The 60,948-nt window shown below is 42.9% G+C and overlaps 1 protein-coding gene and 3 long non-coding RNA genes across 4 annotated transcripts; 2 read left to right on the top strand and 2 right to left on the bottom strand.

The window, feature by feature from the left end:
* Positions 1-1,123: 1,123 nt before the first annotated feature.
* Zcchc13 (zinc finger CCHC-type containing 13) lies at positions 1,124-2,449 on the bottom strand. Its single transcript, XM_048336565.1, has one exon. The coding sequence runs from the start codon at positions 2,306-2,308 to the stop codon at positions 1,805-1,807; it is 504 nt and encodes a 167-aa protein (XP_048192522.1). The 5' UTR covers positions 2,309-2,449; the 3' UTR covers positions 1,124-1,804.
* Positions 2,450-8,922: 6,473 nt separating this feature from the next.
* Positions 8,923-20,022, top strand: LOC125343965. Its single transcript, XR_007209392.1, has 3 exons — positions 8,923-9,846; positions 18,654-18,737; positions 19,648-20,022. It is a non-coding gene; the product is annotated as an uncharacterized LOC125343965 (long non-coding RNA).
* Positions 20,023-35,946: 15,924 nt separating this feature from the next.
* On the top strand, positions 35,947-37,311 carry LOC125343968. The gene is made up of 2 exons (XR_007209395.1): positions 35,947-36,166; positions 36,416-37,311. It is a non-coding gene; the product is annotated as an uncharacterized LOC125343968 (long non-coding RNA).
* Positions 37,312-51,447: 14,136 nt separating this feature from the next.
* On the bottom strand, positions 51,448-52,406 carry LOC125343967. Its single transcript, XR_007209394.1, has 2 exons — positions 51,539-52,406; positions 51,448-51,508 (listed from the first exon to the last, which is right to left on the bottom strand). It is a non-coding gene; the product is annotated as an uncharacterized LOC125343967 (long non-coding RNA).
* Positions 52,407-60,948: the final 8,542 nt, after the last annotated feature.

A 60,948-nucleotide genomic window follows, 5' to 3' on the forward strand; every position in this document is an offset into this window, starting at 1 on the left:
GAGCCACAGCGCCGCTTCTGGCCGTTTTCTGTATATGTGGTGCTGGGGAATCGAACCTAGGGCCTCGTGTATCCGAGGCAGGCATTCTTGCCACTAGGCTATATCCCCAGCCCCTTGAGACTCTTCTTAATCTCCAATTAACCAGCAAAAAGTCAGAAGTAGGGCTAGAACATGGCTTAGTGGTAGAGTGTTTGCCTAGCATGCATGAAGCCCTGGTTCAATTCCTCAGTACCACATCCGTGGGAAAGCTGGAAGTGGTGCTGCGGCTCAAGTGGTAGAGTGCTAGCCTTGAGCAAAAAGAAGCTCAGAGACAGTGTCTAGGCCCTGAGTTCAAGTTCCAAGACTGGCAAAGAAAGAAAAAGAAAAAGAGGGGGTGTGGTGGGGGCTGGGAATGTGGCTCTGTGGTAGAGTGCCTGCCTAGTATGCATAAAGCCCATTCCTCAGCACCACATAAACAGAAAAAGGTGGAAGTGGCACTGTGGGTCAAGTGGTCAAGTGGTAAAGTGCTAGACTTGAGCAAAAAAGCCAGAGACAGTGCTCAGAGCCTGAGTTCAAGCCCCAGGACAGGCAAAGAAAGAAAAAAAGAGAGAGAGAGAGAGAGAAAGACAGAGACAGAGAGAGAGAGAGAGACAGAGAGACAGAGAAAGAGACCAAAAAAAGCCCATGAGATTTTCATCCCCAATTAACCACCAAAAACTGGAAGTGGAACTGTAGTCCAAGTGGTAGAGCATCAGCCTTCAGTTGAAAAAGTAAAAAAATACATTTCCAGGGCTGGGAATATGGCCTAGTGGTAGAATGCTTGCCTCATATACATGAAGCCCTGGGTTCGATTCCTCAGCACCACATATATAGAAAAAGCCAGAAGTGGTGCTGTGCCTCAAGTGGTAGAGTGCTAGCCTTGAGCAAAAAGACAGGGACAGTGCTCAGGCTCTGAGTTCAAGCCCCAGGACTGGGAAGAAAAAATACATTTCCTCTCTGGAAACTCCTAAATATAGAGTGAAGTGAAAAGTATTTTTAAATTATAAAAATCAACCTATACTTAATAATTATGTGTTTACTTTTATTTAAAAATGTAAATTCTATGGTTTTGTTTCTGTTGATTATTCTCTCAAAGTTACTCAAATACATTATACATCTCGTTGAACTATGTATACTATGAAGGGCCCGAGATATCTTTGAATATGATTTAAAAGCTGTAGAGGTAAAATACTTCAAAGCTATCAATCTAATAAAGTTAAGTACAATTAAGTTGGCGAAGTCATAGACATTTCCAAAATCAGCTTTATTTGTTTTGTAAGTCTCTGAGGAAAAGTTACCTCCTCAGGGTAGTCTTGTCTTGTACATCTAACATTACATTGTCTTCCCCACTCTCCAAGCTCACAGTTTTGCTTTTTGTCCTTTTAACTTGGTGTTAGTTCTCTGCATGGCAGTTGATCTTCATCTGACAGATTTTGTTTGGTAGCAGATTCAAGGGCTGTGTGGCAAATGTGTCCTGATTTGCTCAGTAGTCCCTTCTGATCCCGCATGTTAAAAGACATCGGAGGAGCTCAATAATTGCCTAGTGCCCAACTGTTCAGTTTCTGGGTGCCTTCTGGCCCAGGCATAGTATGTTAGTAATGAAATTTTTTTTTTGAGATTTTTTTTCCCCCCATCAGCCCTTTCTGAATCTTTTGACACAGTAAAGCTTGCTGTCCACAGAGAGTAGCTTACCTCCATCTAGGGATGTTTCAGTTGGTGGAAACATGGTAGAGAAACGACAACTGGGCAGTAAAGATGGGGAGGAGGGAAGGGTCGGGGAAGGGATCTAAAAAGTTGCCTTAAGGGGACATTCTCGGGCCAGATGTCCAGATGCGCCACAGCGGAAGCAGGTGACCACATTCCCTTGGCTACAATGCGCCGCCATGTGACCATTTTCACCACATCGGTAACACTTGATTTGGGTGCAGTCTTTCTGGATATGCCCCAATTCCCCACAACAGTAGCATTTCTGCTCTTCCTGATCACACTCGCGAGCTAGATGGCCCGCCTTGCCGCAGATGTAACAGTACTGTTCTCGTTTGGCCTGCATGCAGTCTTTGGAGATGTGACCTTTTCTCCCGCAGTTGTAGCATTTGTCCTGGAGAAGGTCACAGTCCTTGGCGTGATGGCCAGTTTCACCGCAGCGGTAACAGATGTCAAACTGGGAGGTGGAGCTACACTCAGGCTCTTGGCTTTGGCTTTTTTGTCCTCGCATTCGATTTCCAGCTTTAGGGCAGTCCCGGGCCCAGTGGCCTGAGCGTCCACAGATGTAGCATTCGCTCCCGTTCATGGCTGCTGCGGGGAGATGTTACGTGTGAGCAAGCCCACCCACCGCCGCCACGGAGCCCCAGAGGCAACTACCCTTACAATGGCTGAGATGGAAATATCTATTTCACGCCTGAGAGGGGGGCCCTCTATGAGGTCACTTGGAATTGGCCCACGCCCTGAGGTTGGCGCATGCTTGCGCAGCCTCACCACTGGCATCACTGTGATGCTTTTGCTTGGGTAGTTTTTTTTTTTTTTTTTCCTGTTTTTGTCGCGGTGGGGCTCCACGAACTCAGGGCTGAGTGCGGTCCCTGAGATCTTTCACTCAAGGCTACTGCTCTAGCATTTTGAGCCACAGCGCCACTTCCGGTTTTCGGGTGGTTAACTGGAGATAAAGAATCTCCCAGACTGTCCAGCCTGGACTGGATTTGAACTGCTAATCCGCAGATCTCAGCTTCCTGAGTAGCTAGGATTAGGAGGCTGAGATCTAAGGATCGCGGTTCAAAGCCAGCCCGGACAGGAAAGTCTGTGAGACTCTTATGTTCAATTAACCACTCGAAAACCGGAAGTGGCGCTGTGGCTCTAGTGGTAGAGCACTAGCCTTGAGCTGAAGAGCTTAGGGCCAGACCCGGAGTTCCACCTCCATGACCAACAAAAAAGAAAAAAGGAAGGAAGGAATAAAAGAGAAAGTATATACTTTCCTGCCCTGTCTGACTTCAAACACAATACTCAGATCTCAGCCTTCTGAGTTGCTAGTACCCTGTTTACCTAGGTTTTGATCCTAAACCCCCCCCCAGATTAAAAAAAAATATTTAAATATAGAAAAATTTCCTCTTGAATGGAGTTCAAGCCTCAGAACTGCAAAAAAAAAAAAAAAAAAAAAAAGTCTCACAACTTTACTGCCTAGGCTGGCTTTGAGCCACAATCCTCTGATCTCAGCTAGGATTACAGGCGTGAGACACTGGTGCTTTTGCTTTCTCTACTTAAACGGTAATCTAGGGTACCTCTGACAGAACTAAATCTTATTTTACAAACAAATTGGCTTTAATTTTGTAAGTATAGCCTGTCAAAACTCTACATGTGGGGGGGGGCATTATGGAGGAGGAAAAGTGGGAGAAAAATGAGGGAGGAGGTAACAAGTTTGACAAGAAATGTACTCACTGTCTTACATATGAAACTGTAACCTCTCTGTACATCACCTTGACAATATATATATTGCCAGTCCTGGGGCTTGAACTCAGGGCCTGAGCACTGTCCCTGGCTTCTTTTTGCTCAAGGCTAGCACTCTACCACTAGGCCATTGTACCACTTTTGGCTTTTTCTATAATGTGGTGCTGAGGAATCGAACCCAGGGCTTCATGTATGCTAGGCAAGCACTCTACCACTAGGCCATATTCCCAACCATAAAAATAAAAAAAAATATTTTTAAATAGAAAAAAATTCTATACAACTCTGTATATACTATGTTGGAAAATGAGCTATGTAACTTGTAGTGGGGGGAGGGGACTAGGGAAAAGCAAAGAAGGGTGGCACTGTCAAAAAGGAATGTGCTCGGTACCTGACTTATGAAATACCCATCCATACAACACCTTAATAATAACAATAAAATTATATTTTTAAAAGGTGCATTGCACTTACAAAATGATTTGTTGAACGACAACTTTGTATAACTACTTAAACCGAATTGTAGAACTTTTTTTTTTTTTTTTTTTTTTTTTTTGCCAGTCCTGGCGCTTGGACTCAGGGCCTGAACACTGTCCCTGGCTTCTTTTTGCTCAAGGCTAGCACTCTACCACTTGAGCCACAGCGCCACTTCTGGTCATTTCCTATATATGTGGTGCTGGGGAATTGAACCCAGGGCTTCATGTATGTGAGGCAAGCACTCTTGCCACTAGGCCATATTCCCAGCCCAATTGTACAACTTTTAAAGATAATAATTTTTTAAATTCTACTTGATTACAATTTATTTTGTAAGATTCTTATCACCACATGAACAGTGGACTTCAAGTAAACTAACCTCAAGGACCATTCCTTGTGTGTGTGTGTGTGTGTGTGTGTGTGTGTGTGTGTGTGTGTGTGCCTGGAGCTTGAACTCAGGGCCTGGGCACTGTCCCTGAGCTCTTTTGCTCAAGGCTAGAGCTCTACCACTTTGAGCCATAGTGCCACTTCTGCTGTCCTGGTGGTTAATTGGAGAAAAGAATATCAGAGACTTTTCTGCCTGGGCTGGCTTTGAACCGTGATCCTCAAATCTCAGCCTCCTGAGTAGCTAGGATTATAGTCCTTGAAGCCACCGGCTCCTCACTAGGACCACCGTTTTTAAACCTCTTGTAGCTCAAGCTTGGCTACCTTTCCCTTCTATCTTCAGGGGAAAAAAAGAAAATGTTCTACAACAAAGGGAGAAATTATCAGGATTGGAATGCTCAACCACAAAGCAGTAGTTATAGTATAAGGATTCTTGTGCATATTACCACTCTTTCCACTAGGCGGAGCAACTAAACATTTCTGCACTGACTCCTGTTTGAATTTTGCTCCTGGAATTTATTTCATGAGATCATTCGGCTTCCTTTTTCTTTTCTCTACTTTTTTTCCAGTTGTAGGGCTTGAACCCAGGGCCTGGGTGCTGTCCCTGAGCCTTTCCTGCTCAAGGTTAATACTCTGCCACTTTGAGCCACAGCACCACTTCTGGTTTTCTGGAGGTTAATTGGAAGTAAGAGTCTCATGGACTTTCCTGCCTGGGCTGGCTTTAAACTGTGATCTTCAGATCTCAGCATCCTGAGTAGCTAGGAATATAGGCATAAGCACTTTTGCTTCACTTCCTTTTTCTTGCTTCCTTCCTTCCTTTTTTTTTTTTTTCCTTTTCTTTTTTGTGCCAATCCTGTGGCTTATGAAGTGCCAGACTTTGAAGTCAGGCCCCACTTTACCACGTGAACCCCACTTTACCACGTGAACCTGAGATAAGCAGGCCCTGTGAGCAAACCCAGGACAAGCTTATTAGGGCCCAGCCAGTCTAGAACTCTAACCGCTGGGAATGCTCAACTCTAACTGCCCCCAGAATGCCTCGAGCCCTGAGCCAATCAGATTTGTACCTGTGTCCTAATCTTGCTTGCTTGCTTGAACACCTGATTGTTCTAACTTTGTTTTTTGCCTTTATAAGCCCTGTGTAATCACAGCTCGAGGCTCCCTCCTAATCTCTGCTGTGTCGGTGGGTAGGACGAGGCCCGAGTTGCAGCTCGCTTGAATAAAGCCTTGCCTTGCTTTTGCATTTTGGAATGTCTGAGTCTCGGTGGCCTTCTTGGTGGTCGTCTTGCGACTTGGCACAACACTTAAACTCAGGACCTGGGGGCAGTTGCTGAGTTTTTGTGCTCAAAGCTAGTGCTCTACCATTTTAGTTACAGGTATAGCTCCACTTCTGGCTTTTTAGTGCTTAATTGGAGATAGGAGTCCCATGGACTTTCCTGCCTAGGCTGTCTTCAAACAAAGGTTCTGGAATCTCAGCTTCCTGAGTTGCCAGATTTTTTTTTTCCTTTTAAACTTGTGTGCTTCCTAGAATCCACAAAACAATGCAGTGATAGACAATTAGATGACCCAGGGTTCAAAATTCCTGAAAGTTGAAGAATGGGAAACAGGCAGGTGGGAAGGTTACTTTAGGAGTCAGGATCCCTACAGGAAATACTACCAAGGTGGCAGTGAATTCTGCCAGTTCCAAGACTGCTATCCTAGTCCTGGCAATTTGAGCCACAGCTAAATCTTCATATGCACATTTCCCTTCTTTCTTTCCTCTTCCTTATTTGTGCCTGTGCTAAGTTCACTCAGGGCCCAGGTGCTGTTCATTAGCTTTTTAGCACAAAGCTGGCAACTCTACCAGTTGAACCTGGGCATTCTGGGCCTGAATTCTGTTCTTGAGCCTCTCGGTGCTCAAGATTAGCTAGCGCTCTACCACTTGAGCTACAGTGCCACTTCTCATTTTTTTCAGAGTAGTTTATTGGGGATAAGAGTCTTATGGACTTTGCTGCCCTGGCTGGTTTTGAACAGTGATCCTTATATCTCAGCCTCTGGGAGTAGCTAGGATTACAGGCGTGAGCCACCAGTGCCTACCTTCTTCTGGCTTTTTGGTGGTTAATTGGAGAAAAGCATCTCAGGGACTTTTCTGTCTGAGCTAGCTTCAAACTGTGATCAAACTCAGCTAGGATAACAGCCAGTAGAGCTGACTCATTTCCTGCCTTTTGTTCCGTTTTTCTTGTAACAGTGCTTTGGGCAATACAAGAATCCCAGCATATATGTTATAGACACATAATTTTTTTGCCTATGTGTGTGTATGACAGACAATACTGGAGCATGAACTCAGGGTCAAGGCTTGAGTGCTGTCTCTGGCTTTTCTACTCAAGGCTAGCACTCTACCTCTTGAACCACAGCTCCACTTCCATCTTTTTGGTAGTTTATTGGAGTTGAGTCTCATGGACTTTCTTGCCTTGGTTAACTTTGAACCTTGATCCTCAGATCTCAACCTGAGTCCTAGTAGTACAGACATGATCCATCAGCACCAAGCAGCGCCACTTAACTTACTATTTGAGTTTTTACAGGAGAAAGGACACCTTGTAGCTACCAGTAAAGGAGTTAAAAAAAAAAAAAGTGTGTGTATGTGTTTATTGCTGATCCTGGGGCTTGAACTCGGTGCTTGAGCACTGTCTCTGGCTTCCTTCTGCTTAAGGCTAGCATTGTACCTCTTGAACAACTGTGGCACTTCAGCTCTTTTCTGTTTAAGTGCTACTGAGGAATCGAACCCAGGGCTTCATGCACGCTAAGCAAGCACCCTACCACTAAGTCACATTTCTGGCCCAAGACAAAAGATCTTCATGTACAGTTTTGCCTCCTTTTTTTTTTTTTTTTTTTTTTTGTATGTGTGTGGGGGCTTCCTGTTTCTGGGTCTTTTCTGTGAGTCTATTTCTTTCTCTTTTTTTTGCCGTCATGGGGCTTGGAACTCAGGGCTTGAGCACTGTCCCTGAGCTTCTTTTTGCTCAAGGCTAGTACTTACCTCTTCAGCCACAGTGCCACTTCTGGCTTTTTCTGTTTATGTGGTGCTGAGGAATCGAACCCAGGGCTTCATGCATGCAAAGCAAGCACTCTACCACTAAGCCACATTCCCAGCCCCTTTGAATGTATTTCAACAGGACATTCTGTTCAACTCTACCTTAGAGCTGCTTTGGATATTCGGTGGCTATCTTCCTGGCCAAAGCCTCCAGATGCTAGGCAAGAGCTCTCACTTATCTACATCTATTTTTATTTTCCCCCTTAGTTTATTATTATTGTTGTTGTTGTTTTGTAGATGGTCTTCTTCTTTCTTCTTTTTGGCTATCTTGGGGCTTGAATCTGGGCCTGAGCACGTTTACCACTTGGAGCCACAGATTTAATTCTGGTTTTCTGGTGGTTAAATCAGAGATAAGAATGTCACTGGCTTTCTTGCATGGGGTGGCTTGGAAATACCATTCTCAGCCTCCTGGGTTGGTAGGATGCCAGGCCTTTTTTTTTTTTTTTTTTTTTTTTTTAAAGATTGGAATATCAGGCACAGTAGGAGACAGTAAAAAGGCCCAACAGGCCTGGTGGCTCAAGTCTCTGTAATCCTAGGTACTCAGGAGGCTGAGATCTGAGGATTGTGGTTCAAAGCCAGCCCTGGCAAGAAAGTGACTCTTATCTAAAAAACAAAACAAAACAAAAAAAACACTACTCAGAAAAGGCTGGAGTGGTGCTGTGGTCCAAGTAGAGTACAAAAAGTACAGAAAGAATATAGCCTTGAGTACAGAAAGGCTCAGGAACAGACCCCAGGCCCTGAGTTCTAGCTTCAGGACCAGAAAAACAAAAAAAGGGGCCTAATAGAGTGCAGATACCCAGAAAGTTGTAGAAAACTGGAAGGCTGCAGCTGGCGCTGATGATCAGCCCATGCCTTTGATCCTAGCCACTCAGGAGATAGGAGGATCAAGGTTCGAAGCCAGCCGGGGCAAGATAGTCTGTGAGACTCTTAATTCCCATAAACTACCAAAAAAAAAAAGCTGGAATTGGCAGTATGGCTCAAATAGTAGAGTGGTAGCCTGAAATAGAAAAAGCTCAGGCACGGTTCCCAGGCCCTGAGTTCAAGACTGAGGACCAGCAAAAGAAAAGAAAAAGAAACAACAAAAAAAGAAAAGCAAAAATAAGCATAGGCAGACTTGGCAATGGTCGAATGGGATGGACGGCAGGGTGCGCTGAGGAAGGCAAGATGGGCTAGGGAATAGAGCAGTAAGAAAGGAGGTGAAAGGGTTTGTTGACTGGCTACAAAGGGTCAGAACTGCTCCAGAGTGGTGCTCAGCGGGAGGGGCCGGAGGGGGGAGTGGGAGGGGGCGGGTGGGGGGGGCCTAGAGGGTTAAAAAAAAAAGCGTTGCGCATGCGCCCTCAGCACTGCGGCGCCTCTAGAAAAGCCGCTGCTTAGCTGGCTCCTGCGCCACAGCTGGAGTTGTGGCATGTTTCCTGGAGGCTGATCACTGGCCATTTAATGCCTGCTGCGGCCACCAAGGTATCTCTCCACTTTCTCAGCAGAGTCAGCACTACGAATTCTTTCTGCAACACTGCATTCAACCAGGAGGTAAAGGAACAGCGAAAGGAGCACTTATATGGGAGGGGAGGGGGGAGCCGGAGCGCATTTAGGGATGGGAAGCCCTAAATTTAAGCATTTTCCCTTTTTAATGGAGGAGAACGAAATGGAGGGCACCATGGGCTTCGGACCTCCAGGAGGATGTGATCCATGCACTTTTTCTCTCTAAGCAGGGTTCAGGTACCTAGCCATCGGTATTCTCCCGGTCTTAAAATATTGGGGTTCCTCATTTGTACGAGATGTATCGGAAGGATGAGGTTTAGGCTCCTCTGGAATTTTATTAGAGCTTCTTTGCTTTTGGTCATGTTGGCGGATCTTATTAATACACTTGGTCAATTTTAGGGTCCTCTATCCCCTCCCTTGGGTGTCGGAGTGGATTCCCTCCAGAGTTAGTGCTAGGTGGTCTCCAATCCTTCATGTGTATTCCATTTCCCTTAGTTATCCACACCGGGAAGGCTAGGAGAGACTCGTGGAGACCTGGGATACAGCTGTGGCTGGAACAGCTCAATAACACACCGGTGTGTGTCCGTCTGTAAAGTGTGAAACGCGGAGGCCGAGCGGCAAATGAAGAGGATGTGCCCCGTGCGCGGCGTTTGGGAGTCAGGATGAAGAAGCCCGGCCCTGCACGGTTGCACTACAGTATGTTGGAGACTATCTGACGTGAGGGGCGGGCCTTCAGGGGCGCGGGAGAGAGGCACGCACGCAGACGCACTGGCGGGGTTGAAAAGGGAAAAGCACGCAGGCGCATTGAAAACAACTTTACACGGGGTGCGCGTGCGTACGTGTGTGGGTGGACAGGTGTGTGTGTGTGTGTGGAGGGAATAAATGTCATGCGCGTAAGTGTCTGAGCCTGGTTGGTGTTGTGTTCAATGGTGTTAGGAGCAGTGCGCCTGCGCATTTCAGACGGACTGACTGGGATCGGGATGACGTACAGCGATTTGGTAATGTAATTCAGTTTTCAAAATGGCGAGGGGGCTAGGTAAATTGCTTTTCGCCATTTTGGACTAGTTGCTGAAGGAATTCCTCTTAGCTGCAATTTTCCTGCGCTGTAGCCAAATCTGGGGGGAGGGGAGGAGGAGAATCTCGACATTTTAATCGCCTACTAGCAAGCCAAAGTGGAGGTTTCAAAATAGGGAAGCGATCAAGACTGCAAAACGTTATGGCAGTTGTCAGCGTGTAGTACACACGGAGATAGCACACGTGTCACACCAGCCACATTTAGGTCACGCACATTTGAAACCTTCTAAACCTAGCTTGCCAATTTTGGTTCCAAACACACTGTCTTACCTGAAAGTCGCAGACAGCCAAGCTCAGTGTTTGCAGCGAGAGAATCTAGTGTTTGTCCAAAAACCCTTTATTTTTCTCCTTGAGAACATAGAAGTGAGGAATTGGCTGTACCTGCAAGTGTTGGTTACACTGTTTAACAGGAGATCTCGGTAAATGGTGATTGAAAAATATATCATGTTAATAATATGAAGGTCACCTACACTTTTGCTTTGGTTTCTAAATTTATTTTTCTTTCTGTAGAACTGAGCCCCTGGTCTGCATGTCCACACTGGGGTCCCTGCCTCTAAGACCTCCTAGGTTATAAAGGTCACCCCAGAAAATAGCTGGCACTTCTCACTTCTCCCTGGTGAAGAGGAGTCTTGCCCATCCCTTTGCTGGCAACAAACCTTTTCATTGTTCTTTTCACCTGGATGTCTGTGTGGTTTCTGGCAATGTCTAATATAGCCTAACAATACATACTTTTATGTCTGTAGCTCTAGTGCTGAATACTGATCCCTGGTCCACGTGGTATTTGCATGTGCCTTAACTCATTTAGTACTCTCCAACCAACTTAGGAAAAAGCAGTATTTTTTGCAAATAAGAAATTTCAAGGACACAGATTAAGTAACTCATGCAAAGATTCTGTGGCCAGTTGGATGACCAAAGGTGGGCCCAGAATCCTGTGCTCTTAAATATACCCTTATCTCCTAAAATGAGAGGCACATTTAGAGGAACCTTTCCTTGTGATTTCAGGTTTGTCTGAAAGCATGCAATTCACTTATTAAGACCTTAAGAAATGAAACCTGTTTACTGCTTTTTTTTTTCCTTTCACTTCTCTAGGATTCGATTAAAAGTATTTTGTTCATTGTTTACTGCTTTTAAGGCTGTGCTTTGTACTGGGAAGACAAAATTAAAAAAATTGGATTTGGAAATAGCTGGGATGGTTATTATGGTTATTTTTCAAATAGGTTTTTTTTTTTTTTTTTGGTTTGGTTTTTTTGCCTGGGCTGGCCTGAAAGGTGCAGGCCATCACACCCAGCATTTTATTGGTTGAGATGAAGTTTCTTGAACTTTTTGCCTGGGCTTTCCCCATCTCAGCTTGTGGAGTAGTTAATATTACAGGCATGAGCCATTGTGCTACACTGATTTTCAGTATTTAAAATTATGTAATAATTTTTTTCTTTTAAAAAGTTTTAAAATTGTTATTGTAAAGGTGATATACAGAGGAGTTACAGTTACATAAGTCAGGTAAAAAAGAGTACATATTTCTGGGTCTGGGAATGTGGCTTAGTGGTAGAGTGCTTGCCTACTATGCATGAAGCCCTGAGTTTGATTCCTCAGTACTACATACACAGAAAAAGCCAGAAGTGGTACCCTGTGGCTCATGAGGTAGAGTGCTAGCCTTGAGAAAAAGAAGCTTAGGGACAGTGACTGGGCCCTGAGTTCAAGCCTCAGGAGTGGCAAAAAAAGAAAAATACACATTTCCTTTTTAAATTGTTATTTTAAAGGTTATATAGAAGGGTTAAATTACATATGTCAGGTAATGAGTACATTTCTTTTGGACACCCTTCCATCATAAGTGGCTTTGTTTTGTTTAACGTTTATTATTTATCTCTTCATAGAAAAGAACCAGAATTAGAATTGTCAAGGGTTTGAACATTACCAATACTATAACTATCCAAAAAATTAAATCAGTCTTTGAAGCCAGTTATTATGGTATATAATCTTTTCATTTTTGTGACTTGCTATATTATTTTAGGACATGCTGATACATTTTTTGAGGCTACACTTTTCTAATTATTTTTTCTGATGCCTTTTTTTTGCAGTTACATACTTAAGGTAGTAAGTACATATACATTTCTTGTCATACTTGTTACCCCATTCCTCCCCCCAGCCCACTCCCCCTTGCTTTCTTCATTAAAAAAAAAAATCTTCCCCTTGATGGACATTGTCAATCTGGTCTACAATGCTTATGACGTCTATGATTATTAACAATAAAACAATTCCTTCCAGATCGGTGATACGTACACATACGTTTCTTTTGCTTACTGTAATCTGTTGCTTCTTTTTCTCTAATTTCTTCCTTCCTCCCAGCTGCCGTTGAGTTGTTTAATTTGTTCTCATCAGTGTCCATTGCAGCTGTTGGGCCCTTTCTACTGTATCATCCCTCCCCACCCCCCACCCCCCCACCCCCCGCCATTTTCCACTCATTCTGTGCCCTCCCAGCTTCTTTCAGATGTGTGCACGACACATATAGCCATATGTGAGGTAAAGGGTATAGGATCCTTTAAATTCTCTAAGACTAACTAAAAAGAAGTCCTTTTCTTATGGAGTCCTTTTCTTTGGAGTTCTTTTCAACTTGGATATTAATTTATGTACATATGAATTAGTGTTTGTGTTTTACTTTTTGGTGCCTTTCTCCCAAGATTGACCTTTTTTGGTCTCCTGTGAATTGGTACCTTGGTTCCTGTTTTCTTTGTCACATCTCTTTGTTATTCATTTCTAACACCCACGTATCAGGGAGACCATGCTGCTGTTTGTCTCTATGTTCTAGCTCAACATGATTTGTTCTAGACCTGTCCATTTCCCCGAAATTGCCATTATTTTTATCATTTCTAATAGCTGTGTAGAATTCCATTGTGTAGGCTGGGGATATGGCCTAGTGGCAAGAGCGCTTGCCTTGTATACTTGAAGCCCTGGGTTCGATTCCCCAGCACCACATATACAGAAAAAGGCCAGAAATGGCGCTGTGGCTCAAGTGGCAGAGTGCTAGCCTTGAGCAAAAAGAAGCCAGGGACAGTGAGGAGGCCCTGAGTCCAAGGCCCAGGACTGGCAAAAAAAAGTTAAAGCACAGAGGAGCTCTAAAATTATTATCTTTAAAAGTTGTACAATTGGGCTGGGAATATGGCCTAGTGGCAAGAGTGCCTGCCTCATATACATGAGGCCCTGGGTTCGATTCCCCAGCACCACATATACAGAAAATGGCCAGAAGTGGCGCTGTGGCTCAAGTGGCAGAGTGCTAGCCTTGAGCAAAAAGAAGCCAGGGACAGCGCTCAGGCCCTGCGTCCAAAAGCCCAGGACTAGCAAAAAAAAAAAAAAAAAAAAATTCCATTGTGTACAACTACCAGCTTTTAAAATTTCAATTATAAGTGTGATGTGCCGAGGGGTTACAGTTACCTAAGTCAGGTAATGAGTACATTTCCTTTTGAACAGTGTCACCTTTGTTTTTTTTTTTTTCCAAGTTGCTTATTGTAGATAAGCGTCTCATGGACTTGCCTGAGCTGGCTTTGAACCATTATCCTCAACTCAGCATCCTGAGTAGCTAGGATTACAGGCCTAAACCACCAGTGTCTAGCTAGAGAATATATTCTAAAAAGAGTGATTAGTTGCAGTTAATGAAAGAGAGCAGGAGAAAGAGAATAGCCTTGCAGTTAACCCAGACACCTGCATTCATAATGCTTCATTATTAAAATCCTGATAGGGAATAAAGCTGAGATGCTGTTTTACATCAGAGAAACAAGACTGGATACATTTGCTTTGTTACATTGTTTTGTTAATGGAACCTGTGGATTAGGAGGTAAAACCTGTATAGATTGCAGAACTCTGGGTCTCCTGTCCTGGGGGCTTCTTTACTTTCCAACTTGTCTACATTAGGATAAACTTCAGTCATGATGTATTTTAGCTATTGATATATCATATACGTATATATTAGTATATGGTATATACACTGTAAAGGAATTCTTTTGGAACAGTAAAGGTTTTCTCTTTTTTTGGGGGGAGGGGGTATGGTCCTGGGGCTTGAACTCATGGCTCAGTCAGTGTCCCTGAGCTTTTTGCCCAAAGTTAGTGCTCTACCACTTTAAGGCACAGCTTCACTTCCGGTTTCCTGGTGGCTGATTGGGCGGCTTACAGTCTCACTGACTTTCCTGCCCAGGGTGGCTTTGAACTGCAATCCTAAAATCTCAGCCTCCTGAGTAGCTAGGATTGCAGGTGTGAGCCGCCGGTGCTAGCTAAAGAACTGTATAAACGTTTTAAAGCCTCTCTCTTGAAGCAGAGCCCTGGGGTGCAGCAACGAACACCTGGAAGTAGCTGACGTGGCTGCCATGTGGCCGAGCCCGGAAATGTTAGGTTTCCCTTACATCCGGTGTAAACTAGCCTGTTAGTTTCTCGCTTTTTATCGCGCGCCAAATGTCAGCATGGAAGTTCCGGGGGCTACTTCCGGTAGAGAGCAGGACATCAGCCGCGGGGCCCCTCGGGAAAGGTAGTCCAGGCCAGCCAAGCCAGCTGGCCAGCGTCCAACCTGCAGTGGCCTCCGGCACTCTGCTCCCAACCCCCAACTGCAGACTGGGTGGCGGAAGTGATGTAATTCACAGTTGCTGGCCGGGAGTTGGGGGAGGCAGCCCTGAGTAGCTGCTGCCTGGGCTGTCCAGTGAGGCGCTGTTGGACTCTCCTAATCTCCTGTCTCCCGAGTTTGAAAAAAGCCAGCGGAAGCATGTTGCTTCTCCCATTTTTTTCCCCTCATTTAATATGTAGGTGGAGTAGATATTCTCAAAGATTGTATGTGTGTGTGTAGTGGAGGTGTTTACTGTTTTCCTGAAACCACACATTATTTCTGATTCGGACAATCTGTTTAAGTATTGTTCGCTGTAAACTATTAATTTTGTGGCTATGGATAATAAACCAGGCTTTTTTGTGACGTGGGTTGGGACAGTGGAGAGTTATATAAGCCAAAATGAAAGAAAAGCTCAAGTTTTGGAAGTGGTTGTGAAGCCGGGTAAACTAGGGAAAATGAGGAACCATCGCCTGGCTTGGTTATTTCTTTTTTTACTTAGGGCAAGTAATAAGTCCTGGTGGGAACTGAAGCCCAGAGGTTTGTTTTTTTTCCCCTACCAATATGAGCCAGATGCCATCAGATAGTGATAAGTTGGTGAATTAGGTTTTGTTTATTTTCTGAGGGTTGTTTGTGTCGGGAATATGGAATGTAGGTTTATAAACTGGTAGACATAAAAAGCTTGCTAGGGATTCAAGAGTAGATTTTTTTTTTCTTGAAGCACTGGGGTTTAACTTGGTGCTTTGCTTTCTCAGAAGGCAATCTAGTTCAAACCATGATACTAAGAAAGGGATATTGAAGTTGGCTAGGATTATAGGTAAGATCCACTGGTATGTGGCTAGAAAGGATTCTTGTTCCCATTTTAAATGAGGTTAACTTGGACTTGGTACGTGGGTAAGCTCAAAGGAGTTTAGAAAAGTTGGTGTCAGCTGGGCACCTTTGGCTCACACCTATTAAAAAAAGTATCAGATCATATGGTAGTTGCACTTTGGTATACTCACTTGATACTTCTACTCAAACTTGTCGCGTGCACACATGCAAGTGTGTGTGTGTGTGTGCGCGCGCGTGCTAGGATGCAATCCAGAGCCTTCCCTGTCCTCTGCAAGTGCTCTACTGCCGGAATACCCTCTTTTTTTTTTTTGGCCAGTCCTGGGCCTTGGACTTAGGGCCTGAGCACTGTCCCTGACTTCTTTTTGCTCAAGGCTAGCACTTTACCACCTGAGCCACAGCACCACTTCTGGCAGTTTTCTATATGTGTAGTGCTGGGGAATCGAACCCAGGGCTTCTGTATACCAGGCAAGCACTCTTGCCACTAGGCCATATTCCCAGCCCCCCACCCCTTATTAAAATAACTTTTTTTCTTTTTGCCAGTCCTGGGGCTTGGACTCAGGGCCTGAGCACTGTCTCTGGCTTCTTTTTGCTGCATTCTACTAGTTGAGCCACAAGACTATTTCCATCTTTTTCTGTTTATGTGGTGCTGAGGAATTGAACCCAGGGCTTCATGCATGCTAGTCATGCACTCTACCACTAAGCCACATTCCCAGCCCCTCCCTCTGTTTTTATTATCTTTAAATAGTTGTACAAAGTCCCCATTCTCCCCCTCACCCTCACCCCCCTTTTTTTTGAGAAAGAATCTTTCCATTTTTTAGGTCCAAGACTAGGAAAGGACATGAACTGGGTACCTACTGCTTTCACTCATTAGCTGGCACTCTACCAATTAAAGCCACACCTCTAACCCAAGAAAGGATTTTATTGTGCAGCTCAGGCTGGCCTTGAACTGGCTTCTGTAGGCCAACCTGAATTGCTTCCCCAGTGCTGGGGTTACTGTGTGCTAACATGTGAAACCGAGTTAACCTCATTTAAAATGGGAGCAAGAATTCTTACTAGCTGGTCCTGGTCACTGGTGGCTCTTGTTTATAATCCTAGCTGCTCAAAACACTGAGGTCTACCAGTGACTCGCACCTGTAATCTTAGCTACTCAGGCTTAGATCTAAAGGTTGTCGTTCAAGGCCAGCCCAGGCAGGAAAGTCTGTGAGGCTCTTATCTCCAATTAACCACCAAAAACTTGGAAATAGTGCTGTGGCTCAAGAGATAGAGCATTATCCCTGAGCAAAAACATTAAGGAATAGCGCCCAGGCCCTGAGTTCAAGCCCCAGTAACCTTTTTCTCCTCCCCCCCCCCCCCCCACCGCCCATCGCAATCCAAGATCTGAGGATTGTAGTTGCAAGGCAGCCCAGGCAGAGTACTCCTGGAGAGCTAATGCCAATTAACTAGCAAAAAGCTGAAAGTAGAGGGTACAGTACCTCAAGTGGTAGAACACTGGCTGTGGACAAAAATTTGAAAAACAGTTGTAGGCCTTGCCACTCATGGCCTTTGTTAAAGAGCATCCTAACCTCAGGAGGTTGAGATATGAGGATTGTGATTTGAATCCAGCCTGGACTAGAAATCCATGAGACTCTTATCTCCAGGTAACCACCAGAAAAACAGAAATAGCTCTGTGACTTCAAGTGGTAGAGCACTATCCTTGAGCAGGAGAGCTTAGGGACAGCACCCAGGCCCTGAGTTCAAGCCCCTGGACAGACAAAAAAAAAAACCCAGAACATAATGATGATGTGAAATCTGAGACTGGATAAATGGCAGTGGTAGTCACAATAAAATTAAAGCAGCTTTCAAACCTTGATCATTTTGTTGGATTTGTTGTTTTATTCCTATCCTACAGGTAACACCAACTGACATGAAAACCATGCCACTTGTGAAGAGTTATAATCGAGTCCTGCCTGATCCAGTGAAGTTAAAGGCCTGGGAAAGGGTCAACAGTGTCCTATACATGGTTTCCTAGTAATTGGGAAATCGTAGTAAATGATCAGTAGCGTTCATATGCTAGTCCAGTAAGGGGAGGGGTACAGATGGTGGTCTTCATAGGTATCAGAAAATTACTTACATTTTCCCATTATTATGTGAAACAGGTTAAAATATCTAGGCTGTGTGATACAGAAGGTGGTCTTAATAGCTATCAGAAATTGCTCTGAAACAGGTTAAAATATCTAGGTTGTAATAAAGGATTTATTATCCTTAGGTTCTCTGTGTGTGTGTGTGTGTGTGCTTGCGTGTGTGCTGGTTCTGGGCCTTGAACTCAGGGCCTGGGCTCTGTCCCTAAGCTTCATTGCTCAAGGCAGCGCTCTACCACTTGAGCCACACTCCCATTTCCAGCTTTTTAAGGTGTTAATTGGAGGTAAAGAGCCTCACGGACTTTTCTATCCAGGTTGGCTTTGAACCTCCATCCTCAGATCTCAACCTCCTGAGTTGCTGAAATTATAGGGATGAGCCACCAATGCCTGGCTTATCCATAGGATCTTTAGAACATAACCTACTTTTCCCATTCTTGTAAAAATGGGAGATATGGAAATTACCCAAAATGATAGCTGCTTGGGAGTAGCAAATGGATGTGAATCTAAGGTAATACTTTCATCTTTTTTTTTTTTTTTTTTTTTGCCAGTCCTGGGCTTTGAACTCAGGGCCTGAGCACTGTTCCTGGCTTCTTTTTGCTTAAGGCTAGCACTCTGCCACTTGAGCCACAGCTCCACAGTGCCACTTCTGGCCGCTTTCTGTATATGTGGTGCTGAGGAATTGAACCCAGGGCCTCATGTATATGAGGCAAGCACTCTTGCCACTAGGCCATATCCCCAGCCCCTACTTTCATCTTTTACCCAGTGCGTCATTTATATTCCAAATGGAAGAAGACCGTAATGATTTCTTTGTTGTTGTTGTTGTTTATGGGTCTTGAATTCGGGGCCTGGGCACTGTCCTTGAGCTCCTTCCCACCAGGCTAGTGATTTACCATTTTGAGCCACAGCTCAAACTTCTGGTTTTTTGAGACAAGAGTCTCACAGGGACTATTTTGCTTGGGCTGGCTTCTAACTGCAATCCTCATATCTCAGCCTCCTGAGTAACTAGGATTACAAGCTTGAGCCAATAGCTCCCAGCTCAGAATGATTTTTTAATGCTAATTTTTTTTTTACAATACCTTTTCAGTACTTCTTTGATAATGGAAATTTCTATGGTATAACATTTTATTATGCATAAAATCACCTAGGGTGCTTGTGTTTATTGATGAAGAGCAACTTGTAAGATCTTCCTGTTTGTTTCACTAAGACTTCTGCCTCAGCAAGTTCACCAGTGTTCCAGGATGAATTGTTGTTGTGACAGATGTCCTTGGGAGGCAGTTTGGAAGCCTTGGTAAGTTAATACTTTTCATGAGGTTCTCCAGTTTGGGGGGGGGGGGGTGGAGAAAGAAAGAGAATACGGTCACCACATGACACTAGCCATCCTTCAGCATATAGTTTAAGCACATACCTTTTAGTGCTGGAGCCATTTCTATGAATTTACAAAGTCCTGCTATTATGGAACTTTCATGTTGATGAAGTTGGGCAAAGGGATAAACAACTAGTAAATGTACAGTGTATCATGTTAGTGGATTTTCTTTTACCATCAACATGGTAAAACGATGTGAAAAATTATGTTAAAAATAATTACATGGGCTGGGAATGTGGCTTAGTGGTAGAGTGCTTGCCTAGCATGCATGAAGCCCTGGGTTCCATTCCTCAGTACCACATAAACAGAAAAGGCTAAAAGTGGCCCTTTCGCCCAAGTGGTAGAGCACTAGCTTTGAGCACAGAGAGGCTCAGGGACAGAGCCTAGGCCCTGAGTTCAAGCCCTAGGACAGGCAAAAATAAAGAAATAAAATAAAAATGATTGTGTTAAACTAAGCAACATCTTATGATTTTTCTTCTCAGTCACTCTTGTAATACTCATCTTTCAGTGCTTAAGTTTAGAAAAGGTTATAGATGATGTCCTCAGTAGGCTGGATTATGTTGTTGTTGATTGTGGGGCTTGAACTCAAGGCCTGGTCCCTGTCCTTCAGCTCTTTTGCTCAAAGCTAGTGCTTACCACTTGGAGCCACAGTGCCACTTTGTTTCTGTTGCTTAATTGGAAATAGTCTCATGGGGACTTTCCTGCCAGGGCTGGCTCTGAAATACAATTCTCAGAACTTAGCCTCTTCAGTTGCTAGGATTACAGGCATGAGCCACCAGTGCCTGGTAGAAAATAGCAGTTTTTGTTCATTTGTTTTTTGTGCATGTATATGTAGTGCTGTGTATCAGTCCTTGGGCCTTGTGGATGCTAGATGAGCACTCTACCATTCAGCTTTATCTCCGGCTCTGTGGATACCAAATCTGTCAGATGTATGTGAATGACTGCACAGCAGAAAGGGGAATCTTCTCAGTGATTAAAGTAACAGTGAATAAGGTAAGTAGGGGAGGAAAGGCTGGCTTTCCTCTTGCTCCTGCTTTTAGAAATGCCATTTCCAGAACACAAGTGGCAGGCCAGTAGCCTTAGAGTCTACAACCTACTCTATCATGTAAGAATAAACTGGTAGGCGATAACCAGTCTGTGATCACCACTGCTGATTCTCAGTCCGGCAGCGGAGGCTCACGCCTATAACCTAGCTACTTAGGAGGTTGAGATCTGAGGATCAAGGTTCAGAGCCAGCCTAGCCAGGAAAGTCTGTGAGGCATTTATTTCCAACTAACCACCAGAAGACTGAAAGTGGTACTGTGGCTCAAAGTGGTAGAGAGGTAGCTTAGAGCAGAAGAGCTCAGGATTAGCACCCAGGCCCTGAGTTCAAGCCCCACGACCAACCAAAAGAATAATAAATAGGTCAGAAGTGAAACAGGGAAGTGGAGGAGTGGATGGGTGACTCAAGTAAAGTAAGTAGCATATGCTCCTGTTTTTGTTTTTGTTTTTTGTGCTGGGAATTGAACTGAAAGTTTCATACTGAGTGTGTAATCTACCATTCAGCTACTTTACCAGCCCCTAAGCTCCTGTTTTTGTAACAGTTTATTGGAACACAATCTTCCTTATTGTCTTTTGCATTACAGTGGAGTTAGGTATTAAGTAGCTGATATAGATTTCATGGTCCACAGGGCCTGAAAATATTACCAGCTGGCTCTTTACAGAAAGCTTGTCAACTTCTAGCATAGATTAAATGTAATGTGTCCACAAATTCTTCTCCCATTTTGTTTCTGTGGGACTTTATAGCTGATTCTAGAATAAATGGAATCAGTTTGCTTCTGAATTTTCCTCCTAACATTAAATTAACTAACAGCACATTCACAAAATGGGCTATGCATACAGAAGGAACTATGTTTTATTGTAGTCAACTCATTTATTTTCTCTTGATTCTCCCATTTCTTTGTTGTTTTCAGGTTGACTTTGAAAATTGTACTCATTCATATATATCCTATTTTAATCTTGTCTTTATTTCATTTCATTTTTATTAGCTTATATTATGTACCCTGATTTTGATAAACTAACCTCATCTGTCATTTCCACAGAAGTTTTAACCTTTCTTGGAAAAATATACCTTAAAAGGTTATTTTTCTGTTTTCTATTGTTGTCTATTGGGGTAATGTGAAAGTCTTAGTTTATTTATTTGATGCTTTTTATTGAGCATTTACTGTGAGCTTTCATACTGTGTGCTCTCATTGATTCTTTGCCAAAAACCCAGAGTCAAATTTTCTTATTTTAAAGATGAGTTGTAGAATGTATTAATAGCTTTATCTGAGTGGTAAATTTTACTGTTGTGTTTTGTGTAAAAGTTTTTGCCAGAAAGGAAACCTGCCACATGGCTTCTTTTTGCTCAAGGCTAGCATTCTGCCACTTGAGCCACAGCACCACTTCTGGCTATTTTCTATATATGTGGTGCTGGGGAATCGAACCCAGGGCTTCATGTATACGAGGCAAGCACTCTTGCCACTATGCCATATTCCCAGCCCCTCTATTTGGTTCTTGTTGTTTGGTTGGTCCTGGGGCTTGAATTCTGGGCCTGGGTGCTTTCCCTGAGCTCTTCAGCTCAAGGCTTGAACTCTACTACTTTAAGCCCCATCTTAGTGCATGATGACAAGCAGGGATTTTAGTTTTCTGCCCAGTTTCCCCAGTACCAATTGTTGAAGAGGCTATTTTTCCCCCACTGTATGTCTTTGGCTTTCTTATCAAATAACAGATAGCTGTAGCAGTATGTATGGTTTTATTTCTGGATCTTCTCTATTCCATTGATATTCAGGTCTATTTTTGTGCCAATATTAAGCTATTTTTTATTATTATGGCTCTGTAGTAGTTTGAAGGCTAGCATTTGATAGACATTTTTGATACATATTTAACTTGGTCAGTTATTTGTCTCCTAAGCCTCTGATGGTGAGGTAACATACATTTTGTTACTATTACCCCAGTTTATCATTGATTCCAATCGTTTGCACTCCTTTTCTCATGCCAGCTTGACATACAGTATTCTGCCTTGATTACTTAACTAAGTTTATTAGGAATAGTCTTAATTCTTTGGTAAGCAATTATGAATGTAAATTTTCCTCATTCTGCTCTATCTAGGTTTTCTGCTAAGTCTAGGTTTTTTGTTAGGTCTTGTTGCTTTTCCATCCATCACATAAATGCATACTGTACTGCTGTTGGTCTATAAAGACCATTATCCTACCTAAGTTTACATTTGTAGCATGAACATAGCTATAGACAATATATCCTATTAACCAAAGAAAACTGTACTTTTGTTTGACTCTTGAGTCAATCCTGTGATTGTGTCTGGTAAAATTTTTCTTGAAGAAACAGGCTGGCACTAGTCCACAGGCCATAGCATGATATCACCTCATCCTTTTTTTTTTTTTTTGCCAGTCCTGGGTCTTAAACTTGGGGCCTGAGCACTGTTCCTAGCTTCTTTTTGCTCAAGGCTAGCACTCTGCCATTTGAGCCACAGCGCCACCTCTGGCCGTTTTCTATATATGTGGTGTTGAGGAATTGAACCCAGGGCTTCATGTATGCAAGGCAAACACTCTACCACTAGGCCATATTCTCAGCCCTCACCTCATCTTTTTTGTTGTTTTCTCTTTTTTTGTGGATCATGGGGCTTGAACTCTGGGCCTGGGTGCTGACCCTGAGCTCTTTCAAGGCTAGTGCTCTACCACTTTAAGCCATAGCACCACTTCTACTTTTCTGGTGGTTAATTGCAGAAAAGAGTCTCAGGGACTTTCCTGCCCAGGCTGACTTTGAACAGCCATCCTCATATCTCAGCCTCCAGAGTTGGTAGGATTACAGGCATGAGCCACAGGTACCCCGGCCATGGATCTTTGTTGAATGACTTAAATGTGCCATTATCTTTATTTTATTCTTATCCTTTTGTTCAGAGCTTACATGTTTGCATTCTCCACCAGCGTGTCATGTGCCTCATTTAAGCCTATAAGTAAGTAAATGTTTGTTTATAACCTCTGTTCCTACAGAGGTCGTAGGGAGCCATGCCATGCCGTTAATAATTTTTTATATCTGTCCCTAAATTTCGCTTTCAGGATATGGAGGAACTAATCTTTCTACTGACATCTTAACATGTGAACTGGACAAAAGAAAAGGTATCTCACTCAGTCAGGTAAGTAAATAGTGACTGTAAAAAGAAATAATTTTTCTTTAGTCGTTTTTGTTCTATTTACATTTAATAGTTTTTCTAATAATGAACCAACTTACTGTTTTTAGAAAAATTTCCTACTTTGGGGGGGACTTTTGAATTTTCATGGCTAAATTTGCTATTTGCAATTTTGTTTTCTATTTGATGTAGTAGTATTTTCTTTCTAGGTTGAAAAGTAAATTTTGGGGGGCAGGATGGCAGTCTTTGTCAGTTGTTTCTCTTGGGGTTATTAATGAACTTTGTTTGCCTGCTATGTTAAAGTGAGTAAATCTCAATTATGTGCCATGCTATTAAATATGCACTGATAACCCCATTTCAGAATTGGCATATAGTGCCAAGCGCGGTGGCCAAAGGTTGTAATATCAGCTTATCAGGAGGCTGAGATGGGGAGGATTGTGCATGGAGGCCAGTTCAGGCACGAGTGTAATATTTTTATTTTTTATTTGCCAATTAGAGAAGCAAATATAAAATGGTGTCCATTTTGTTTTAGTTTGTGTGTCTTTGAGTGTCAATAAACAATCCATCACATTTTAGTTTGTGTTATTTTGGGTATTAATAAAGTAGATAAAGATGTTTCCTGGGTGTTAGTTTTGAGTTTCTTTCATTTAAGTTTCATACCAAGTCTTTTGTTTTATCCTTTTTTTTTTTTTTTTTTTGTGCTTGTACTGAGGTTTGAACTTAGGGCCTGCAAGCCGTTCCTTAGTTTTTGGGTTTTTTGTTTTTTTTTTGCCAGTCCTGGGCCTTGGACTCTGGGCCTGAGCACTGGCCCTGGCTTCTTTTTGCTCAAAGCTAGCACTCTGCCACTTGAACCACAGCGCCACTTCTGGCTGTTTTCTATATATGTGGTGCTGGGGAATCGAACTCAGGGCTTCATGTATACAAGGCAAGCACTCTTGCCACTAGGCCATATTCCCAGCCCCCGGTTTTTGTTTTTTTTTTGAAGCAAGATTTTATATTGTAATATTTATAATACAACATTTTATATTATCCATAAGTATAGTACACACATAAAATGTATTATGATATTTAAAAATAAAAGGTAATATTTATTATGTTAGGTGACAGAAATAGAAATGTGAGAAAGGAAGAAACAACAATAAGAGATTGATGAGGGGGACATTCAACAGAATTAACCAAATTTGACATCCCATCACTCAAAAAAGACAGTGGGTATAAATGCTAATGGTTTCAAACAGTACTCCAGGTTGAATATTAGAGATAAGAAGATCCAAAGGGAGTAGAGAAAAGTCTGCAGATCCTTCTGTAATTGTAAGATCCTCATGTATTCAGATTTCCCTTAAATTGTCTATTAATTGAAAATGATTACATTTTCATTAGTGACATTCTCCTTTCGATATTTTTCTTTTTTTAAATTTATTTATTAATTGAACACAAATTTTTTTGACAAGGTGTTGTGCAAAAATGGGTACAGTTACATAGTAGGGCAGTGGGAACATTTCTTGTGATATCTTATGCCCTGTTTTTCTTTCCCTTCTCTAGGTCAGGTAGACATATATGCAATATACAATGTATCAAGAACATATACAGTAGCCACGTGGCCAAGCCCAAGAAAATTCGCCTAGGGCTTTAAATGTAATGTCGATATTAGACAATATGTCGACCGTAGTCTTATGAACATACATACATAGCTTTTGAGCTATTGTATTCCACTGAGAGGTCAATTATTGACCTTTATATGTTGAGCAGTTGTTTGGTTTTAGTTACATACTGTTGGGTCGCTGCCCCAATCCTGTGGGAAATACCATTTGACAAGCAGTTTTTGGTTTCACAGACCTGGTCTCTACTGTCTCTCCGTCTCCCTTTTTTTTTTTTTATTGACTGAATATATCTTTATTGTGTCCATTTTCATGTTTTAAGGTGGATATATGATTACATAATACTTTTGAGAGTCTATAAGTAATTAAGTTCCAGCAGGAGTTGTGACGTATACACCTGCATTCCTGTCACTTGAGAGGTTTGAGACAGGAAGATGAAGAATCAGAAACCAGGGGCTGTGAAGGTGGCTTTGTGGTAGAGTGCTTGCTTAGCATGCATGAAACCTGGGTTTGATTCCTCAGTACCACATTCTTAGTTCTTACTTAGTTCTGCTTATGTTTTATAGCTGAAAACAAGTATGCAGGAGGGAATCCAGTTTGTGTATGCCCAACTCCCAAGTGGCAAAAAGGAATTGGAGAGTACTTCAGGCTGTCTCCTAAAGGTTCTGAAAAAGAAAATCAGATTCCTGAAGAGGCAGGACCCAGTGGCTTAGTAAAAGCAAAGAAAAGGTAAGGTTTTGGGGTTTGGAATATTAAAGAAAATATTCTCTTAGAAATAAAGGACAAACAGAATGAGTAACATTTCTTTTCAAGCCAATAAGAAAATCCAAACCATAGATTGTCTTTAAAACTTGTATCCCAGACACCAACAAAAAGTACTATTGTTACTCATTCCAAAGAGAATCAGTTTCCATTCAGGTAACTACTACATTATTAACTATGACCTTAACTTCCTTGATTCTTTTTTTTTTTTAACTGTCATTTTAAAAGACAATTTCCATCTATCTTGAATTGCATTAAGTTGCCTGCATCTTAAAAAATAAAACCTGTTAAGGGCTGGAAATATAAGTGGTACAGCCTGCACTTAGTATTCATGATGTCCTGGGTTCAATCTTCAGTATCAAAACAAAGAAGAAACCAACAGTTGAAAGCCACCCCCCCAAAAATATATTATGTAATAAAATATAGTACAATGTATATATACACACTATATATACACAATGTACACATACAATGTAGAAAAATTAAATATAAAAATTCCTATCACTAAAAAACATGTAGGGGTAATACCATAGTATAGTTTCTTTACAACTCTATAAATACTCTAGGATATTTAAAGACCAAGAAAAAAGCAGGGCACGAGAGGCTCACCCCTGTAATCCTACCTATTCAGGAGGCTAAGATCTGAGGATGGAGGTATTTTTTTTTAATTTAATTTATTTATTAATTGAACAGAAATTTTTTGGACAGGGTGTTGTGCAAAAAGATTACAGTTACATAGTAGGGGAGTGGGTACATTTCTTGTGATATCTTACGCCCTGTTTTTCTTTCCCTTCTCTAGGTCAGGTAGACATATATACAATACACAATGTATCAAGAACATATACAGTAGTCACGTGGCCACGCCCAAGAAAGTTCGCCTAGGGCTTTAAATGTAACGTTGATATTAGACAATATGTCGACAGTAGTCTTATATGAACGTACATACATAGATTTTGAGCTATTGTATTCCACTGAGAGGTCAATTTTTGACCTTCATGTGTTGAGTAATTGTTTGGTTTTAGTTACATACTGTTGGGTCGCTGCCCAAATCCTGTGGGGAATACTATTTGACAAGCAGTTTTTGGTTTCACAGACTTGGTCTCTACTGTCTCTCCGTCACCCTCTCTTAACAGTCATATATCAGGGAGATCATGCCCCTTTGTTTTCTGTGTTCTAGGCTTGTCTCGCTTAACATTATTTGTTGGAGTTCTGACCATTTCCCTGCGAATAACAATATTTCACCATTCCTAATCGCTATGTAGTATTCCATTGTGTAAAGGTACCATATTTTTTGAATCCATTCATCTGTGGAGGGGCATCTGGGTTGTTTCCATGTTTTGGCTATTGTGAATTGTGCCACGATAAACAAATGTCTTTTTGATATCTTGGGGTTTGCTGTTTAGGATAGATGCCTAGGTTTGGTATGGCTGGGTTATAGGGTAGGTCTATATTGAGCTTTTTGAGAAACCTCCATACTGTTCTCCAAAGTGGTTGTACTAATTTGCACTCCCACCAACAATGGAGAAGGGTTCCTTTTTCCCTGCACCCCCTCCAGCATTTGTTGTTTCCTGAGTTCAGAGTATAGGCCATTCTAACTGGGGTGAGGTGGTATCTCAGGGTTGTTTTTATTTGCATTTCCTTTACTAGCAGGGATGTTGAACATTTCCTCATGTGTTTCTTTGCCATTTTTATATCTTCTCTTGTGAAGTCTCTCTCTAGCTCCTTTGCCCATTTCCTAATTGGTTTATTGGGCTTGGAGGGGCTTAGTTTTTTGAGTTCTCTGTAGATGACAGATATTAGGCCTTTGTCTGTTGCTGTGCTGGTAAAGATCCTTTCCCATATGGTTGGCTGTCTTTTCTGTTTTGGTGGCTATGTCCTTAGCTGTGCAGAAACTTTTTAATTTGTAGTAGTCCCATTTGTTGAGTCTCTCCCCTATTTGTTGTGCCCCTGGGACTCTATTCAGGAAGTTCCTTCCTGTGCCTATAAGTTCTAGTGTCTTTCCTACTCAGTCCTTCAGTAGTTTCAAGGATTCAGGTTTGATATTGAGGTCCTTGATCCATTTTGAGTTGATCTTGGTGCATGGTGATAGGCTTGGGTCTACTTTTGAGTTTTCTGCATATGGCTGCCCAGTTCTCCCAGCACCAGTAGTTGAAGAGGCTATGTTTATTCCATTGTATGTCTTTAGCTCCTTTGTCGAATATCAGCTGACTGTAAGAGTGTGGTTTTATTTCTGGATCTTCAATTCTAATCCATTGGTCTTCCAATCTGTTTTTATACCAATACCAGGCTTTACGGCTTTTTTTTTGCCTAGAATTGCTTTGGCTATTCTAGGTCTTTTGCTGTTCCATATGAATTTATGGATTGCTTTCTCTATTTCAGTGAAGAATGTAATTGGTAATTTGATAGGGATTGAATTGAATTTGTATAACAATTTGGGCAATATCCATTTTCACTGTATTGATTCTGCCTACCCATGAGCATGGGAGGTCTTTCCATCTCCTTGTGTCTTCTTTGATTTCCCTTATTAGATTTTTATAATTTTCATTAAATAGGTCCGTCACATCCTTGGTTAAGTTGATCTCTAGGTACTTTATTCTTTTTTTGGCTACTGTAAATGGAATTGTTTCCATAATTTCCTTTTCTGTTTGTACATTGCTGGTGTACAGAAAAGCTGCTGCCTTTTGTGGATTGATTTTGTATCCTGCTACTTTGCCAAAATGGTTTATTAGGTGTAGGAGTTTGGGGACTGAGTTTTTTGGGTCCTTCAGATATAAGATCATGTCATCTGCGAATAGGGATAGCTTGATTTCTTCCTTGCTGATGTGGATCCCTTTGATGTCCTCCTCTTACCTTATAGCTATGGCTCGGGATTCCAGCACTATGTTGAAAAGAAGTGGGGAGAGTGGGCATCTTTGTCTTGTTCCTGAGTTTACGAGGAATGATTTAAGTTTCTCTCCATTTAATATGATGTTAGCAGTTGGTCTGTTGTATATGGCTTTTATTGTTTTGAGGAATGTTCCATCTATTCCTGTTCTCTCCAGAGCTTTTAATAAGTATGGATGTTGTATTTTGTCAAAGGATTTTTGGGTATCGACTGAGATAATGTGATTCTTGATTTTTAGTTCTGTTTATGTGGTGAATTACGTTGATTGATTTACGGATGTTGAACCATCCTTGTGACTGTGGGATGAAGCCTACTTGGTCATGATGTATAATTTTCTTGATCAGTTTCTGGATCCTGCAGCTAATGTTTTATTGAGTAACTTTGCGTCTGTGTTCATTAGTAATATTGGTCTGTAGTTAAGGGAGGTTAAGGAGATAGCTCAGAACCAGGGTGTGGCCCTTAAGAAAGAAAAGCTCCCTGTGCATGTCAGAATGGCCCACCTTTAAGGGAACTAATTGGCCACCGGAGGGAAGTTTTGACATAGGTAAGATCAGGACTTTGCACCCCTCATTTGGGCCATCCAGACAAAAGCGAAACCAAGAAGGGTTTTACTAAGACTATCAAGCCCTGGAAAATGAGGCTGGACAATGTTAAAATCATTTGTTAAAGGTTTTGTCTTAAACCTCTTGCCACTGGAAAATGTACAGCTGATGCTTATTTTGCGCGCTTTAAGATCTTTTGAATATGTATGTGTGTGTGTGTGTGTGTGTGCATGTGTGAGTGTGAACATGTTCAAGACTGCAGTATGATGCAAAACTAAGTTTAAGTTTAAATTCAAATGGTCATCAAGTTTGGGCATTACCAAATGCTTTAAAGGATTGCATTGTTTTAAAAACGAACTAGAGGGCTGGGGATATAGCCTAGTGGCAAGAGTGCCTGCCTCGGATACACGAGGCCCTAGGTTCGATTCCCCAGCACCACATATACAGAAAACGGCCAGAAGCGGCGCTGTGGCTCAAGTGGCAGAGTGCTAGCCTTGAGCGGGAAGAAGCCAGGGACAGTGCTCAGGCCCTGAGTCCAAGGCCCAGGACTGGCCAAAAAAAAAAAAACAAACAAAAAAAAAAAAAACGAACTAGAGTTAAAAAAGGATTTCTTAGGGTTCTTTAATTAGCAGTCAAAAAAAAAAGTGGGTATCTTAATAAATTAAGACTTGATTTAACAAAGGGCAAGCTGGCGTGAACACATCAAGCCCTATGGAGTCGGGATGGAGCCAATAGAGGGCTTTCTTTTGTCTCTTTTGTTTTCAGGTGACCTTTGGAAACCTTGTTAAAAATGAATGATTTGACTGGAATTTCTAATGGTTAGGAAGTTTATTTGATGTGATTCAATTCCTGTGCTATTTTTGTGATTTGGATTTTTAAAGGATATATATTAAACTAATGGGGATAGGAGTAAACTCTCATTAACTCTATGTGTGTAGGAAGAAATGGCAAAATGGGCCAACGTTTCTCACTATTATTGCAAAGTGAGAAAAGGAGATGGCTACCCAAATGTTTAATTGCCATTCCAGTTTCTGTGTAGGCTTTTTGTCTCCAGCAGGCCCACAGAGAAGCACAGGTAATTCCTACAAGTTTGTCAAGATCTAACATTGGCCCTTAATAAGTTCCAGGTAAGAGCATGCTTAAAAACTACTTCTCTGTGGACAACCTTGTTGCTTTTAATTGGAGTAAAATGGCCTATTGTAAGACTCACTGATCTGAAATCTGTAGTTCAAAGCCAGCCCGGGCAAAGAAAGGTCCCTGTGAAAGTCTTCATCTCTACTTGGCCAGCAGATGTGCTGGGAACAGAGTCGTGAGTCGCTTTGAGGCTCAAAGTGGTAGGGTGCTAGTCTTGAGCTGGAGAGTTGAGGGACAGCACTCAGGCCCTGAGTTCAAGTCCAGTGAAAAGTCACTCCTCCTGGGACAAAAGTGATGGAGCATCCAGAGGCAGTAAGCCACTGCTTGGATGGCAGAGTTGGTGTCAGATCCTAGAGTCACTCCCGTTTTGCCTTTCAAAAGCTAATAAAAGCCGGGAAGTCCTAGAAGAATAGTTCGTAAGCATGCCTTTCTAATGCCCATGTCTGTTTACTGGGCAGGAACTTGCCAGTCATCTGTAATAGTGGGTAGTAAGGGTAAGTTTGTCAAATGAGAGGATAGTTTAAAATCCCAACCCCCCGCATCTACTCAAAGCCCTGACTGGCAGTGAGAATTTTAAGCTGATATATCTGTTTAGGAAAGAAAGCTTGTAGACCTGAGATTGTGTCCTTATTGAGATCTGTTAAAGGCCTGCAAAGGTAATGTAGGCATTTTTTAGGTCATCAGAGATCAGTTCCCTAGCCAGTCAGGAAAAACTTTCACAAACTAGAATGTTAAAAGGCTACACTGCGATAGCCCAAAAAGAAGTCTGTATAGTTGAAAGTTAAAATGTTGAATGTAATTTACAGTTTGGAGTAAAGCTCCTAATGGACATCTGATCCTGCAGCCCCTTGGTAAAGTAGACTAAGGTTAAGGTTCCTGGCCTCGTAAGGTCAACATCCCTGAGTCAGCATGAAGAAGTTATAGAAGATGGATGATCTTCACCCATCAGCTCCCCCTTTTAGGACCAAGGAACCAGAGTTGTTTTTGGGAAGATGAGGCAGGATAAACTAGAGGCATGGAAAACAGAGGTAACAGTATTCAGAGACTGCACTTGTGAGAAATGGTTACAGGCCAAGCCGCCTATGTTGGTTTAAAAAAAAAAAATCCTAGCCTTATTGGAAATAACTGGTTTAAACTTATTGCCCTGGCAAAATGACCCAAGGGCCATTGATTGCCTAAAGTTGTCTTGACTTTCAGTAATGTGCCAGCTTGCAAAAGCTAGTGTGCTTAAGAAGGAATAAGGAAAATACTAGGAAATTTGACTAAAGTTAGGCTTTAGGTTAACTTAGGTTAAGCTTCTCTAACCAGTCTATGGAGAAAGTTGCAGGTAACCCAGAAGGTGTGACATTCTACTGGAACCACTGGGAGCCACTGCTGCCTGACACCACCGTGGCCCCTGCCCATTGCATTTGAGTGAGGATCAAGGAGAGTCAACAGTCATCTGGAAGAATCTACATCTTCAGGTCAGACTCTTATCATACGCAGCTGGTTTCTGCTGGAAAGTGCGTTGGATCTGCTAACTAGCTCTATTAAGAAAATTGGATATTGTAAGAAATTTTCAAGCAGACTGGCCTGCTGCTAAATTCAAAGCATGTATGACAGGCTGGAGAGTCACTTCCAGGCAATGCCTGGGGTGGAGGTATGTCCGAGTATTAAAATGTGTACAGATGGGATATAGCCTAGTGGCAAGAGTGCCTGCCTCGGATACACGAGGCCCTAGGTTCGATTCCCCAGCACCACATATACAGAAAACGGCCAGAAGTTGCGCTGTGGCTCAAGTGGCAGAGTGCTGCCTTGAGCGGGAAGAAGCCAGGGACAGTGCTCAGGCCCTGAGTCCAAGGCCCAGGACTGGCCAAAAAAAAAAAAAGAAAAAAAAAATGTGTACAGATGGATTAGGGTGTGACCTCAGAGAAGAGAGGGAGGTAACTGCCATCAGGTGTGCCAGGTACCAAGGTAACTGGACAGAGATTTAAACTGCCGGGGGCATCTTCATGGAGCCCTGCTGTGGGTGGATCTTGCAGATGCCACTGGCCAACCTTAGGCACTTAGAGGAACTGGAAACTGGAGAAATCCACTGTAGAATAGTTGGCTCAACAGCCTGTGGGTGGAATCACAGTAAATTGCCTTGATGTAGTTGAGATAAACCGGAAAATGTAGACAGTTTAAAACTCTAGCAGCAAAGAAGCCCAAGGAAATGTAAAGAGGGAGGTTAGTATAGAAAGCCTTGGAGAAAGGGATCGAGAAATGGTTTCCTCTGGATAAGAAAGGGATTTAAAAAGTAAATTGTCACAGAATGTTCCAGTAAGTCACTGATGGTGTGAGGAAGTAGAAGATGGTGTGAGTGGGGATATGTTAAATTTTATAAGACACAGATTATAAAACTGTATAAGGAAAGACTTTAGAGAGAGAAAACAAAAATGTTTCCTTTAAAAGGTTTTGGCATGTTAAAGATGAGAAAGACAATCCCTAGAAAGTGAGTATGTAACAAATGGTATCAGTAGGTCTTAAAATTAGAGCCTATGTATGGGTAAAGTTGGTATGTAATCAAATTGGCTATAATAGGATCAGAATTGGGGCTTTGGTGTAAAACTATGTTTATCTGTACCTGTATCTGCAGGGCTAAGGGACTTGTGTGATGTCATCTAAATGTTATTCCTAACTTGTAATCGCATTTGTTATGAGCTTTTATCGCCCCCTCTGAGCCCTATAGCAAGTCCACCAAGAGATCTGGCTCAAGCTAAAGGCCCTTTATGAGACTGGACCTCCTCCTGAGCCACACCCGCTACCAACTGAGTAAAGCGCCACTACAACTTATGGTATTGTGGGCACAATACCAATCTATCCCTACCGATTCTCAGTCAGAATCAAACTAATAAGCAAGGAGAACCACGATTGGTTCTCGAGTTACCTATCAGAAGGGGAAGGGGGGAATAAGAGTTAGGGTGAACCCCATTTTCAGGCAGCCCCCGTTTTGTTGTCTGTTTAAACTATGAGCAAACCCAGGACAAGCTTATTAGGGTCCAGCCGGTCAAGAACTCTAACCGTCTGGGATTGCTTAACTCTAACCGCCCCTAGAATGCCTCGAACCCTGAGCCAATCAGATTTGTACCCGTAATCTTGCTTCCTTAAACACCTGATTGCTGTAACTTTGTCTTTTGCCTTTATAAGCTCTGTGTAATTGCCCCACTTGAATAAAGTCTTGCCTTGCTATTGCATTTCAGAATGTTTGAGTCTAGGTGGTCTTCTTGGTGGTGGTTTCGCGACTTGGCATAACAGTATGAGCCACCATTGTTGGGCAGTTTTTTGGGATTGAACTAGTACTAGGGATTGAACTCAGCCTTACATTTACTAGGTAGGCACTTTATCCCTTGAGCCACATCTCCAATCCATTTATGCTTTAGTTATTTGTTTTTAGTCTAAATGAATGCTTACATTTTACAAAAAAGAACTAATATATTTTTCCCTTTTTTCACATTTAAAAAATTTTGTTACTATAAAGGTGTTGTACAGTGGGGTTACAATTACATAAGTCAGATACTTTATTTTTGATTTGTTTTTTTTGGTCATTTATGGGTCTTGAACTTAGGACCTTCCCACCATCCCTGATCTCTTCTGCTCAAGGCTAGGGCTCTACCACTTTGAGCCACAGCACCACTTCCAGTTTTCTGGTGATTACTTGGAAATAAGAGTCTCACAGACTTTCTTGCCCAGGCTGGCTTTGAACTGTGAACCTCGCATCTTGGTTCTTAAGTATTTATCAATAAGACACTGAGGGTGCCCCCCTCCTTTATTTTTTTTTCCTTCCTTCCTTCCTTCCTTCCTTCCTTCCTTCCTTCCTTCCTTCCTTCCTTCCTTCCTTCCTTCCTCCCTTCCTTCCTTCCTTCCTTCCTTTCTTTTTCTTTTTCTTTTTTTGGGGGTAGTGCTGGTACTGGAGCTTGAACTCAGGGCCTAGGCCCTGTCCCTAAACTTTTTTGCACCAGGCTAGTGCTCTACCACTTGAGCCACAGTGTCACTTCTTTTTTTTTTTTTTTTTTTTTTTTTTGGCCTTGGACTCAGGGCCTGAGCACTGTCCCTGGCTTCTCCTTTTTGCTCAAGGCTAGCACTCTGCCACTTGAGCCACAGCGCCACTTCTGGCCATTTTCTATATATGTGGTGCTGGGGAATCGAACCCAGGGCTTTATGTATACAAGTCAATCACTCTTGCCACTAGGCCATATTCCTAGCCCTACAGCGTCACTTCTTGCTGAGGAATCGAACTCAGGCTTCATGCATGCTAGGCAAGCACTCTATACCCGTACACCACATTCCCAGCCATAGCCATTTCTTTTCTTTTTGTCTTTCCTTTTTTGGTACTGGGGACGGAACCCAGGATGTTGCACTTGCTAGGCAAGTGCTTTGCCACTGAGCTACATCCCAGCCCCCATAGCCATTTCTTAAACTTGGCTTTTGGATAGAATTTTGGATCCTCCTTCCTATTCCTCCCAAATAACCAGAATTATAGGATGTACCCCCATGGCCAACTTTTTGTTGTCTTGCCCACTTTTTGCCAGGCCCGCTCTTAAACTGGGATCTCTTAATCTCTACCTTTAAAATAGCTGGGATTGTTCAACTACCAGTATCATTTAAGTGATATAAAACTGGAAGGGAACCCAGTGATGGAGTATCCAGAAGTGTTGTTATATCTCTTTAGAACTTGACAGTCTCACAAATAACTATGCAACCCTGCTCCTTGTTGATTCTTGTTTTTCTCTGCTGCTAATTAGCTCCTGCATCTTCTATTCTGTTGCCTATGCTTAAACTTTCTGTCTGCTTATGTATAGTTCTTATATCTTTCATGATTCCTACATAGTATGTGATTTTTACTTTTTTTTTTTTGCACCAGTCAGTGTGCTTGAACTCAGGGTCTGAGCACTGTCCCTGAGCTTCTTTTTGCTCAAGGCTAGCACTCTACCACTTGAGCCACAGCACGACTTCCCGCTTTTTCTGCTTATGTAGTACTGAGGAATGGAACCCAACTATATATTTGTATGTCTTAGGTCCAGTCTCTCTCTCTCTCTCTCTCTCTCTCTCTGTCTCTCTCTCTGTCTCTGTCTCTGTCTCTCTCTCTCTCTCTCTCTCTCTCCCACTTCCTCCCTCCCTCCCTCCTTCCCTCCCCTTCCCTCCCCTTCTCTCCCCTCCCCTCCCTCCCTACCTCCCTTCCTTCCAGCTTGAATGTAGAGCCTGGGTGCTGTCCCTGAGCTCTTTTGCTCAAGGCTAGTTTAGCACTCTTCAGAGGCTCTCTTGGGGGGCATTTTTGAGTTTGTGACAATTTAGTGTGTCAAAATGATCTAATTACAGAAAGTGATAGTCTTGTTGGGAATACTAAGGGATTTAAGGAGGCTTTTTTTGCCAGTCCTGGGGCTTTAACTCAGGGCCTGGGCACTGGTCCCTGAGCTTTTGCTCAAGGCTAGCGCCCTACCACTTGAGCCACAGCGCCACTTTCGGCTTTTTCTGTGTATGTGGTACTGAGGAACCCAGGGCTTCATGCATGCTAGGCAAGCACTCTACCACAAAGCCACATTCCCAGCCTCCACTTCTGGCTTTTTTGGTGATTAATTGGAGATAAGAGTCTCCCATGCTTGCCTTGCCTGACTTTTAATCATGATCTTGAAATCTCAACATCCTGAGTAGCTAGGATTATAGGCATAAGTCCAGCTAAGAGCATCAGATTTTGTTTTTATGCAGGTCCTTGAGCTTCAACTCAGGGCATGGGCTCTGACTCTGAGCTTTTTTTTCTTTTTGCTCAAACAGTGCTCTAGAGAGGTGAAGCACTGCTTCACTTCTGGCTTTTTGGTACTTGGAAATAAGTATCTCAAGAGTCTTCCCTGTAGGCTGGTGATTCTTAGATCTTAGCCTCATGAGTACCTAGGATTTTAGGTGTGAGCCACCAGTAGCTAGCAAAAAAATCAGCTTTGTGTTTGAATTTGTGTGTATGTGTACACATGTGTACTGGGATTTGAACTCAGGGCCTTGCACTCACACTTGATATTTACACTCATGGTTGGTACACTCCTACTTGAATCAAGCTTTCAATGAGGCATTTTTCTGGTTAGTTGGAAATGAGTCCCATAGATTTTTTTTTTTCTGGTTTTGAGAGTCTTATCTTCGCAGAGTCTCCTGAGTAGTTGGGGTTACAGGGGTGATCTCCAGTACCAGAGCTTCATCAATTCTTTCTCTAGCCTCAAAAAATATTTAGCTAAGTCTGTCGGTTTTGTAGTAAGCAGCAACTGGTTTTAAGGTTCCAGTTTGTCAACTATTGTTTGTTTGGTTTTGGTTTTGTTGCCAGTCCTGGAGCTTGAACTCAGGGCCTGAGCACTGTCCCTGACTTCTTTTTGCTCAAGGCTAGCACTGTGGCACTTGAGCCACAGCACCACTTCTGGCTTTATATATATAAATATATATATATATAGTGCTGAGGAATCGAACCCAGGGCTTCATGTATACAAGACGAGCACTTTACCACTAGGCTATATTCCCAGCTTTGTTAACTATTTGTAATTTGGTATAATACTAAAATTTTATACTAAGGCACCTATTCTGTTTGCAATTCATTTTTTCTAATGTGAATTACTGAGCTGTGTGCATTACTTCCTGTTTAAGTTCACTATTATGCACCAAAATACCAATTTTGTATTTGTATGGAGTGGGTGGTATTGTCATCAGAGAATAGACCATTGAGTTTCCACACAAAAATCATATAGGTCTTTCACATCCAAGTTCCAAACAAATAACATCATACCAGGATGTCTCACAAAGAGGAGTAGCACAAGTTGAAAGTTTTAGCAAGGGTTTATTTTTAGCATGACAGGTTAATGGATAGAGAAGAGAAATATTTCCTGTTTTCCATGCAGGAGATAAACAGTCTAAGGAGGGCTGTTATCTGCTGCCTTTGTTCTTTGTGAGCTTGGGGAAAAGCACTGGCCTTATTTTCTAGCAACCCTCACTCATTAGGCAATGGCTCTGGGTGTCTAAGATCCCTGTTGCTTATTCTTTTTAAATGTGGGTTTACAGGCACAACAGGAGGCCTTTCGAGCTTCCTTTCTTCAGATTATTCTCTCAGCCAGCTGTTTCAAACCATTTACAGAGACCTGCCTGGCCATCCCTCCCCCCCACCCACCCCGCCCCCCACCCCCATTTCAAAGAAGAGAGTTGTTTTAGATGGTTAGCCCCTTTTATACCTCCAGGACTTGTAATTTAGCATTTAAATTTGTTAGCTGAGTGGACAGCCTCCAATCTGCGGGCTAGGAGCCAGGATGTCTGTGAAACCAACAACTCCAGGCACTGGGTTGGCTGTGACTCAAGTTTCCCCACTACATAACCTGAGTGTGTGATCCCTTTTTTGTTAACAAATTTTTATTTATTGGCCACATTTTTTTTTAACATTTGTTATTATTTTTCTTTTATTTTGCTAGTCCTGGGGCTTGAAGATAAGAGTCATGGAATTTCCTGCCCGGGCTGGCAATGAACTACATCTTCAGATCTCAGCCTTCTGAGTAGCTTATGATTACAGGCATGAGCCATCAGTGCCTAGCTTGTTATTGAAAAAAAAAAAAATTAAGTAGTTGTACAAAGAGATTACAGTTCCATAAGTCAAAGTATGAGTCCAATGCTTTTGTTTTGTTTTTTGCCAGTCCTGGGGCTTGAACTCAGGGCCTGAGCACTGTCCCTGTTTTTTTGTTTTGTTTTGTTTTGTTTTTTGCTCAAGGCTAGCACTCTACCACTTGAGTCAGAGCACCTCTTCTGGCTTTTTCTGTATATTGGTGCTGAGAATCAAACTCAGGGCTTCATGAATGCTAGACAAGGACTCTACCACTAAGCCACATTCCCAGCCCCTCCAATGTTTCTTGATCACTTTCACCCCTTCCATCATTCTTCCTCCCATTCATACCCTCAAGTTCCAGAGACTAGTTTGTTTTTATTTTATTTATTTATTTTGCCAGTCCTGGGGCTTGAACTCAGGGCCTGAGCACTGTCCCTGGGGTTTTTTTTGCTCAAGGCTACTAGTACTCTACAACTTGAGTCAGAGCACCTCTTCTGGCTTAATTGAACCCAGGGCTTCAAGTATACAAGGCAAGCACTTTACCACTAGGCCATATTCCCAGCCTCCCAAAGTCCAGTTGTTGTTGTTGTTGTTGTTGTTGTTGTTGTTGTTGTTGTTGTTGTTTTTGCCAGTCCTGGGCCTTGGACTCAGGGCCTGAGCACTGTCCCTGGCTTCTCTTTGCTCAAGGCTAGCACTCTGACACTTGAGCCACAGCGCCACTTCTGGCCGTTTTCTATGTATGTGGTGCTGGGGAATTGAACCCAGGGCTTCATGCACTCTTGCCACTAGGCCATGTTCCCAAAGTTCAGTTTTTATTTTTATTTTTTATTTTTTTTGCCAGTCCTGGGCCTTCAACTCAGGGCCTGAGCACTGTCCCTGGCTTCCTTTTGCTCAAGGCTAGCACTCTGCCACTTGAGCCACAGCGCCACTTCTGGCCATTTTCTGTATATGTGGTGCTGGGGAATCGAACCCAGGGCCTCATGTATATGAGGCAAGCACTCTTGCCACTAGGCCATATCCCCAGCCCCCCAAAGTTCAGTTTTTATATACTACATTTTGCTCACTCTTTTTCCCTTTATGTGTTCCCAATTCCCTCCTCCCCACTCCCTTCCATTTCTGGGTACTCCTTTTGATAAACAGTATATTTATTGTTCAGAAGTTACACCTTTGGAATCCTCCCCTAAGTATACCATCCTTTTGTCATTTTGTGTATATATGCCTAGAGCCCTGTATATATTATCAAGCATGTTTATCATGCATTTTAGATCTAGCTTCCACATTGTAAGGCTTATTTCAATTAACTTGTTTTTTGTTGTTGTTGTTGTTGTTGTTGCCAGTCCTGGGGCTTAAACTCAGGGCCTGAGCACTGTCCCTGGCTTCTTTTTGCTCAAGGCTAGCACTCTGCCACTTGAGCCACAGTGCCACTTCTGGCTTTTTTTATATATGTGGTGCTTGGGGAATCGATCCCAGGGCTTCATGTATACGAGGCAAGGACTTTACCACTAGGCGATATTCCCAGCCCTTCAATTAACTTTTTTTCTAGGTCCATTCGTTTTCCTGCAAATGCTATAGTATTCTTTATAATAGATGAGTAAGATTCCATTGTGCTTATGTGTCATGTTTTCTTGATCCACTCATCTATTGTAGGGCATCTGGGCTATTTCCATAAGTTGGATATTGTGAATAGTGCAGCAGTAAACATAGATGTACATGTGCCTGTACAGTACTGTACCCAGGTGAGTAAAAAAAGAGAAGTGCCATGCACTGAGAAATTGGAAGCTAAAGCCCAGAAGGCAGAAACTGCAAAATTTACTGAAATGCAAAAGCAAGGCAAGGCTTTATTCAAGCGAGCTGCAACTCCGGCCTCGTCCTACCCACGAACACAGTGGAGGTTAGGAGGGAGCCTCGAGCTGCGATTGTACAGGGCTTATAAAGGCAAAAACAAAGTTACAGCAATCAGGTGTTCAAGCAAGCAAGATTAGGACAGGGGTACACATCTGATTGGCTCAGGGTTCTAGGCATTCTGGGGGTGGTTAGAGTTGTGTGTTTTTTTTTGTTTTTTGTTTTTTTTTGGCCAGTCCTGGGCCTTGAACTCAGGGCCTGAGCACTGTCCCTGGCTTCTTTTTGCTCAAGGCTAGCACTCTGCCACTTGAGCCACAGCACCACATCTGGCCATTTTTTTTATTTGTTTACTAATTGAACATAAATTTTTTTACAAGGAGTTGTGCAAAAAGTGTACAGTTACATAGTAGGGCAGTGTGTACATTTCTTGTGATATCTTACGTCCTGTTTTTCTATCCCTTGTCTAGGTCAGGTAGACATATATACAATATACAATGTATCAAGAACATATACAGTATTCACAGACTTGGTCTCTACTGTCTCTCCGTCTCCCTTTCTTAACAGTCATATATCAGGGAGATCATGCCCCTTTGTTTTCTGTGTTCTAGGCTTGTCTCACTCAACATTATTTGTTCAAGTTCTGACCACTTCCCTGCAAACAACAATATTTCACCATTCCTAATTGCTATGTAGTATTCCATTGTGTATAAGTACCATATTTTTTGGATCCATTCGTCTGTGGAGGACATCTGGGTTGTTTCCATATTTTGGCTATTGTGAATTGTGCCGCGATAAACATGGAAGTACAAATGTCTTTTTGATATCTTGGGTTTTGCTGTTTAGGATAGATGCCTAGGTTTGGTATGGCTGGGTCATAGGGTAGGTCTATATTGAGCTTTTTGAGAAACCTCCATACTGTTCTCCAAAGTGGTTGTACTAATTTGCACTCCCACCAACAATGGAGAAGGATTCCTCTTTCCCCACAGCCCCTCCAGCATTTGTTGTTTCCTGAGTTCAGAGTATAGGCCATTCTAACTGGGGTGAGGTGGTATCTCAGGGTTGTTTTTATTTGCATTTCCTTTACTACCAGGGATGTTGAACATTTCCTCATGTGTTTCTTTGCCATTTTTATATCTTCTTTTGTGAAGTCTCTCTCTAGCTCCTTTGCCCATTTCCTAATAGGTTTATTGGGCTTGGGGGCGGGGCTTAGTTTTTTGAGTTCTCTGTAGATGACAGATATTAGGCCTTTGTCTGTTGCTGTGCTGGTAAATATCCGCTCCCATATGGTTGGCTGTCTTTCTATTTTGGTGGCTATGACCTTAGCTGTGCAGTAACTTTTTAATTTGTAGTAGTCTTCTGGCCGTTTTCTGTATATGTGGTGCTGGGGAATCGAACCCAGGGCCTCATGTATACAAGGCAAGCACTCTTGCCATTAGGACATATCCCCAGCCCCAACGGTTAGAGTCTTGACCGGCTGGGCCCTAATAAGCTTGCCCTGGGTTTGCTCATAGTTTAAACAGACAACAAAACGGGGGCTGCCTGAAAATGGGGTTTACTTTAACTCTTCATTCCCCCCTTCAACATATGTTTCGATAGTACCAAGGTTACTGACCAGATAAGGAGACAAGTGGGGCTGCAAAGAGATGGTAGCATCTTAAGAGTGACAGTTAGGGGGGTTCATGACCTAGGTAGGTTTGTAAAGTAGGATGTCACTGGTTAACAATTTCCTCTGGGGGTGGTATATTTTCTCCTGGTGGCCCTCTGCTATAAAATGGGGGCCAGGGGCAGGCTAGGCACTTCAACATGGAGGTAGATGCCTAAGGGTGGTATGCCTTTGTGTTCTGTGTTGTTTTTTAAGGTGGTTGTGTCTCCTGTCTATCCCTTCCTGCCTTCCAAGATTGCTACTGACTGCAGGAGAGAATGGCTCAGGGTCAAGCATCTAGATACAAAATGGAGGGTCCTGGGATACCTAGCCTTTATCCTGCTGCCAGTTATTTCCTAGGCAGCCTCTTCAAGAAAAGTACATTTACCTTTTACAGCTGTCAGTATAGAATCCTTGGTATGTATCACTTAAATCCAGACATGATACGGGTAGCTTCAAGTTATATGACCCCCCAAATCATGGAAACAGAAAACAGATTTGTTTGCCAGGGATTAGGGTGGTGGAGGGGCTCTGAAGCTGCAGCTTCCATTTTACAAAATGAAAAAACGTTCTGGAGCTAAGTTGTACAACCATGGGAAAGTATTTGATACTACTGAACTATATGCATAAAATGGTTAAGGTAGTAAAAATGTAACCAAATTAGACCTGAGGGTAAATAATAGTAGTGGCAGGGCATGATTTTTTTTTTTTGGCCAGTCCTGGGGCTTGGACTCAGGGCCTGAGCACTGTCTCTGGCTTCTTTTTGCTCAAGGCTAGCACTCTGCCACTTGAGCCACAGCGCCACTTCTGGCCGTTTTCTGTATGTGTGGTGCTGGGGAATTGAACCTAGGACCTCATGTATACGAGGCAAGCACTCTTGCCACTAGGCCATATGCCCAGCCCTAAGGGCATGATTTTAATTAAACTATTTTGGGAAGATGACATTAAGAACTGAAATCCTGGGGGCTTTAGGTTTAAAACAGTAGAAATGAGAGCTGGGGTAAGAAGCTTGGAGAATTAAGCAATCTTGGCTGAACTGTGCTCTGTTTTATCTTTATCTCAATTCTGGTTCTGCGTGGTGGCTCTGGTGAAGTCCTCCCTCCTTAGCCCCTCGTGATGGTGGTGACACTCCTGCTCTGGGTGGGATGGAGGTTGATCTCATCAATGAGTAATCTGTCCTAGAGGCACTGCTCTTCCCTTTATCCAAAGTCCCTGCAGGTTTGGGGCCAGGAGAGACTTTTCTGGCACCTTTTCCCGGTATCTACAACAGGATGTTGCAAAAGAGTAAAATATACTTTATCTTTGTGCCTTCAGCCTTGAAGGGAGAATGGAATGGCTTAGGTTAGATAGCAACAGTTTATCCAAAAACATTCCTTAAATGATTAGCATGCCTACGTGCAGAAAGGACCAAAAGAAAGAGATAGCTACAAAATGAACGCAGAAGTACTGGGCTTTCACCCTGATTTTAGTTACTTGTGGGCCCAAGCAAAAGGAATTTTTAAAATACTTGTTAAATATTCCATTAGGTAGACACAGTCTTCAAAAGAAAGCCGATTATGATTGTCTTTGTAGCCCTCAAATTTTTTTCCATCAGGATTCAACAAACTGGCCAATATCTAGCCCATCACATATTTTTGTATAATCTGTGAGTAACAAATAGTGTTACCTTTTTTTTTTTTTTTTTTTTTGGCCAGTCCTACTGCTTGAACTCGGGGACTGGGCATAGTCCCTGAGCTTCTTTTCCTCAAGGATAGTGCTCTATCATTTGAGCCACAGTGCCCTTCTGGCTTTTCTGTTTATGTGGTACTGAGGAATTGAACCCAGGACTTTATGTATGATAGGCAAGCACTCTACCACTGAGCCACATTCCCAGCCCACTGATTGTGCCACATCTATTCATTGCTGTGTTGTTTGGTTGCTTTTATTACTATATTAACAGAGTGGAATATCTTCAAAGGCCTACTACCAGGCCATTAAGAAAAAATTTCTAGTTGGATGGTGGCTACAGCTTCCTGGTGCTCCACAGCCTTATCTTTGCTAACTTTAAATGCCTAACTTTATTGTGGACTTAAAAGGCTATAATTTGGTCTCCTGCTGGAGGTGGGGTGGGGGTGGTTACCATTTCCTTACTCTACTCTTCCCTCTAGGTTGGCCTTTGACCTCTAACACCCCTCCCCCCCCCCCCCCCCCCCCCGGTGGTTTTAAAGTTCAGTTCTTAGGAGAGGATTACAAAAGCTCAATAGCACATGATCATATAAAATGATGCTTATCAAAATGAACAAAAAATGAAAGGTGGTTTTTTTTAATTACTCTGTTTGCAGTTCTTTTTTTCTTCTGTTTTTTCCCTTTTGTCACTGTTTTTGATTTCCTGCCCCTTGTTTTGTACGATTTAGGGAGGGGAAGGGGAAGCACTGAAACTGTAAGACAAAGGGTGAACTAGAGATACTCACTAGACACTGTAGGAAGTGAGCTATAACTTGGAAGGCGAGTTGGGAGGGGGAAAATGAGGGAGGTGGTGACACTGTTCAAAAAGAAAAAGGTCAGTTCTTTCTGGGACAGGCTCCATTTTTTGTTCATATCACAAACTTTATTCCTCAGTGTTATGCTTTTGGTAGCTTAACTTGATGATCCCTAGGGTTTCCTTTTCTCAGATAGGCTTCTCACCTTACTGGCTGTACCCGTTTACTCAGAAGATTTCCAGGAAGCAGGCAGTTTTAGATAGCTAGCCCCACTTAGAGTAGAGGGAAGCTTAACTGCTTTGTTAACTGCTTCAGCTGACTCTAGAGCTTTTTATATTTATTCTTTCTTTTTTTTTCTTTTTTTTCTTTTTTTTGCCAGTCCTGGGGCTTGGACTCAGGGCCTGAGCACTGTCCCTGGCTTCTTTTTGCTCAAGGCTAGCACTCTGCCACTTGAGCCACAGCGCCACTTCTGGCCATTTTCTGTATATGTGGTGCTGGGGAATCGAACCCAGGGCCTCATGTATATGAGGCAGGCACTCTTGCCACTAGGCCATATCCCCAGCCCGCTTTTTATATTTATTAACAGTAGGTGACGAAAATGTAGATAGCCATACACTTTAAATTTCCCAATATTTTCCTAGCCAAAGTATATGCTCATATAATCACTCAGAAAGTGATCCCAGAGCTGGGTACTGGTGGCTTATGCCTAAAATCTTACCTAAAGACCTAACAAATTGGGGTGTTAGTGGCCTCCTGTAATCCTAGGAAGGCTGAGGTCTGAGGATCAAAGCATGAAACTAGCCTGGGCAGAGAGGGCTCAAGTAGCAGAGTACTACTCTTGAGCAAAAAAGCTAAGCAAGGAACTGGAGGCCCTGAGTTCAAGCCCCAGTGTTGGCCCAAAAACCAGACAAGAAAAAAAGTGATGGGTCAGTTAGTCCTTGGTGGGTTCCCCAGGCTTAGCTTTAGCCTTATACCCCATCTTCAGTGTTGTAACAACACTTAGGGAAGTTACTGTGTCCTGAAAGTCACTTTGTTTCACCTTGGCCTGAGCAATGTCAGATAATCAAGGATTGTTATCGCATCTTTTTATCTTGCTGCTGGTAGTCTATCTTTCCCTGATACCAAAACAAAGACAGAATTTGGGAGGTGCCTTCCTGTAAGTGGGTTGGTAGGATAAGAGCTGACATTTCCTTGCTTCTTAGATCAAAGTTGTGCTGTGTCTTCAGAAAAATTGATCCTACTCCTTTGGGACCATTGTGCCAGCTAGAGCTCATCTGGGTTTGACAATATTCACTTGAGGTGTTCAGGAAAGTGTTTTGAAAAGAGGGGAGATTGTTAGTCTATAGCCACCTTGAGATGGGGCTTGAACAAAAACCAAATTCCATGCAGTATGTCAGCACTAGAGCATGGGATGAAGGTGCTTATGGATATTGACCTCAAGAATGTGTGTGGGAGTTATGCAGGGAAGAGAATAGAGAATGCCTTACAAGTTATCAGGAGGAGGAATGGGCCTGAAGGTAGTAGCCCCTTTTGCTTGTGTTAAATGTAGTCCGATGAGCCTCGAGTTATGTACAAACATTAAGAAGATGATATTTGAGCCTAGCACTGGTGGCTCATGCTAGTAATCCTAGCTACTGAGGAAGCTGAGATCTGAGGATCAGGGTTTAAAGCCAGCTCAGGCAGGAAAGTCTGTGAGACAATCACCAGAAAACCAGAAGTGGAGCTGTGGCTCAAATGATAGAGTGCTAGTCTTGAGGGTAAAACTTAAGCAATAGGACCAGGCTCTGAATTCAAGCCCCAGTACTGGCACAAAAAAAAAAAAAGAAAGAAAGGAGATCTTTGATCATTGTTAGATGTAGTGTACTTTATATTCTGAGGCACTTTTTTGCATAGTTGTAGGGCCCTGAAAACTTAACTAGCATTCATTTTGTTTAACCCCAAATCACCACATAGTATTAAAAAGTAGTCAAGACAATAATGGTTTGGTTTATTTCATATTTTAATAAAGTAGAACTACCAGGCATAGTGGCAAATACCTATAATTCTAGCACCTGTGTGGGACATTGAGTCAGGAGGATCAGGAATTCAGACAGGGAGAAAAGCACTGCTTTGTTGTTGGGGGTGGTGCTGGTCCTGGGGCTTGAAGTCAGCTTGGGCATTGTCCCTGAGCTCCTTTTGCTCAAGGCTAGAGCTCTACCACTTTGAGCCACAGCACCGCTTCCAGTTTTTTGAATAGTTGTTAACTGGGACTTTTCTGCCCTGGCTGGCTTTGAACAGCTATCCCGGACGAAACCCCAAATGTTGTGCCAAGTTGCAAGACCACCCCGAAGAAGACCACCGAGATTCAGACACTCCGAAATGCAAAAGCAAGGCAAGGCTTTATTTAACGAGCTGCCAACTCGGGCCTCGTCCTACCCACCGACACAGCGGAGGTTAGGAGGGAGCCCCGAGCTGTGATTACACAGGGCTTATAAAGGCAAAGAACAAGGTTACAACAATCAGCTGTGCAAGCAAGATTAGCACACAGGTACAAATCTGATTGGCTCAGGGTTCGATTCTAAAATGGGGTTCACGTGGTGGGGCCTGACTTCAAAGTCTGGCACCTCATTTCCCCCTTTTTCTTTTTGGTACCTTGGGAGCCAATCATGGCTCCATTCTGTCCATTTCAATGGCTTGCATGTCTAGGGGATGATATAGAGGTAAGGCATGGGCCAGTAGGGCCCAATGTAGTAACCAAAGGGCCTGTCACCATTTCTTACAAGAATAGTCTCTGTACCTCTGTTTTGCATACCTCTAGTTTATCCTGCCTCATCTTCCCAAAAACAACTCTGGTCCCTTGATTTTAAAGGGGGGCTGATGGGTGAAGATCATCCATCTTCTGTAACTTCTTCAGGCTGACTCAGGGGCGTAGACCTTACCTAGCCAGGAACCTATAACCTTAGTCTCAGTCTAACTTTCTTTTCTTGAGGCGAAGGTGAAGCGGCTGAGTTGGGTGCTTGGAGACCTCCCATGTTCCATCACGGTAGTTGTCATCCAGGGCAAAGGGGTCAGCTGGCCTGGCGTGGAAGCAATGAACCCAAGTGGCGATGCCGTCTAGGGTTCCTTCCACCGTGGTTCTTAGGATTTCAGTCCCCTGGTCTGAATAAATGGGGGGTAGGGACAGAAGCAGAATCATATCTTTTAGAGTCCAATTCATTTTCTCTACCTGTCCTGCACTCTGGGGTCTATAAGCACAATGCAATTTCCAATCTGTCCCCAGTGCTGCAGCTATTCCCTGACTTAGTTTTGAGATGAAAGCCTGTCCGTTGTCTGACCCAATGGTGGATGGGAAGCCATACCTGGGTAGGATTTCTTCCAGGATCTTCTTAGCCACTACATTCGCAGTCTCATGCTTTGTTGGATAGGCTTCAACCCATCCTGAAAAGGTGTCTACAAAAACTAGCAAATATTCTGTGAAATCTACTTCCCAATACACACCTGGCCTATTCCCATAGAGGCGAGCTCCTTTAGTAATCTGTTGATTGGGGGCATTGGCAAGCTGACAGGCCTTTAACAGATCTCAATAAGGACACAATCTCAGGTCTACAAGCTTTCTTTACTAAACAGATGTATGAGCTTAAAATTCTCACTGCCAGTCAGGGCTTTGAGTAAATGCGGGGGGTGAGATTTTAATCTATCCTCTCATTTGACAAACTTACCCTTACTAACCACTATCACAGATGACTGGTAAATTCCTGCCCAGTAGACAGACATGGGCATTGGAAAGGCATGCTTATGAACTATGCTTCTAGGACTTCCCGGCTTTAACTTTTGAAAGGCCAACAGTAGTGACTCTAGGATCTGACACCATCTCTGCCATCCAAGCAGTGGCTTACTGCCTCTGGATGCTCCATCACTTTTGTCCCAGGAGGAGTGACTTTCCACTGGACTTGGACTCAGGGCCTGAGTGCTGTCCCTCAGCTCTCCAGCTCAAGACTAGCACCGTACCACTTTTGAGCTCCACACTACTCCGTTCCCAGCACTCTGCTGGCTGATTAGAGACAAGTCTCTCACAGGGACCTTTCTTTGCCCGGGCTGGCTTCGAACCGCAGATTTCAGATCAGTGAGTCTTACAAAAGGCCACTTTACTCCAATTAGAAGCAACAAGGTGGTCCACACAGTAGTTTTTAAGCATGCTCTCTTACCTGGAACTTATTAAGGGCCAGTATTAGATCTTGACAAACTTGTAGGAATCACCTGTGCTTCTCTGTGGGCCTGCTGGAAACTGTTACAAAAAAACCTACAAAGAAGCTGGAATGGCAATTAAACATTTTGGTAGCCATAATTCTCCTTTTCTCACTTTTCAATAATTTAGGAAAATTTTACTTCCAAACTTCTTATCTAGAAATGTATTCTTGATTTCCAAAGCCTTTTTAACACTAACACTTTAGCTTTTATCTGCATCGGAAAAACTGAAGCTCACAGGCATTCTGAAACCAGGTGCCGCCCTTTGCCTACGGGCTGCTTGTTTCAAAAGAGCCTCTTTTTTTTTTTTTCTTCAGTCCCAGTTACTGCATGGCGTGAAGACCTTTGAATTTAAACTTAGTTTTGCATCATACTGCAGTCTTGAACATGTTCACACTCACACATGCACACACACATACATTTTCAAAAGATCTTAAAGCGCGCTGAATAAGCATCGGCCGTACATTTTAAGACAAAAACCTTTAACAAATGATTTTAGCATTCTCCAGCTTCATTTTCCAGGGCTTGATAGTTTTAGTAAAACATTTTTAGTCTTAGTAAAACATTTTAGCGCACCAAACAATTTTCTGCTTAAGAAGGCTGGGTGGGGGTCCCCTAGAGTTCTTTTTTTGCGGACATTCTCACTGATTGACTGATTGTGGGCTGTCACCTGTACATCTTTCCAGTGAGCTAAAGTCAAGTCCAGGGGAGTGGAAGGAATGTTCCCCATCATCCGTTTGTCAGTCAGGCACAGTGCAAGAAAAAAACACACAAAAATGATCTCCTTAACCTCCCTCCAGTGAGCTAGGATCAAGTCTAGGGGGCTAGATGGAGGTCCTCAGAACGTTATCTATAGCTCTGATCAGATGTTCAGTCCAAAAGGCTACAAGAAACAAACAATTAATACAAAAGGAGGAAAACACACAGGCCTAAGAAAAGCTACGAGTTGGAGATCTCCCAAGCTGGGCCACAACCTCCTACAAGGGTGCAGAAGGAATGGACCCGAGTTGGCCCACAACCTCCTGTAAGAAGGAGTGGACCCGAGTTGGCCCACAACCTCCTGCAAGGGTGCAGAAGGAGTGGACCCGAGTTGGCCCACAACCTCCTGCAAGGGTGCAGAAGGAGTGGACCCGAGTTATGAGTTGGAGATCTCCCAAGTTGGCCCACAACCTCCTGCCAGGGTACGGGAGGAGTGGACCCAAGTTGGCCCACAACCTCCTGCCAGATAAGCAGAAGGAGCAGACCCAAGTACAAGGTGGGCGGGTTGAGTCTCCTTTAGGAGGCCCTCCTGGTCAGTTCTGGCCAAAAACCAAACTGACTCGCGCCCTACAAGTATAAGCAAAAGCAAAACAGACAGACAAATTACAGGACAAGACAAATGAACAGCGCTGTTTTCTTACCTTCGGAGTCTGGGATCTCGGGGTCTCTGGGGCTATCCCGGACGAAACCCCAAATGTTGTGCCAAGTTGCAAGACCACCCCGAAGAAGACCACCGAGATTCAGACACTCCGAAATGCAAAAGCAAGGCAAGGCTTTATTTAACGAGCTGCCAACTCGGGCCTCGTCCTACCCACCGACACAGCGGAGGTTAGGAGGGAGCCCCGAGCTGTGATTACACAGGGCTTATAAAGGCAAAGAACAAGGTTACAACAATCAGCTGTGCAAGCAAGATTAGCACACAGGTACAAATCTGATTGGCTCAGGGTTCGATTCTAAAATGGGGTTCACGTGGTGGGGCCTGACTTCAAAGTCTGGCACCTCACCAGGCATAGTGGCAAATACCTATAATTCTAGCACCTGTGTGGGACATTGAGTCAGGAGGATCAGGAATTCAGACAGGGAGAAAAGCACTGCTTTGTTGTTGGGGGTGGTGCTGGTCCTGGGGCTTGAAGTCAGCTTGGGCATTGTCCCTGAGCTCCTTTTGCTCAAGGCTAGAGCTCTACCACTTTGAGCCACAGCACCGCTTCCAGTTTTTTGAATAGTTGTTAACTGGGACTTTTCTGCCCTGGCTGGCTTTGAACAGCGATCCTCAGGTCTCAGCCTCCTGAGTAGCTAGGATTACAGGTGTGAGCTAAAGGCACCCGGCTAATTTTTTACTTTTTAAAGCAATTTTGTAACTTAATATTTATGTGGTAGTGAGGAATCAACCCAGGTCCTCATGCATGCTAGGCAAGCACTTTACCACCCCTACATTAAACTTTTTATTTTTTCCAGTCATGAGGCTTGAACTAGGGGTCTGGGTGCTGCCCCTGAGCTATTTTGCTGGACTAGTGCTATACCGCTTTGAGCCACAGCGCTACTTCCAAGCATTCTGATTTATACAGGAGGGCCTCAGAGACTGGGCATACTTGCCACAATGGGGGAAATACTTTTTTTGTGTCTTTTGTGGGTGGGATTTCTGGATGCATTTCTTGCTTAGCTACCTCAGTGCAAAGGAGCCCCATGCTGCAATGGGGAAAAGTTTTCCATTGTTTGAAGCTTAAGGTTGGTTTTTATTCATTCATACCTCGAACTAATCTATCCAGAAATGCCTAGGTTTCTATATTGTCTCTCACAGACTGTCCATTAGCAGGAGCTTTCTAATGATGTCTCTGCTATTATACCTGGTAGAAGAAAAATTGCCCATTTTCACCATTAACTTATCAGGATTTATCACTAAGAACAAACTTCTTTTGGGGGGTGGGAGGGGGTTGTATATATCTCTCTTTAGAAGCTGTACACTCACCACTTAGTAAAATAAGTAAATTCATGGGTCATTTTGTACAAGAGGGAAAGAATTACTTAGGATTAAAAAAAAATCTCAGCTAACCGTGAATTCTGTGCTGTGGTTGTGAACCTTCACTTGGAACACTGGGTCATATTTTGTCAGTTACCATGGTGAAGGCGAAGTGACCTCATTGGTTTTCTAATTCCAAGCATTCTGCATAGGAGGTAATTTGATAAGGTAAAAGAGATTGAGTCTCAGCATTGGTAGGACAGCTGCTAAGTTGGCAACTTTTCATTAATACCATTGAAATAATTTGGATGTTAATGCCATAGCTTTTCCTGCCCTTCACTTGAGCCATTTCGGGCTTTTCTGAGTAGTTTACTGGAGAGTCTCAAAGACTTTCCTGCCCAGGCTGGCTTCAAGAGATCCTCAGATCTCAGCTGCCTGAATGATTTATTGGAGAGTCTCATGAACTTTCCTAGTTAGGCTGGCTTTGAACCATGATCCTCAGATCTCAGCTTCCTAAGTAGCTACGATTCCCAGCACCTGGCCGAATGGTCAGTGGTGATATTAGGATTGAGAAACTCAGGCTGGGAAGGTGGCCTAGTGGTAGACTGCTTGCCCAGCTTGCATGAAGCCCTGAGTTCAGTTCCTCAGTACCACATAACCAGAAAAAGCCATAAGTGGTGCTGTGGCTCAATTCAAGTCCCAAGACTAGCAAAAAAATAGAAATAAAAATGAAGAATGTCAAACTGACTATTCTAAATAGAACACTAGTATGAGATCACTTAAATGTTTTTCTTTCCTAGATAGCATTGGAAAGCAGAGAAAGCTCTGATCAATAATATATTACCTTTGCTCCAAATAGAAAGCTATTAAAATTATTATACCTGGAAAAAGATTATATTAAAGACTTTGAACAAAATATTTTGATGAAAAGGAAGAGAAAATGAGTTTAAAGATTTATTAAAAAAATATTTTGGTGAACAAAATGTTTTGGAGTTCGTCAGAATTCGATTTGAAACATAATTTGTGCTGCTTAGTTGTTATGTAAGGCAATAAATGTTTTTTTTTTAAAGCAGCAGTGCTTTTTTTCCTTTGGTTGGGGAGTTGAACCTGCTGATGTTTAATGTTACTACAGAGAAATAAGTTATGTTTCTTGCCATTTTGTTGTTTTCCTGTATCTACTTAACTCTTCGTGTGTTTACTAAACCGGTTTAGTGATTTTTATTCAATGCTGTGTTTCCTTGACTTTGTTCTCTTCAGATTGTATGCTTCCCTTTTTGTATCCTTTGTTTTGTGTTCATGAATTCCTTTAGGTTTTGTTCGTTATGAAAGCTTTTGAGCTATGTTACTAATGCTTGTCCCACTGTATTACTAAACCTCACGAAACCTGAATTTCATCATATAATGATTAATTTTCAGGGTTTCCATGAAGATATCTGTAAGTGTCCATAGGCACTGTGTCAACTACAGCTGTTACTGTTAGTTCTTTGGGACATTAACCGTGTGACGAAAACAACAGCAGGCTGTGGTGCGGGGAGGACTCCACGGATCCAGCAGCAACCTGAAGTGGTGCTTCTTGGAAGAAATCCTACTCGGATGGATATAATACAACCTGCTAAGTGTCTTTAGCACTTAGCAGGTTGTATTATCATTGTCCGAGTCTATGGCTCTCATCAAGCAGACCAAATTCCTTGAGGGCAAGGACAGTGCCTTATTCATCTTTGTGTTCGGCAGTGCCTAATCAGGTGCACATTGTAGGCCTCATTAAATGTTTGTTGAATGAAAAAATGAATCATCAACATACATTAATTGGGCGCCTGCTCTGTGATCTCCATGGGCCCAGCTTGTCCCCACCAGTGGCCTACAACAGTCAAGTTCTCCTCCAAATGCTTACTTCTGAAGTTTACTCCTGTCTTCTAATTCTGATACGGGTGAATTTGTGTGTAGGGTAATGATAGCTAATTCCTTCAACTAACATATTGTCTCCAGTTGATTGATAATGCCTGCTTTGATTATGTTTTCCAAAAAAAATTCTGAAGCCAGGACTATGTCAATGTAAAAAAAAGAATTATTAACTGATCTTGCTGAGGATGGGATAGGAGGGGGTGGCCATCCAGGTCCTCTGCATGTGTCATATTGCTGATGTTTTCTGTGAAATACTACATTTTGTAAGCCAACATTTTATTCTTAGCTACTTGCAGGTATTTCATAGCTACTTCTGCTACTGTAATTGCTGCCAATTGCTCCCTAGGTGGGACCAGAGTGATCATTTTCTGAGCCCAGGCCTCATCCTTGCATTCTGGAGTTGGTATTCACAATTTAACTTTTTTCAACACTGCTTTAGTTATTCCCTCATCTGCACTAATAGGTAGGCTCCCACTTTTCTGTTTACTACTTGCCACACTTGTAATTCCTTTTGTTTAAATTTTATTCTTGTCTACTTGCAGATATTTCATAGCTCATAGGGGCTGGGAATGTGGCTTAGTGGTAAAGTGCTTGCCTAGCATGCATGAAGCCCTGGGTTCGATTCCTCAGTACCACATAAACAGAAAAAGCCTGAAGTGGTCTGTGGCTCAAATGGTAGAGTAGCCTTGAGCAAAAGATGCTCAGGAACAGTCCTCAGGCCCTGAGATCAAGCCCCAGGACCCGTAAAAAATAAAAATAAAAGAAGAAAGAAAAAGAGAAAAACAAATTGAATGTGCTTATTACTGTTCCATCTTACTGACACATGTTAGATCCCCCTTTTCAGGTCCCTACAGTGAGTCATATAATCATCCTTTTAGTAAGGGAGAAAATTGGGAATGTTTGCAAACCATAAAGCAGGAGAAATTGAGTAGGAAGTCATTATAGATATGGAAATGAGGTGGTATTAGATTAAAATTTTGGGGTGACATGTGTGGTAGTTACACTATGAAACCTATGTCTTGGTAGGACATGGGCTCAGAGGTAGTCTTAAATGAGCATTAAAAAAGGGATATGAGTAAGGAATATAACTTGGCAAGTGTGGTGAAGATGTGTAATTGCAGCTGAGTGCCACTGGCTCACACCTGTAATCCCAGCTACTCAGGAGGCTGAGATCTGAGGATCACGGTTCAAAGCCAACCTGGGTAGGAAAGTCTGTGAGACTGTTATCTCCGATAAGCTACTCAGAAAAAGCCAGAAGTGACGTTGTGGCTCAAGTGGTAGAGCCCTAGCCTTGAGCACAAAGAGGCTCAGGGACAGTGCTCAGGCCCTAGTTCAAGCCCCAGGACCAGGAAAGAAAAATTGTGTAATTGCACACTTCATTAATGGAAAAGAAGCTGAGATAGAGCTGCTGGAACCAGAAGTCAAGAGGGTGTATCTGAATCTGAGTCTTGAGGGAATATCCAGGCCTAATATCTCCAGAGGAGAGCTTATGGCTGAGAAACCAGTTTGAACTACATTAAAAACACAGGAAAAAGTTGGGGTACCATTAGCTCATGCTTGTAATCCTATTCAGGAGGCTGAGCTCTGATGATCTCTGAGGTCAGCAAGTACAATTACCTAAGGATGAAATAGAAAAAGAATGCTCATATGAACATGAGTAGATGATTAACAAAAGCATTTTTAAAATGCCTGTCTACAGTCAGGATATATCCAATTTAGTGGTTCATATTGGTGAAAAGAACTAGGAATGAAAACAGATGGGCCTCAGGACATGAGAGAGAAAGCAGGGAAGAAAAGAGCCTGAGGCCTCTTAGCAGTTTTGGGTATTTTGTTTTGTTGGGCGGGGGGGTAAAATTGGAGAGATAAGAGTCTCATGTACTTTCCTGCCTGGACTGGCTTGGAAAAGTGATCCTTTAGTCAAAGTAAGAGAATCACTGTTAAAGGGATCAGGTCTTTAAATAACCCATCCCCTTCTGCAGGGGCTGCTTTATTTCTCACTTGTAGGAATCGGAAGAGCTGCTTGGGAGAGAGAGATTGTAAAATATCCTTTTATAGAAGAGATTTAGAATAAGAGAATTTTACATTAGATTCAATCCTACCTACTCAGTAGGATGAGATCTGAGTATTGAGGTTCAAAGCCGGCCCTGACAGGAAAGTATGAAAAGTTAGTGTTCCCTGCGTCTCTATGTGAGTCAAAGTGATTGATGGCAGTTTCAGCCTGTGGCTGGCTAGACAATTTAACTTGAAGGTGCATGCTCTCAGAGTGAAGGAGTCCAATACAAAAAAAAAAAAAGGAGCTAGAGATAAACCCCTAGCAGACAACTGGCCTCTTAACTGAAGATAGCAATTGAAGGGATCCAGTGAGCAGGATCTAAGATTTCTAACCTTAGAATTCAAACACTGCTATTTGGGATCATATGTTAGAGCAGACACAGGAAATGACAATAGGAAACAACTCTTTTTTTTTTATAGCGGCACCAGTACTTTAAGAGAATCTTGTCATTTTCACAGAGCAAACATTTTAACTTGGTTAGCATGCATTTGATTCTAAAGCACTTGAGATCTCTTTGAAATTATTTTGAATTTAGAAGGCTGAGATATGAGGACCTTGGTTCAAATCTAGCTCTGGCACAAAAATCCATGAGGATCTTCAATTAACAAGCCAAAAGGTAAAAGTAAATATGTAGCTGAAGTGGAGCAGCACCAGCCTTGAATGGAAAAAGCCCTGAGTTCAAACCCCAGTACTGGTACTAAAAACTAGACAGAAGTACTCTTTTTGGCCCTATGAACGACTTCATCTGACTACTATATAATAAAATTAAAAAATTGTTAATGTACACAGTGATCTATTTTTTAGAGAGCCACGATAGTTGTTTTTTGTTTTGTTTTTGCCGGTCCTGGGCCTTGGCAGGGCCTGAGCACCATCCCTGGCTTCTTCCCGCTCAAGGCTAGCACTCTGCCACCTGAGCCACAGCGCCCCTTCTGGCCGTTTTCCATATATCTGGTGCTGGGGAATCGAACCCAGGGATTCATGTATACGAGGCAAGCACTCTTGCCACTAGGCCATATTCCCAGCCCTTGTTGCTTTTTTTAAAGAGTGGGCATGGACAGCCTACCTGTTGTAGAGTCAGGCAGGTGGGTGGGTGATGATGTGGGGGGACCCATAAAAAGGGTACTGCAGAAAACACCAGGTCACTTGCTCTCCCTCCCCTGCCTTTTTTTCCAGTCAGAAAACAGCAGCTTCAAGAAAACACAAGACTGAAAAAGAAAAAATGGGGAGACCTCTACTTCTCAAACTCGAAATGCAAACATCAAGTGAGGCAGGACTTTGAACTTTTAAGTATTCAGCAAATACCAGGCCAAGGAAGCACTGGTGAGCCCTAAATCACTTATTAACAAGACTGAATATTTGCCAGCCCTGGTGGCTCACCACTGTAATCAATCCTAGCTATTCAGGAGGCTGCGATCTGAGGATTGCGGTTCAAAGCCAGCAGGGCAGGGAAGTCCATGAGACTCTCCTATCTCCAACTAACCACCAGAATACCAGAAACGGTGTTGTGGCTCAAGTGGTAGTGTTAGCCTTCAGCTGAAAAGCTCAGGGACAGCGCCCAGGCCCAGAGCTCAAGCCCCAAGACCAACAAAAGTGAAAGAAATGGCTGGAGATGTGGCCCAGTGGTGGTACTGGATGCCTGCCCAGCATCATGAGGGGGAAAGAAAAAAGTGAAAATGTGAACTAGTCAAAGGAAAACAAACTTCCATAATTTACCCAGTTTAAGATTAAACTACATATACTTGTTTGTGTCAGGAAAGATATGCTAAGTGGCTTTGTGGCTCAACATTGAAGATTGCAACTTTGAACTATACCTCCAACTTGTGGCCTTTTGCAGTTAGTTGGAGATAAGAATCTGACAGGCTTTTCTGCCCAGGCTGGCTTTGAACCACTGTCCTCAGATCTCAGCCTCCTGAGTAGCTAGGATTACAGGCCTGAGGGAAAGGTGCTCAGCTGATCCTGGAGATTTTTTTACTCACTTTTGGGCTTGAACTCTCGGGCTGGGCCCTTTCCCTGAGCTCTTCAGCTCAAGGCTAATGCTCTACCACTTGAGTCACCGTGCCACTTCAGCTTTTCTGAGTAGTCTATTGGAGATAAGAGTCTTAGGGACTTTAATGCCTTGGCTGGCTTGGAACCATCACCCTCAGATCTCAGCTAGGGTTACAGGTGTGACCCACTGATGCCTAGTTCCTTCCTTCTCTCTCTCTGCTCAGCGTTTTTGCTCAAGGCTCTACCATTTGCCACAGCTCCACTTGAGGGGTTACAGATTCATATGTAAGACAACTTGGAGCTAGGATTGCAGGCACCAGTTACCTAAGAAATTTCCCTTCTAAGGTTGGGATTGCAAGGCAGGCACAACCCCTGTAACCTTTGATTTCTCCTTTTTTTAAAAAATATCTACCCTATACTTTCCTTCATTGTGTTTTCTTTGCTGGAGAGAAATTTTGCCACAGGATGAATCATGTCTCAGGCCTCACACAGATTTGACTTCAATGGCATTTACGAGAAATCTGGTGTTGGGAAATGGGAAACTACTGTAAAACATACAGAAGAAACTTTAAAGTAGATAATGGGGAGAGGCTGGAAGAATTCCAGGGCACAAGTAGTGTGAAGGCACAGCAATGAGGACCCACAAAAAAAAACAACCCAGCCGTTCTAGCACAAAGACCACAGATGGCCAGCATGCAGAGCTGTGATAATTGAATTTAAGACACATGCAGTGTGGAAGAGGGGGAAGGAGCTATTGGGTCTGTAGATTGGCAAAACCACCAGCATGTTGCTAAGCAACGCAAATTTCAGAATTTCCCTATGTATAACTTACACATAAGCACAATTTCAGTTTCTTTCAGTCCTTTTGTTTTGTTGGTAGTGGTGCAGGCAATCAAACCAAGGCTTCTCACCTTTGGTAATTCTGGTGCTCTCCTACTGAGCTACACCCTCAGCCCTCAGTCTGCTTTTATTTAGTGCCTTGTAAAAAAACTACTAAACAATCTAGGACTCCACAGGTGCTTCCTAGGCCTGGTATTTGCTTAGTACTTAAAAGTTCAAATTTGTGTCTCCCTGGCTATTTGCACTGGTAGCGGTTGGCAGTAGCCTCCCCCAGGATGCCCGTCCCATCCCCCACCTGCCCTTACAGTTTTGCCTGCTATTCTTTTACTTTTTTTTTTTTTTTTTTTGCCAGTCCTGGGGCTTGAACTCGGGGCCTGGGCACAGTCTGGAGCTTCTCTGAGCACAAGTTTAGCTAACACCCTACCACTTGAGCCACAGTACCACTTACAGCTTTTTCAGTTTACGTGATGATGAGGAATCACTATGCTGAATGACTGGTGCTCTACCAACTAGGCCATGCCTCCAACCCTTCTGCCCATCCTTTTAAAAGAGCAAACTGGAATGGCTTGTATTGCTAGGCAGCTAAAATTGTTTTCTCCATCTTAGGAAGGGTGCCTAACTATTCCTTTCCCATTTGTAAGGCATGGCATCTGTGCTTCCCTCCTACAATTATAGAAGAGCATGTCTTTATATTAGCATAAGCCAGCATTAGGTTTTAAATGTTGACAATAACTAGAATGATTTTTAAATAAAAGCACAGAAGAACCATTCACTAGCTAGTAATAAAACTGCACTAGACAGCTCTGGGCAAGTTCTGTGTATGTAAACCTCTTCCCGCCTGTATGCATAAAATAATGTGCCTAGAATTAATGCATATGCATTACACTTGATCAACTATCTTGTGTATAAACAATAGCAATTAGAGGATTAAGTTTCTGTTCTAAAAGGAATGATATACCTCACATTCCAGCAGCCTCTCCAGCTTCACTGGGAGGCTAGTGACTCAAATAATAGCTGCTTAGGGATTACATGCTTTTGTCTGAGGGGCATTTATGTGCAGATTCTCAACAAAGAGAAGTATTTTCACAATTTGGCACCCTGAAAGGCAGCCCCGGGAATCCTATGTGAAGAAAGTTAAAAGGACTGGGAGGTAGTAAGAGGATTACCCAAATATACATTTGAGTTGAGCTACTTCAGGAATTGCAAAGAGAGGTGTCAAGGTGCTAGGACCTTTGCATAATGACTCCATTTTGGCAGCTACTAAAACCACTAGCTTAATGTAGTTTTAGTCAACAACCTGGGCAGAGAAATCTGTAAGACAGATATCTAGAATGAAACTTATCTACAATTAAGCAGAAAGACTCCACTTCCAAGTCCTGGGAGAGGGTATACAGGGCACAGATATCAGAGGGTCACAAAAGCATCAAATGTTTAAAAGGTTTCTTTTATTTTTTTAGTATCCTCGTGACAGATTGGAAAGTTGTTTTTTAATCACATCTTAAGGTGACTATCTCTTAATAAATTGCAGCAGAGGATCTAGACTTTTGAGATCAAGCCTTCATCCCTTGGAGAGTTCACCAGCAGTTCATTGAGCTCCTGTGAAGATCATCTGTCCGGCAACCTCAGCAGAGAATAAAAATAGAAAATGACAAATGTCTAAAGATTGGTCTTTTTGGCATTGCGTTTGCCCCGCGCACAAGAATCTACTATTACAGTAGAAACATGTGGTATCATGATGGCAGTGCTGGCCCCTAGTGAACTCAAGTCCTCCATCCCGGCAGAACACTGGAAAAAGAAATCCATTATTCAGAGTGCTTGAGAGGGGGCTTTTTGGTCCTGAAGGCAAGCAACAGTCACCTGACACAGTGTGGGAGAAGCAGTTGTGGGGAGGATGTGATAGAGGCAGGCAGAGGAGTAAGGCAATGGGCACGCTAAGCTGAGGAAGGCAAGGAGTTTAGGGCCTGTGTGAGCTGGAAGAGAGGCCTCTGGGGATGATGGATGGGGGCAGATGAGCTCACTTCCCTGTTCCCTTACCTCACTCAATGGTGTTGAGTTACGGGGCTTGGGTGGGCCATTTGCTGCTCCTATAATTGCACAGACAGGGCCTCTGCTGTGGGTGCAAAGCTGTCAGCTCTCCAAGTATGGAAGCTCAACAGGTCCAACAAGAGTGCCTGGTTCAGAAATAAGATAAAGAAAAAAAAATTTTTTTTTGGCAGTCCCCTGTCCTTGAACCTCTTTGTCTCAAGGCTAGCACTCTACCACTTGAGCTGCAGTCACTTCTGGCTTTTTGTGAGTAGTTTATCGGAGGTAAGAGTCTCATGGGCCTTTCTACCTTGGCTGGCTTGAATGGCCATCCTCAGATCTCAGCTTCCTGAGTAGCTAGTATTATAGAGTGACCCACCAGACCTCAGCTATAGGAATCTCTTCCCTCCTGGGGCTTGAACTCTGGGCCCTGGCTTTGTCCCTGAGCTGCTTTTGCTCAAGGCTAGCACTACCACTTGAGCCACAGCATCACTTCCAGCTTTTTTTTCTATTTATGTGGTAATGAGGAATTGAACCCAGGGCTTGATACATGCTAGAGAAGCACTCTGCCCACTAAGCCACATTCCTAGCCCAGAAGAGAAATTTCTTAAGTAAATGTAGTCCTGATCTGGGACTGCTGAAAGCAACATCCTGTTTGCTGGGAACAGAAGGGCAATAAAAGAGATCCTGGGTGGGGCTGTTCGACCTCCTCCATACCTGATGGATTCCAGTTATTACAGGAACCAGTAGAAGTATCTTGGACAGGAGGATTTTTTTTTTTTTTTCTTCATGCCCCTCCTTTCACCTACTATGTAGACTTTTTCGGCTTATTTTAATCTGTGGTGCCAGGGATTGAATCCAGGCCCTGGTGATTATCCCATATAATCTAACTCCCTTGTACCTTTGTTTTGGTTTTTTTTTTTTTTAATTTATTTATGGGTTTGTTTGTGGTTTTTTGCCAGTCCTGGGGCTTGAACTCGGCCTGAGCACTGTCCCTGGCTTCTTTTTGCTCAAGGCTAGCGCTCTGCCACTTGAGCCATAGCACCCCACTTCTGGCTTTTTCCTTTTTATGTGGTGCAGAGGAATCAAACCCAGGGCTTCATGCATGCAAGGCCAGCACTCTTACCACTAAGCCATATTCCCAGCCCCTTGGTTTTCTTTTTAAGAAAATGTCTCACTAACCAGGTGCCAGTGGCTCAACACCAGTAATCCTAGCTACTCAGTAGGCTGAGATCTGAGGATCTAGGTTCAAAGCCAGTCCAAGCAGGAGAGTCTATAAGACTCTTATCTACAATTAACCACCAGAAAACTGGAAGTGGCTCCGTGGCTCAAGTGATAGAGTGCTAGCCTTGAGCTCAGGGATAGTGCACAGGCCCAGAGTTCAAGCCGCAGGGCTAACCAGAAAAAGGAGGGGAGAAAAGGTCTCACTAACCTCCTCAACCTGGCCTTGAACATCCACTTCCTCCACCACTCAAATAGCTGGGATCTCAGGAGTGGAACAACCATGCCTGGTTACTTACTTTAGAATTTTTTTAATTCTGTGTGACTGTGTGGACTAAAGCTCAAGACCTCATACTCTTACCCTTTTCTGCTCAAGGCTGCTACTCTATCACTTAAGTCACACTTTCTCTTCCAGTTTTTGTGCTGGTGAATTAGATGAAAGAATTTATTGACTTTGTCTGACCAGGCTGTCTCCGAACCATGATCCTCTAGCTTACCTTTATTTTATTTATTGCCAGTCCTGGGCCTTGGACTCAGGGCATAAGCACTGTCCCTGGTTTCTTTT

This window comes from Perognathus longimembris, chromosome 28, assembly GCF_023159225.1.
Source record: "Perognathus longimembris pacificus isolate PPM17 chromosome 28, ASM2315922v1, whole genome shotgun sequence".
Taxonomy (NCBI): domain Eukaryota; kingdom Metazoa; phylum Chordata; class Mammalia; order Rodentia; family Heteromyidae; genus Perognathus; species Perognathus longimembris.

Coding starts and splice junctions, on each gene's coding strand:
- Zcchc13 (XM_048336565.1), bottom strand. CDS start 2,308: ATGAACGGGAGCGAATGCTACATCTGTGGACGCTCAGGCCACTGGGCC.